Source organism: Sminthopsis crassicaudata, chromosome 1 (genome assembly GCF_048593235.1).
Source record: "Sminthopsis crassicaudata isolate SCR6 chromosome 1, ASM4859323v1, whole genome shotgun sequence".
Taxonomy (NCBI): domain Eukaryota; kingdom Metazoa; phylum Chordata; class Mammalia; order Dasyuromorphia; family Dasyuridae; genus Sminthopsis; species Sminthopsis crassicaudata.
The window spans coordinates 190,324,998-190,397,086 of NC_133617.1; the positions used below are offsets into that span (position 1 = coordinate 190,324,998).

Sequence of the window (72,089 nt, forward strand, 5' to 3'; positions counted from 1 at the left end):
TTTTTGCCTTTAGAGACTTCTAGGCCTGGAGATCATTGACTTCCTACAACCGGGGCTCCAAGGCCTGATCTTCCCACTCTGCAGACCTATGGGAATAGGGATCACATGACTTAGGCCTATTTTCATAGACTTAAGAAAACTTCACCCAATCAAGCCATTCAATAATGTGTTGATTTTATTAATAAGATGATTAAATTACCCAGAAATTACATCTCTCAAACCTTTTTAATCACCACATTTGAAATTCACTCCATTGAAAAATGTCCTCCTCAGATGGTGCTCTGGGTTCTCAAGATCTTTCCAAATAAAGCCCAAGTTCTATCAAAGTGGAAAGCCTTTGTAAAGACTAAGGCAGAAAGCCTTAGATAGCCTACAGATAGGTCATCAGGGTTATCAGTCTTATTGCCCTGGGTGAGAAAGATTTTAGCCTCAAAGCCCTTCTTGGCTTCTGTTAATTTTCGGAATTTAAGATCTCGTTTGTGGGAAGCTATTCCTCCAGCAATGAAATCAAAGCCTTCTTGGATATAATGCTTTATTTTATTCAGACTCTATATACTATCTAAGGTGAAATTTTTATTTCTTACTCATTTTAACTAGGGGCTAAGCCTTTCCATAGTAAGATATCTAGAACCTGCTACATTAATTTCTCTTTCTTTTCTGCCTTTGTATCAAGTTATTTTTTTTTTTTCCCAAACAATTCTTTCTGGTTGTTGTTGTAGGGGGGAGAAGGGAGAGAAGTTTTTTTTGTTTTTGTTTTTATTTTAGTACTGTTCCATAATTAATTGTTTAGTACTGAGGAATTTGAGTCATCTAGCTCGTTGAAAATCCTGTCAATATAAGCAAGTGATTCTATTGAGGTATCAGGTATGTGTTAAGGCGTTGTTTCTGAAAGAATTTTTTTTTTTTTTTTTTTTTTTTTTTTTTTTTGCTGAGGCGCACAGCAAAGTATTTAGTGATAGAGAGCACATTTGAACTCAGGTCCTCCTGACTTCAGGGCTGTTGCTCTATCCCCTGTGTCACCTAGCTGCCCCATTTCTGAAATAATTCAGACTAGGCCAAGTGGGTAAGGCCAAAATCCCTGATGGAGGCAGCAGCTCAGCAAAGCAAGACTAGGATTTTTATAGAGTAAATGGTGCTGATTACATCACAAGTTTTGTAAATTCCGAGATTACCGGAGGAGTTTGCTAGCCTTGGTAGAAATGTGAGTTTGGTTATCCAGAATGCCTATGTTTCCCTTAGGGAAACATTAATTTATGGTTATGATTATTAATTTATGGTAATGATATTATAACTAGCAGAGGTTCATCCAAGGACAATAAAGAAGGGGAAACTGTGTACTCCGTGTCAGGAGAAAGATTTATTGCGATTTTCAGTCCAATGTCCTATTCTGCATTCTGCTGGTGCTTTCTCATTGGCTGATTTCTATGTTAGGTTTTGTGGTAACCATCATGTGATAACTTGATGAGGTGGTAAGAGAATATGTTAGTCTGCTCATTGTTCTAATGAGATCCATGATTAATAATTTTTGTGGGGATTGAGGCTGGGGGAAAGTTTGGGCTGGGGGCAACAGTAGAATCCTAGCAGTAGCAAACATTCAAAATGCGCTTGTCAGAATCTACATGCAGTGGAATTCAACGCACATTTATTAAGCACCTGCTACATTCAAGGAATATTTTGGGAGTTAGGGAAATAAAGAACATTTACTAAGCTTCAGCAGCAAAGTAGAAAGTGTCAGAAAGAAACTGAGTATAGCTCTCAACTAATTTTGACAATTGACATTATGAATTTCAACTAGGGAAGTTGTTTTGAGGCAAGAATAAAGTAACTGAAACTCAGAATTCAATAAGATGTTCAATTCTTTCAACTCCCTTCTCTGGCCTACTTCTCCCTTCTCTAATTAATCATCATTTTTCAGCCTTTCCTAATATATTGACATTGACACATCATTCTGAAACATTCCTTCTTCTTAGCCCATCTCTTTCCACATGCTCTCTTCTTCCTTTTGCCATTTTTTTTTTTTTCGTTTTGTGTCATTTTCCCAAATTACCCTCTGAGATTAAAATAGCTTTTAACTTCCAGGGTTCTCCATATCTCCTCTCTTTCTCACTGTCCTCTCCTTTCAGAAAGTACTGACTCAGAATAATAGATAAAGAACTTATAATTTTAGTTAACTTTGTACAAGACTCTTAATCAGTTCAGACTTAACCTAAGCTTTTCTAAGACCTCTAGGAGAATAACTGGCTCTAAACTGAAAGCTGCTGAAGGAATCTTAGATCACCTGGTTTCATATGAATATATAGTATATAACCCCTCAAAATTTTTCGATAATTAGAATCTAAAAATAGATTAATTGCACAAAAGAAGGATTTGATTTTGAAAGTGTCCTTAAAATAGTTAGAAAGCAGCTTCCCTAGGAAATTTATGTTCATTTAGCACTTCATTAGCTATTTTAAAAAGAGGAATGAAATTGAGAAAATGGACAATGAAAGGATCCAGTGTCAAGTGAAGATAAATCTGAAATCAAAATAAAGCACTCTCAAATTATTAATGTAAAAATAATGAGAAAAGTAGCACAAGGTAGGGCCATACTGGGAGACAAATGATATGATTTTTATTCATAGATATGCCATTAATTTGCTGTGTGACCTTGGTCAAATAGCTTCCCTCTCTGCAACTTATCTTCCTCATTCGTTAAACATGGCAGCTGGATGAGGAGAGAGCAAAAGACTCTTCTATGATTGCATGATTGGATTTATACAATTTTGAACTATATGCTTTCCAGTAAGAGCAAGGCAAATTATGCTATGATAGCTAATTTTTAAAATGCAAAACCCATTATGGATTTTTAATACCTGTCTTGCTTTTATAAAAATTTTCTTTAAAAATTTTACTGATATCATTTTTACATCATCCACATTTTCTAATATATTTCACACCTGAGAGAGCCATCTCTTATAACAAAAAATTTTTTAAAGAAAAAAGAGAGAAACAGTTCAGCAAAACTATTTAACAAGTCAAAAAAATAATAAAAAAATTTAATGGGTAGGAGAAAAAGAATAGTTCAGCAATATTAATGAACCTATTAATAATTATGGCAGTATACAAAATTTACTATCCTCAGTAGTCTTCCACATATGTAAAGAAAGGAGAAAAGAACATTTACTCAATTGTTCTCTATAGCTAATTGGCAACATTCAGTGTTTTTTGTTTTTTAGTTTTCATTGTTGTAGTCATTGGGTATTTAATTTTCCTGGTTATGGTTTTCTTGATTTGCATCAATCATATGTTTTCCCATGTTTTTCTGAATTCTTATGCATTGTTTTTTTATGCTAATAATATTCCATTATATTCATTATATTCCATAATTGGTTTAGCCATTCTTCAGGGTTTTTTTTGGTCACTTAATTTGTTTCCAGTTATTATACTGCCACAAAAAAAGGGTTACTATAAATATTTTTATTTATATAGGACATTTCTTTTAATCATTGATTTCCTTGGGGTCTGCCTAGAGGGATCTCTAGGCCACTCAGGTAGCCAACAAACATTTATTAAGTGCTTATTATGTAATTCAACAGATAGAATATTGGGCTCCTCAAATATATAGGAAAATGATGGAAGTTTATAAGAATAAGAGCTATCTCCAAATTGAAAACAATCAAAGGATATAAACAGATTTCACAGAAAGAAATCAAAGTTATAAATAATCACATAAAAAAATGTTCCAAATCACAATAATTAAAGGAATGAAAATGAAAATAACTCTGTGATACCACTTCATAGCAATCAGATTGACCAAAATGACAGAAAAGGAAAATGACAAATGCTGCATGAGATATGGAAAATAAGGTACAATGGGGCAGTAGGTGCAGTGGATAGAGCATCAACCCTGAAGTCAGGAGGACCTGAATTCAAATGTGACCTCAGACACTTAACACTTCCTAGCTGTGTGACCCTGGGCTTAACCCTAATTGCCTCAGAAAAAAAAAGAAAAGAAAAGAAAATGAGGTAGAATAATATTGATCAATATATAAATACACTAAGGTTGTTGGTGGAACTGTGAACTCTCTGGAGAGTAATTTGGCACTATGCCACTAAAGCTATAAAACTGTGCATACTTTCATCCAGTAATATCACAATTAGTCTAGAAACCAAAGAAATCAAAAATAAAAAGGAAATTGAATTATATGTATAAAAATGTTTATAGTAACACTTTTTGTGGTCCAATGAATTGGAAGTTAGGGGAATGTCCAGCAATTGGGGAATGGCTGAGTAAACTATGTCATATGAATGTGATGGAATAATTTATTGTAAAAGATGAAGAAGATGATTTCAGAAAAACTTAGAAAAATATATGAACTGATGTAAAGTGAAGTGAGAAGAATTGAAAAAACAATTTACATAGTAAAAACAATACTGTATAGATAATCAATTATGAAAGATTTGATAACTATGATCAATACAATGATCCACTACCATTCCAAAAATGCATGTTGAAAAATGCTATCCACTTTCAGATAGAAAACTGGTGGCTTTAGAGTACAGACTGAAGTCTTTTTTTTTTTTTTCTGTTTCTGTTTCTTTTCTTTTTTTCTCTCCAAAACATGGCTAATGCAGAAATGTTTTGCATGATTTCATATGTATAAGAAGAAATTCTTACTTTCTTAATGAGTGAGGGAGGGGCAAAGTAAGGGAGAAAATTTGTAATTAAAAATAAAATTTAGAAAACTAATTAAAAAAAGAAAAACTGGAAAACAGTCTGGCAGAAATTAGATATATATCAAAACTTCATCCCATATGCCAAGATAAATTCTAAAGGGATATATAATTTAAACATAAACTTAAGGAAATTAGAGGAGCAAAGAAAAAACTATCCTATGTACAAGAGGACAGTTCATGATAGAGATTGTCGCAGAAGATAAAATGGACAATTTTGATCATATACAATTTAAAAGTATATGCACAAACAAAACAAATGTAGTTAAAATTAGAAAGAAAAAATAGGTTACTCGGGAAAATTTCTCTACAGCATATTTCTCTGATAAAGTTCTCATTTCCACAATATATAAGGGACTTAAATTGATAAGAATTGGTCATTCCCCAATAGATTAATGATCAAAGGATATGAACAGACAGTTTTCAAAGGAAGAAATCTTAGCTATTAACAGCTATATGAAAAATGTGCCAAATCACTAGTAATTAGAGAAATGCAAATTCAAGCAATTCTGAGATTCCATTTAACACCTCCCCAGACTGGCTAAGATAAAAAAAGAAAAAAATGGCAAATGTTGAAGAGACTATGCAAAACAATCACTGTGAATTGGGTCCAGCCATTCTGGAATAATTTGGAACCATAACCCTAAAGTCATTACATTATTGTTCATATTCTTTGACCCAGTGATGCCATTCCTGGGCATATGCAGCCTAAGAGGATCATTGGAAGAGGAAAAAGACTTATATGAACAAAATTATCCATAGCAGCTATTATAGTAATAAGATCCTAAAAATTAAGGGGGTGCCCATTTATTAGGGAATGGCTAAACATATGTCAATCATAAATGATATGTCAATCAAAAGCAATGTTGTTGTGCCATAATAAATGATGATGTTAACAATTTCAGAGGGAACCAAAGAGAAGAAGTCTATAAACTGATGTAGATTAAAGTGAGCAAAAACAGGAGAACAATTTATACAATGACAACATTACAAAGGAAACTAACTTGGAAAGACTAGAATAATTATCAATGAGATGACAAACCATGGTTTCACAGAACCAAAGACCAATGAAAATGCACATTTCATGAGAGAATGGAATGAATAAAATTCAGAATGGTGTAAATATTTCTGGACATGGCCAATGGAGCATTCTTTTGGCTGTGCATATTTGTTGTTAAGGTTTTCATTTTTTTGTTATTATTTAATTGGGAAAGGATAGAAAAAAATGTATGCTCATTAATTTTTTAATCACATTTTAACCACTTCTTTTTAAAGTGTAGCTGATTCTATTTGTGTAGCTAAAGCAGTGTTAAGTAGGGTAATGGATCCAAAAGACATGAGTTTTGTTTTTGACTTCAGTTCTATTTAGCAGTAGTCCCCAAATTCATTCAAAATATCTTGGTGAGGAAAAGATAATTTTTTTCCCCTCATTTTTTTTCCTCTTTTAATTCTTTTTATTCACACATCCACTCATCCATTTGCATTCATTCTAAATCTCTTACCTTTTCCCTCTTTCTATCCTGAAATTTGCCTTATTATTATTACTAGGCTTGAAACTCTTTTCTGAAGTCTAAAAGGAAGGCTATTGCTTTGCACTCAAATTTCATCCTACTCTGTCACCAGACAGCTCTTTCTTCCTTATGTAAAGAAATGGCTCTAGGATGCATGACACTTTAGATATAAGTCTGCAAAATTATTATTCAAGGTTACTTTCTCAGTGACCTTTCTCTTTGCAAAAAGAAAGGGGAGAAAATATCAAAATAACAAACAGAATAGATGACAAAGTCAGTGAAGACTTAAGTGATAAAACCAGGTTAGAAATATGGTTGATTTAGTCAATATCTAGTTTTAAAGCATGTTTGAAAAGTCTTTGGATTTGTAAGACTGAAATTCATTTTTTAAGAACCCCAAACTCAGAAACATTTAAATAAAGAAGGCATAAGTTCACTTAATACCAAATATAAAGATGCAAGATTTGTTGCATAATACATGAAACAAGAAGTGTAATGTTTTACTATTTTTTGAAGGGCTATGATGATATTCCAAAAATATTGTGCTATGTCTAAATCAGTTCTGAAGACAATAAAACACAGATGGTCAGATATACTCAGGATGTGTGAACCATCTTTGGAGTACTTTTTAAAAAGGCATATTCTTATAAGTTGTCCTTAAATCCAAGGAGAAATAGATACAAATCTTGCTTCTGACAAATACTGACTGCAACCCCGGGCAAGTCACTTATTCCTTCAATGTACTAGTCAATTATATAAGCTTTCAATTTGAGAACTGAAAGATTCTAAGTTGGGTTGGTAAAGGCATTTTATTCAGTTGGAAGTTAGAGTATACCAATGAAATCACAGTTATAATATCTTTGTAGTATTGTCACTATACTAGAATTAGAACTGAAACTTACTTTGCAGTGAATGAATTCAAGTTATAAGTGAAAAGCATAATAAAATTCTACTTGTTGTCTATATCTTTTTTATGAAGATCTAATAGTATACATGAAGGGTGTGTCTTCCCATTGCATTATATATTATATCAACAAGTATTTATTAGGTGCATAACATACTAGGAACTGTGCCAGGCACTGGAATTATAAGTACAATGAATAATCAATCCTTACTTGCAAGGAGCTTATGTTCTAAAGAAGGAGAAAATGAGGACATTTATAAGTATATACAGATCAAAGAGAAAGAAAATAAATACAAGGTAGTTTTCACAAGAGGGCACTAGCGTTGAAGGCACCAAGAAAGATTTCATATGGAAAGTAATACATGAGATTTGATAATAGAGGCTGGAAGCTATATAAGTCAAAAAAAAAAAAAAAAAGAAAAGAAAAGAAAAGAAAGAAAAAAAGAAAGCAAATGAAAAATTGGAGATGCATTTCAGCTGTTTAAATATGCATTTAACACTTTCACTATTTCTCTCTAAAGCCATACGAAAGCAAGCTCTGAAGAATCTAATGGAATGAAACCACTCTCTAGCTCAATAGACTGAAAAAACTTCAAGAAAAGGTCAGTCTCACTGGAGTGAAAAGGGTGTTCAGTCCAGCTCAGACAGATTGTGGGAAAGCTGGTGAGGTCTTAATCACAGCAAATCAGCACCTAAGACCCACAGACTTCCCTCAGTAAAGAAGCAAATGGGTAGATTCCATTCTCTGCTCAGAGGGCAAACTAAGAAACCAGGCTGTTTTCTGTAGAGAGCAGACAAAATTACTCCCTGAAAACACAAGAGGACCCTGTGTTCAAAGCCAGGGTTCAAAGCTGCAAAGGAAGCATTACCTCTGGAGTAGGGCTCCACCTTAAAAATTAAAAAAAGAGAGAGAGAGAGAGAGACAGAGAGAGACAGAGACAGAGAGAGAGAGAGAGAGAGAGAGAGAGAGAGAGAGAGAGAGAGAGAGAGAGAGAGAGAGAGGAAATACAAAAGGAAAAGGAAAGAAAATAAGCAAGAAACAGACCATAGACTCTCAAAGAGTGATATAAATTGGTCTCAAGTCCACAGAACCTTCTTGGAAGTGCTCCTAAAAGCCTTTAAAAAGCAAATAAAGGAGGTAGAAGAAAAAATGAGACAGGGAATGAGAGGTATGCGGGAGAGAGTCAATAGCTTCAAATATGAATGAAAAAAAAATAACTCCCTAAACAGTAGAATTAACCAACTGGGGGAAAAAAAAAAATATATATATATATATATATATTTTTTTTTTTTCATATATATATATATATGTGTGTGTGTGTGTGTGTGTGTGTGTGTGTGTGTATGTGTGTATACACAAAAGTTAATTGAAGAAAATCACACATTAAAAACTAGAACAGAGTGAATGGAAGCCAAATGACTTTGAGAGACAGCAAGAATCAGTCAAACAAACTAAAAAGAATGAAAAAAAAATAGAAGAAAATGTGAAATACCTCATTGAAAAAACAGCCAACCTGGAAAATAGATCCAGAAGAGACAATTTAAAAATTATTGGCCTATCTGAAGGCCATGACTCCAAAAAGAACCTGGACAGCATTGTACAAGAGATCATTAAAAAAAAAATTGACCCAATATTCTAGAAACAGAGGGGGAAATACTGATTGAAAGAATTCATTGATCACCTTTGATATCACATAAGGAAAACCCCAAGGAACATTGTTGTGAAGCTCCAAAACTACAACCTCAAGACAAAAATACTGCAAGCTGCCAGATAAAAATAATTCAAATATCAGGGAGCAGGAACTGGCAGCTTCAACAAAAAAAGATCCAAGGGCCTGGAATACCATATTCCAGAAGGCGAAGGACCTAGGATTACAACCAAGAATTCACTGCCCAGTGAGATTCAGTATTATTTTTCAGGGTATGTGGTGGAGTTTCAATGAAGTAAGAGACTTTCAATCATTTCTATTGAAAAAACCAAAACTAAACAGAAAATTTAATCTACAATCATAGGACTCAAGAGAAACAAAAAGATAAAGAGGGGGAATGGATATAATGTTTTTATCCCTAGATAGGAAAGCAATATCTGTAAATCTTGAGAACTGTATGTCACTGGCACAGACAGAGAAGAGCATCACATGGACTGATGATGTGGTTGTAAGTGGACTGTGATGTGATAACAACAAAGAAAAAGACATTAAAGGGTAGAAAAAAGTTTGTACTGGAAAAAGAGGAAAAGGGAGGTATAATGGGAAAATTAGTTCACATGAAGAGGTGCAAAAGACCTATTAAAATTGAGGGAAGGGAGGGGGAATGAGTATTTTCTGAAGCTTAATCTCATCAGTTTGAGGTCTAAGTGGGAATAAACTTAATCATTCAATTCGATATTGAGATTTATCTTATTCTATAAAAAAGTAGGAGAAGAAAGGGGAAAGAAAAGGGAGGGGCTGGATAGAAGGGAAGGCAGAAATACTAGGGAAAAAGGTAAGAGAAGGGGGAAAAGAAGTAATAAAAGATAAAGTAGTGGATGGCTTAAAAAAAAAAAAAAAAAAAGATAAGATAGTAGATGGCTTAAAAAAACCAAAACAATGAGAAGAAGGGAGGGGTGATAGGAGATAAGATGGTAAGTGGGATGGGTAAAAACAAACAAACACTTTCCCAGAGTCCAGTATCACAGAAGTGAAATGCTTCATCTTACTTTTTTTGAATTGAGGAATAACTAAAAGGAAACACATTCACATAAAAATGAGCAAAACATGCTATTCTGATAACATAGGTAATTATTATAAGGTTAATATTCTTGTGTCCAATATTAAAAGGAAAAATGTTAACTAAGGCATACATATATACACACACACACATACACATCTACAAAGCCAAACTTATTTAACATGGCTTATTTATAACTTGTCTTATATATTACACAAACATCTTAAAACATATTTATAAAATGTTATAATAAAACTGACATGATATGATTTGGGGGGTCTCCTGATTTTAGGGGGACTTCTATTCTGGCAATAAATTAATAATTCTAGATCTTCTGGATTTGGAGTCTGCTTCAGGAAATCCCCACACCCAATCTGTCTGATTCTGAATATACCACTACTGAATTCATTGCTGATGGATAATCTGGTCAGTGATAATCTTGTCAGTGATAATCTGGTCAATTCTAGAGACCACTCCACTGTCTTACCTAAGGGCCATAGAAATATAAATGTGTCTCCTTGTTTCTCTGCTGAATTCTTTTAGAATTCAGTCCACTTGCAATTGTGTTGAAATTACAATACACTTTGCCCCTTGACTTGGAATGGGTTCAATCCTGAAAATTATTTTAAGACACCAGTCTATGACCCCAAACTTTTGGGGTTCCCCTTCCCACCCTCAGTAAAACCATCAACCCTTAAAAAGGTAGAAACAAATGAAACAAAAAACCTGAGCAAAAGTTTCTGTTCCATGTCTTGCCTAAATTACTATCTCTTGCTTTTCTATTTCTGTATACATAGATATATAGACATATATACACACATATACATGTATCAGTTCTGGTGATGATTTCATACACACATATGTGTATACATACACATATCTACATAGATATATTGCATTTCTGGGGATGATTTCATTTGGATTTTATTTTGTATAGGTCTTTCCATATTCTTCATGAGTTGCATATTTATGGTTTCTATGGTACCATTCCATTCCATTCCATTAATATCCTATAATTTATTCACTCACTTCCCAATGTTGAATATATTGTTTTCATTTCTTTCTATTAGAAATCAAGCATATATAATTTTTTAACAAAAGACTTCTTCTATATATGCTCACTATAAATTCTTAGCTATGTAATTACTGTGTTTAAATGAATCAGCTTTGTAACTTTTATTGCATATGATCTTACTCTCCAAAATGCACACAATATTCTATGATTCCAACATTAATATACAATAGTTCTTGATTTCCTAAAGCCTTGCCAATATTGAATTCTGTAACATTCTCTCTAAAATGTAATGTTCTCCATTGAGGTTTTCTTGGGGTCTCTGGGAGCAGCCTTCATTTCATTTCAGTAATCACCACAAGTGTAGCCAGAGGTTAAAGTCCAAATCCTTTATTGTCTCTTTCACAGTTTTGTCTCCTTCACTTGGGCCTCAGCTAGTTTCCTGGGGACCTTTTGGAGTCTTGGTTTCAGTGGAGAAGCGAAGGAGGAGAGCCTGCCACCAACGTGGTGTGAAATGAGATGAATGAATGTGGATGTGAGTCCCCACTCATATGCTCTACATTGAGTACAAACCAATCATTGTATCACTAGGAAACCATTATTTGTTGTAGGATAAAATCAATGCTAAACTAGATTTAACCATTGTCTCCTCAATTCCACTTAGTACCTTATTTCAAGTTCTGGCCCATAACATCTCCTTGTCAAGTCAGATCAATCATACTGAACCATGCTAAATTAGATAATTATTGTCTCTATCAATTCCACTGACTTAGTACTTTGTAAGAATCCTTTGTTTCAAGTTCACAGTTCTGGCCTGTAATAGAATTCCACTACTTGGGAAATATTTTTGCTACTCTAATGGATATCCAGTAATATTCCAACATTGGACATATATTAGGGAATATCAATATCTTGAGAGACAGCATAATATAGTAGCTAGGGATCCAGCCTTGGAATCAGGAAGGACAAAAGTCAGATCTGGTTTCTAACCTATAATAAATATGTGACCCTGGACAAATTATTTAACCTCTCAAGGAACAAAGACTGTAAGTTACAGAACCATTGTTGATCTTCATTGGTAGTAGGAATTTCATCACCTACAGTTTCCTAAATTAATAAAATTACAGGCCTGGCCCCCAAACATTTTGTCATGTGATTATTAAGTTTTAATTTCCTCTTTTAAAAACTGCCTGATCATCAGAACTTAATACTGTATAATTATGACCAAGCTGGGCTCCAGAGATTTGCAAAGATGATGCAAAGGTAATGGACTGTGAATGTGAAAGATTGGATAAACCATCTGATATTGCCAATGTACAGGTTTGAATGAACTGATTTTTTTCCAATTGCTTTTAAAACTTTCATTGCAAAGGGAAGGCTGAGTAGAGGGAAAGGAAGGGATATATTTGAGAATGAAGAAAATGTTAAAAAAAAAAAAAAAGGCATCAGTAAAAAAATGTTCATTCATGTTCTTTGTTGGTCTATTAGAAAAATTCTTTTTTTTGCTGTGTACAAGCCTATCGCTGTGTTGTGCCACAGTTATCTTTTAATGTCCTGATACAGTTTCCCTAATTGTCCTATTCAGTTACTCTGCCTCAGGTTATAATCATTCCCTCTTAATGTTAGGATAAAGGTTTTATATCTTAGCCTATTTTCTCTCTTAATGTTTGATGGGATAAAGGTCTTTATCGATTTTAGATAGCATTAGAATATCAGGAGCCTCTTCTCCTCCCTCCATTATATTATCCCAGGTGCCTACCTCCATTATGTAATCCTCATCCTAGGCTCCTCTCCTCCTCCCCCCAATAGGTCAACCCCATCCAGGTACCTCCTCCATTATGTTATCAGTCTTGTAACCCTATAAAAGAATCTTGTATCTGACATTCAGGGCTGGATTCTTTGAGACCATAGTCTCGTTCAGCCCAAGGACCAAACCATGGATCCATTTGGTCCCAGTAAATCTCTCCATTAAATAAATTATTAAATTGTTCTTGAATCTCTATCTTGCTCAGTTTCTCCGGCATTACATTTGTGCAATTAAGTCCACAAATTTTATGCTTATAATGTCTTCTTTTTGATAAAAATGCCCTATCTCTTCGTAGCTGAGATAACTGTACTATTCAATTTTTAAAATTTTTATGATTAAAAGAGATAATAAATCTCTGCCACTTCAGAAAACAGGAATTTAAAGAGTATAGCTCCATACTCAGATGAATTTTCTGTAAGGATTTTATTGATGATAGATGAACTTATCATTTATAAGTATACAAATAAAATATGAATCCAGTGTATTTCACTGTTACCTAGGACCTCAAAAAAAATTTTTTTTCTAGTCCTGAAAGTTAAAAGTGGCATATTTGAGTTCTAGGAAAGCAATCTAGTTGGTTGAATCTGAGTTATTTTAAAATTTTAAATATTTTAGTACTTTAAAGTACAAAGAAGTGGTCTATTCTAAGATGCAGATACCAGGTACCTTCAATATGCCAACTATGAATAGGTTAGATGAGAACAACACAACTCTTGCCAAATTATCTTTCTTAGAAAATTATCATGAGGACAAAATGAGATAATAATTATAAAACACTTAGCACAGTGCCCAGCACATAGTAAATTCTATATAAATGTTAGCTTTTAATTATTATTATTACAATCATTATATTTATATGCTCCATCTCTTCACTAAAGAAAAAAGAGACTTAGTTTACCCAGGCTGCATCAAGATCACTCTCCTTTTAAATACATTGCCAAATGTATTTTGAGATTTGGTTCCAAACCCAATTTTTTTTGCCATACAATTACTCAGTTTTCTCAGCAATTTTTGTTAAATAGTTATTCCATTCCTTAATCTCTCTTCAAGCACGAGCTTACCAAATACTAATCTTTTATATACATTAGTTTCTATTCCTGGGTTCTCTGTTCTGTTTCAGTCAGAACACATTTTTTAAATTATTGCTTTTTTGAACATTTCATGATCTAATCAATGAATATTCCATCTTTATCAGTCTTTCCCATGTATTTAAAAATATTCTTGCTTAGTTCAACATGGATTTTTAAATTATATGTTGTGTGAAACAATCCATTGGCATTTTGAATGGTATTGCCATAAATCTGTTAGCTAATTTGGATAGTAACTTTGCTCAACCCAACATCAAGCTGATTTGTTTAGTTTTTCATTGTCTTCTGTTAAAATCAGTTTGAAAATTGTCTTTAAGTAGGTCTTCCATATGCCTTGACAAGTCAATGTCACTGATGTTTTTGTTATTGTAAAGAAGTATTTCTTGTATTAAAAATATACAAAAATGCAGATGTTTTTGTGAGTTTATCAGAATGAATTATTTTAATAAACAAATTGTCATTTCCAAGTCTTTGATGCACAAACCTTTATAACTGTTAGGAATATGTTCAACCCTTTTCTCCTCACCCTAGAAATAGACATTTCTAAGAACTATTAGAGAATACATTCCCCCAAATATTCACATTTTTTCAGTAATTTGTTCAACAAACATTAAGCCCTTATGTAGTGCACAATACTGTGCCAAGTGCTATAAAGGTATAAAGTTTAGATAAGATGTGGTCCCTGCTCCTCTGGAGCTTACAAGGTGACAAAAGTTACCATGTCAAACTTGCAAATAAATACCCAAGTTATGTTTAACTTCCACTCTTAGAGGTAGAGGGGTAAAGAAAACAGGAAGCCATGTGTACCACTGACATATGGCCTTCTTTTCTTCTATATAACTCATTGTCTCAATTCCCTTAACTATAAAGGGTTGAATCAGCAGATTTGTGAGAGGTTTCACTATGATGCAGGTTATCAATTTGCTTAACTTAACACATGCAGATTATGACAACCAAGCAAAAAGAACAAGAGCTTGCTGAAGATTTGGCTAATTCTTATCCAATCTGACAAGCAGAAGACAGATATAGAGAACCTATTTCCATTGAATTAGCTCAGAAGACTCTAGCTTGTTAAATTCAGCACACATTAGAAAATGCAGTCAGTTTTATATAGTGCATTCCAGCTCTAAGATTATGATTTTGAATATCTTTATGAGATAAATGTATGATTATCATGATGAGCATAAAGTAGTAAGATTTCTTTTTGCTTACTGCATAAAACACATATTATAATCACAATGCATGAGTGCAAAAAAAAAATTAGGAATCTCCATAAGCTGATTTGGTATGGTTAAGTCTTGAAAATTCTTTCCATTCACTAGCTAAGTGGCAAGTAAAGAGAAAGAAGGTGGATAATCAGATCTAAATGGATTTGTGCTTATGCAAGTTCTGTTAACTTCAAGACAAACCAGAAATGTACTAATTACCAATTAAAATTACCAATTACTAATTACCAATGAAGGGAAAACCATTGAATATTCTTGAGTTAATAGCTTATGATATTTTTCCTTGTCAGAGGGAGTTGGTCCATCTTAAATGGAAGTAGTTTCCTGTGCTTGGAAAAATTATGTGAATCCTTAAGTCCCACAAGGTCATTTAATAATGGTCAGAGGACTAAGAGACAATCTATTGAGGAATAGTGAGAGGGCTGTTTGACAGTGTGACATAAAAATAGATTGGTCTGCCATCTTCTTAGGGCATGATGGAAAGTCTCCCAAATCTTGTCAAATATGACAACCCCTAAGGGGAACTTTCTAAAAAGTATCATTGTAGACATACAAGTAACTTACTGATGGATCTTGGGTTTGCTTTTTTTTTTTTTTTTTAAGTAACAAGGGAAGATTGGGCAACTAATTTGAAATCAGCGCAAAAGAATATAAGGAAACAGGCTCCCAATGCCTAAAACAATCTGAAACTGGTCAAGAATATTAAGGGAAATTAAAAGTTTTCAAAGCCATGAGAAGGAAAGTGAGAAGAATAAGCAGGTAATAAGTATCTAACCAGCACTATGCTAAGGCCTTTACAGATATTACTTCATTTGATCCTGACAACAATCCTGTAAGGTAGGTGTTGTTATTATCATCTCTATTTTAGAGTTGAGGAAATTGGGATAAAGATTTAGTGACTTACACAAGGTCACATAACTTAAGCAGTATCGAGGCTGTAATTTAATGCAGGTCTTTTTGTTCTAGACTCAGCTTTCTATCCATTGTATTACCTATTTGCCTAAAATGGGGCTAGGAGTGGGGGAGAACACTATTTGGGATAGATGGATGATAATAAGGAAAACAGCAAAAAGACTGAATTGCTTAGTTCTTATTTTTTTAAATTTTAACTTAAAATTAATTTGAAAAATGAATTAATTTTGCTTGCTTCTTAATTTCTGGACTGAACAGGACATAATATAGGGAACTGAATTCCAAGGTAGGTGGATACTGAGTATACTAGTTGCCCTTGATGGGAGGTTCCATCAGCAAGTTCCAATCAACACATCCAGAATGAACTGAAAGAGCTGGTAGATGTGATTAGCAAATTATTAGATTGGAGAATGAATACTGTGGTCTAATGGATATTGCAGTTAACTTGGAATCTAGAAAGTGTGAGTTTCAATCCTGCCTCAGACACTGTGATTATCTAATATTCCTTCATGGTTTAAGTAGGTGATCCTATGACAAATATCCTGATTTTCAAAAGAGAGAAGAAAGTGAAAGTACTTTATAAGCCAAGGAATTTAACTGATTCCTGTCCAATTTGTGGATCATTTTCAGACTATTCAGATGTGAATATTCAGAAAGGGAAGTAGTGATCACTAAGTCAGCATGACTTTAAGAAGAAGAAATTGTGTCAAGCTATTGTAGACATAGTTTGTCAACAGACAAAGATCTTTATCTTTGAGGACAAGATTTAATTCAATAAAAATTTAGGAAGTACTCACCATATTGTAAAGCATTGTTTTGGGAACTAGCAATATGAAAGATATCAAATAATAGCAACATAGTTGGGTGAATCTGAAACTTGATAAATGGATTGACATACCCAGAGAATACTCATTAATAACTTAGTGTCAACCAGAGGTAGGTACATAATAGAGTGCCTCAAGAATTTGCCATTTGCTCAATTCTGCTCAATATTTTCCTCAAGGAATTGCATACAGGTACAGATTTCATGCTTATGAAATTTGAAAAAAAAACAACAAACCCTTAAATCTATGAAGCAGAGCTGGCATGTTGAATAAAAATAAAGAACAGAAATATTTCAGTGGGTAAAATGGTAGGGGGTGGAGGAGTGGCGAATGAAATAACATTAAATTGAGTTCAATCTAGTTTTACATGGGAAAAAAAAAAAACACTAGCTTATAAATATAAGAAAGAGGAGGTAAGGCTAGAAAACAACTCATGTGAAAGAGATGTAGGGGTTTTAGTTGACTCCAAAATCAATTTAAGTCAACAGTGTGATATGGCAACCAAAAGGTTGAATGCTATCCACCGGATGCTTTGAGAAGAAACACAATATTCAGAAGAAAGGAAATAGTAAGCTCCTAAAATTTTGTCTTATTTAAATTACATTTGAAGAAACGTCTTATTCTGGACCCTGTATTTTAGATGGATAGAAAATATGAACTTCTTCTAGGGAGGGCTAAAAGAAAGATGAGAGGAAGAATACAATACTTGTCTTCAAGTATTTGCGTGCTCATCAGAAATAGTAATGATTCAATTTTTGCTGGGCTCCAGAGGACAAAACTAGGAGCAACAGATGAAAGTGGCAGAAGGACAGATTTAGATGTGATGTATGGAAAAACTTCTTCACAATCAGAGAGATTCAACAGTAGAATGAGCATTTGTAATATTTTTCTCTCATTAGAAGTCTTCAAGTAGTGCCTAGATGGCCATTTGTCTGAAATTTGTGGAGAGGATCCTTCTTCAGGAATAGGTGAAGTTGCAACAGTCAACTGTAAACAATGAAAGATAGCTGTCAATGGATGGGGATGCTAATGGTAAGATTACAGGCCCAAAAGATGTCTGTGGACATTGTAGTTCTGCCAATAATTAGGAGAGTCACAACTATTCTGATTCTGCCTTTTATCTATAAAATGAAGGAATTACATAAGCTAGATTTTAAATTCTCTTCCAGCTTTGACACTGATCTATTGATTGGAACCAAAGATAGAATGTGCTGCTTTATTCCTTTCCCAGTATGAATTAATATTTCACATTGATTTTTACATATCAGAATTGATGTGTAGAACTTTCTTTTAAAGTGAGTTAAACATAATAGAAAATTCATAAACCAGAATAAAAAAAGCAAAAGAGTCTGGCTCTTCATGCCTTCTGTTGGTGTACAGGAACATGGTGTGCTCATAATTCATTAAATACTTGGCAATTATCCTAACCAATATGACATAACTAAGCTCAGAGAGACTGCTGTCCCTCTATACGGTTAAAAATAAACCTATGTGAATTGGCCATTACTTTTTGCCCATTTAGTATAGTAGACTTTAGGTTAAAAAAATTACTTTGTTTATGTTTGTTTTTTTAATTAGTATTTTATCATTCCTAATATCCAAAATTTTCTGGTTCACTGTAAAGTATATACTAAATTGGTGACTTCACACATTTAGGAACATAAGGATAACAGGATTTAGCTCGATGGAACAGTAACACAAACATTATAAATCTGTGTGAAAAAGCAATTTCCTATATTCTAATATCTGACACGCAAAAGTCTACTTTGTGTCAACCACCATCCCACAGATGTTCTGAGTACAGCTACAAAAATAACTTGCCTAGAATTAACTGTATTGCTAACTAAATTTTGGCTGAACACAAAGCAGGGGCATCAAGGAAGTGAATTGAGTTTCCAATTCAGAGTTTCTTTAAAGTGAGAAGTATCTATCATTATTGTTATTAAATCCATGCGGATGAAAGAATTTTTTCCTCAGTCCCAAAAAGTAGAATTGTGGTGCCCTAAACAGGGGCCTTTTTCTAACAGGTAAATTTTTTTTGCATCTGTTCTCCCAAGATAGCAGTTTAGTGCTTCTCTTGCTTGAGTCAATTTCCCAGCGTTCTGAAATTTTGATGCAGGACTCTCCATCCTTTCCCTAAAATTGCCCTTTGATTGTTTTATACAGCCATTCATGTTCTTTCATTTGTAAACACATAGCAGAATAAAACAAAAATAAATAAATAAATGTTGCCTCTTTATCCTAAGTTGAACCAAGCCAAGAACAACAAAGTAGGGAAAGTATGAGAGTAAAAAGAATACAAAATACTCAAGCAAAGTTGTACAAAGCCAATCTAAAAATATCATTAGTGCAAATCCATTTGTCATTCATATTCTTCAGAATAAACAGTTGGTGGAATCCCATAACAGGCTCTTCATCTACCTTTAAAAAAAAAAAAAAAAGAGGGGGTGGGGAATGGGAGGGAAGAAGTTATTCCCTAGTATTTTTTTTTAATGTTTTTACTTTTTTTTAACATCACCATAATTTCCTAAGTATCCTATCCCTTCTTTTCATCTGCCCAGAAAAGCAACCTATATAATAAGCAATATTATAAGACAAAAAAAAAAAAAAATAGAAAGATAAAGAGGGGGAAATGAACATAATTGATCAATTTTGAAAATATGTCTAGTGTACAGACCTTCCAGAGAACCATAAAGGATGGAATGGAGATATTTTAACATATGTATTCCTTTGAGCTATATGTGTTTTTTCTAATTTTGAAACACTGACTTTTGATTTTCTTTCATGGTTGTCCTATTTACTATATTATTGTAGCCACTGTATATATTATTTTCTTGGATCTGCTTATATAGTGTTTTAAGTGGCATCCAATCACCATCAGTAGATTTAAATGTTCATTATTAGTTTGGAATAAAGCAATATATTCCACATATGTCCCTTCTTAATAAAATATTTCCTGCTTATCAAGACAGAAAGCTTCTATAAACTTGTTGTGAATTTTACAATAGAGAGGGCCTATACACCAGAAATGAATCATTGTGATAGTCTCTTTCCACAATTTTTGCAAATATTGGTATGTTTTATACCTTTGTTGAATGAAGATTATCAATTTCCCAACCTTCTCCTCTCCATTTGCCCTATTCTGTACATCCCTTGGTTTCATTTGCTTTTCTGAAGTATAATAAAGACTGCAGTGTTGCAAAATACAATGTTTTAGATGGGGATTTATTAAATAAAGGTAAGATCATGTTTGCATGCTTATTTTGATGTCTGTTATTGACAGCATAGTGTACCATTGTTCTCAGATTTCTGCCCTTATATAGACCCTTTCCTTTTCACCTACAATTTAGATTATTTACCTATAAATGCATAGGCTCATAACAAAGTGGTGCAGCTCTAAGGAAGGATGCAGCAATAACTCCAAGGCCTTCTAACCTTGGGAGTGATGTAGTTAAAAATGATATATTTCTTCCTTTAAGCTATATTACCCCAGTTTACTCTGTATGACCAGGATGTTGAGGCAACAAATATTGCTGGCTGTCAGATAACTGTTGGTCAGGGATAGGGTTTCTGAAACGAATGAGCAACAATAACAAAGTGCTTAAAGTTAATGCAGATGGAAGACAAAATTGGGTGCCTGCCACTTAACCTAGTGACATTTAAGGCCTAAAAATACAATTCTGGAAGGTTATCCCCTGACTTCTGCCTAGAGAGCTATGGGTATGCCATCTGTGCACAAAGTCAGAACCAGATCATTCTTCAACTTCACCTCAAAGTCATAAAGTTAGCATATCAGTGCCATTAAGCACTTATTTATTTTTTTGCTTCTGCTTCTTTGTTAACTTCTTATGGAACTTATCCCACTTTAATTGGTGTTACAATTATAATAAACTTTACCCCTTGACGTAGAGATGGATCCAAATCTGTAAATTCTTTTGAGACACCTCACAACACTGGTCTGGAACCCCAATGTTTTTGTGATCTCTCTTGAACTCCAACAATAATTTTTTTGGCATTCTAAAATTCATCAGTTTAGTACCTTTCCTACCCAGAGAAATTGAGTATCATTTAAAGATCTGAATTTTTCACTTTTCCAAATCAACCATCATCTTTTTTCCTTAAACCCATTTGTCCAATGGATTTTCAAACTGGTTCTTCAAAATATTCTTTGACCTTCCTAATATCTAGCTTACTTCCCTGGGGCTTCCTTATTCTCATATGATATTTTAATTTTTTTTTTAAGGGAAAGAGAGCCTTTTCCTTTTACTTTTTTTACTTTTTTTTTTTTTTACTTTACTTTTCTTCCTTTTCCTTTTACAACCTCTTGACTATTGCTAGTTGGCCAATAAATCCATAGCACCCATTTCCCCTGAGATTTTAATATAGTGTTTAAGTAGTCTTCAGACTTCTTTAATTCTGTTTCTTAGTCTTTCCCCCAAACATTTGTATTTTTCCTTTATTTATTTTTTCCCATAAAACTGAATAACCCTTTGGTGTCTTGGTTTCCTTTTTCCTGCTATGGTTGAATTTACTTATCAACTCTCAGTACAGCTTCTATTCAATAATTAAGCCCAAGTCCAGTATATTTCCCTTTTATCCTGTTTTAGGCATCATTTGAAGCACATAAGTAAAACTAAAAGATTTGATAGGATGTATCCAAGGATATATATATTCATAGCTTAGGTTATTCTATGAATGATAAATTCTATTGCTGACAAATAGTAAATTATTTCACCCAAAGGCTGAGGTGACTATACTTCATTTTATACCTCAGTAAGTTTCAGTAAACTACCAAGGATAATCTGATAATGCAGGTAGAAATTTAAAAGACTAATCAATGAACCAACCAAGGTTAATGGCTAGGGGGCTAATGAATAAAGATGGTCAGTTTTTAAATCAATGAATAATTCAGAGAGTGTAGAGGGATTGCCAATAATATAATAAGGGTATGAGTAACAATAAAATTCATACTTATCAAATACTTTTCTCATATGCATTAAGTAGCAATGATTTTTCAAGTCCTTACCTTTAATTGACCCACAACCATGCTAAGGATACAGTTATCTGGAGCTGGCTGATGATCTTGAGATGTGATACTGTGCTGGATTTTTTGGAATGGAAGGTTCTGATAAGAAGAGGAGAAACACATACAAAATATTTAAATTTCAAATAGATAAACATTTATTAAATTTTACATAAGAAAAAACAACAAATGGTACATTTACTTAGGAATTACTCCATCAAATCCCTGCATAATTTTAGGTGAAAATGAATTATTACATTTTATTTGTTTAAAAGTTTAACATAAACTATTCTATTTCTGCTATTGTTATGGAACTCTGAAAAAAAATCTAGATACACCAATCTAATCTCAAAGCTGGATTACTGCAAAGGCAGAAGAAAGCAGTACTAAGAAACAAGATGAAAATAAATGGAAAGGGATCATTTGATATTCTAAAATTATATACTCAAAAGTCCTCTCCAGATGACATCATTGTAGTAGGCAGATGATCCTTATTCTTTTAGATTATGCTGATTGAACTCCATCTCTAGCCAGTCTTTAGGAAAAAGACTTTAAGAACTGGATCAGTAAGAGACAAAGATCTTCAATTTTGATTCTCAAAGACCACTTTCCATCAGCAGCTCTGTTAAGTTTCAGCATCATGCCTTTTCTAGCTTAAGCAGATCACCTCAAATCTCACCACCATGCAGATGGAAGATTTTGATTTACAACACCTTCTCAACTCCCAGAGTGCCTGCCTGAATTCACATCTGGCTTCAGACATTTACTAGCTGTGTGACCCTGGGCAAATGTCTTAACCCTGTTTGCTTCAGTTTCCTTATCTATAAAATGATCTGGAAAAGGAAAACCACTTTAGGATTGCTACCAAGAAAATCCCAAATAGGGTCATAGAGTCAGAAATGATTGAAGTAAATGAACAAACTCAAAAAAACAACAACTTTGCTCTCTTAGATACCTCTCCTCTTTGGTGGTAGAACTGGAGGGTAGATTAATAAACTCCTCCCAAAGCCTTCCTTTACAGTGGTCTCAGAACTTTCCAGGTAACTTTCCATTTTTCAGCAGCAGCTTTTGCTTGGTTTCAACTCCACAGATCATTATTTTTTCATGTTAGTTTCTACCCTAGTATTCCCCTTTTTCAGTTTCCTTTTATGGTCTTCTTGCTCACATTAGATTGTAAGCTCCTTCATAACAGAAATTATCTTTCTCATTATTTATTATTGCCAGTGCTTTTCACAGTACTTAATAGATAGTTAATTTCACAGTACCTAATAGATATACATAATAGATATTTAATTAATATTTATTGAATTGAGTTGATTACAAATGCAAAAATATATATATGGGTACTGTGCCAATTGATTTTATTTAACTTTTTCAAACTTTTTTTATTTTTTGCAATAGAGGGAGAAGAAAATTACTGGGAAGTAGCCATGGCATAAAACAAAAGCATCATGAATTGATGCTAAGTGAGGTGAATAGAACTAAAAAAACATTTTACATCCCAACAAAAAGATTATTTGATAATCAACTATGAAGGACGTGACTCTTTTCAACAATGAGGTTATTCAGGTCAATTCCATAGACTTGAATTGGAGAGAGCGATCTACCTCCAGAAAGAGAACTATGGGAACTGAGTGTGGATCACAATATAGTATTTTTCACCTTCGTTGTTGTTGTTTACTTGTTTTTCCTTTCTTTTTTTTCCTCCTTTTTGATTTGATTTTTCTTGTGTAATATGATAAATGTTGAAGTATGTTTAGAAGAAATGCATATGTTTTACCTATATTGGATTATTTGCTGCCTAAGGGAGGGGCTTAAAGGGAAGGGAGGGAGAAAATTTGGAACATAAGGTTTTGCAAGGCTGAATGTTGAAAACTATGCTTGCATTTTGAAAATAAAAAACTATTATTAATTTTTTTTTTGCTTTAAGGTACTAAATAAGTACAAACTATGATTTATTATTATTATTAATTACATTAAGAGAAATGATAAACAATGAAAGAAACAGGCCATTTCCCAGTATAAACATATTAATATCATGGACTTGTCAATAAAATGACTATCACTCTATATGTACACTTCTCAAAAGATAAAAATTCTTATGCTGGACTACACACGATTGCAGCAGGTGTTATTTATTAATTTGTTTATTTATTTTTATTAATTTTATAATTATAACATTTTTTACAACATTATCCCTTGTACTCCCTTCTGTTCCGAATTTTCCTCTACTTTCCTCCACCCCCTCCCCTAGATGGCAGGCATTCCCATACATATTAAATATGTTATAGTATATCCTAGATATAATATATATGTGCAAAACCGAATTTTGTTGTTTTTGTTGTTGTTGCAAAGGAAGAATCGGATTCGGAAGGTAAAAATAACCTGGGAAGAAAAAAAAAAAAAATGCTAACAGTTTACACTCATTTCCCAGTTTTCCTCCTCTGGGTGTAGCTGATTCTGTCCATCATTGAACAATTGGAATTGGATTAGCTCTTCTCTATGTTGAAGATATCCACTTCCATCAGAATACATCCTCATACAGTATCATTGTTGAAGTGTCTAATGATCTCCTAGTTCTGCTCATTTCACTCAGCATCAGTTGATGTAAGTCTCTCCAAGCCTCTCTGTATTCATCCTGCTGGTCATTTCTTACAGAGCAATAATATTCCATAACATTCATATACCATAATTTACCCAACCATTCTTCAATTGATGGACATCCACTCAGTTTACAGTTTCTAGCCACTACAAAAAGGGCTGCCACAAACATTTTGGCACATACAGGTCCCTTTCCCCTCTTTAGTATTTCCTTGGGTAAAAATGTTTTAAATGAAAATAAGAATCTATTATTATAAAAAACACAAAACACAAAAACATCAATACAATATTGTGATGGGGTTTTGGTACATGCCCAAACAGCCAAAATGGAGGCCCCCACAAAGAAGATGCCCCAAAGACCTGTTTCTGAGAAGACCACTCTACTTTGCCCTATCACATAGTTAGGAGCAGCTTCTTTTGATGAGATATATAAAAGAACTGCCTATATTTAAAAAAATCTACCTTACTGAGGCAGCCTCTCTTCTTACGGTGGCATCCAGCAATAAAGGTCTTGTTTGCTCACAGGAAAGGCACTATCAGTCAATCAAGAAAGCACCTACTATGTTCCAGGCATTGTGCTAAGTGAAAAAGAGGCTGAAGACAATCCCTGGCCTCAAGGAGCTTACAATCTAATGGGGGAAAGACAACATGCAAACGAATGTATTATAAAGCAAGTTATTCATACAGGATAAATAGGAAATAAATATAGAATGAAGACACTGGAATTATGCAGTAAGTTGGTTAGAGAATGAGACACATTTCCCTTTAGTCCTTGTGGGCCTAAGAAAAAGGCTTAAGGTTTGCTTCATTTGTCCTTTTTATTCTAAGGGAGTAGAATGTAGTCTTAGACACAAAAATTCAAATTAAACTGAGCCTGAAGCCCAGAAATCCAAGTTGACATTGCCACCAACTCAGCAAAGAAGCTCAGAGAATACAGGGAGTGATTTGGGATAAAAGTCTAGTGGGGTGATTTGGATTTGTAACTTGTTAGGACTAAAGCTATATTAAAACTGAGTTAAATTGTGGACTTAATTTTCCTTTTTCCAAAAAACAAGGATCTTTAGGAAGGATTATGCCCCCTAGGTATTAATATAAATGTTTGTTGTTATAACTTTTAATATAAATATTTCTTCAAATAGCTAACTTGATCATTAAATGGTCCTGAAGTATATGATCCCTAAAATTAATTGAACACAATAAACTTGAGCCAAAAGCATAGATGAAGATATTCCCACTCCTTAAGGGTATATATAGAGAACCTTGGAGGAATTGGTGAAAATATAACAGATCTGGTCTGCAGGCAATGAAGGCCAGAGTAATCACTATAACACACTTATAAGAAAAAGACTATTGTCCAAGAAGATAGCATGGTACAGTGGAAAGGACATAAAAATTGAGGTCAGAAGACAGTAGTTCAAATCCCAGTTCTGCCACTTACTACTTTGGGCAAACTTATTCAATCTCTAGAGGTTTCAGTTTCATCATAAAAAGAAAACTAGATGGCTTCTAAAGTCACTTTTGTCCTTAAATCTATGCTTTATATGAGGACTTTCCAGGTAAGTTTGGTAAAGCTCATCACCAAAAGGTTTGGTTCCAAGGCAAATTTTTTTGACCACAGCAACTCAAGGATTATCTAAAATTAGGCAGTCAGTCCGTAAACATTTATTAAGCACTGTCAGGCACTATGCTAAGACTGGGTTTACAAGAAAGGCCTATACTCAAGAGAGGCACATTCTAATGAAGCAGAAATCATGCAAATAACTATGTATATTCAAGATATATACAGTATAATTGAAAACAATCTCAGAGGGAAGACATTAGCAATTAAGGGGACTAGAAAAGACCTCCTGTATAAAGTATGATGTTAGCTGAGTCTTGAAGGAAATTAGGAAAACTAGGAGGCTTAGGCATGAGGAACATTCATTGGGAATGTTGGGAGTTGGGAAAAATGGTGTAATGTGTCAAGAATATCTCTTTGGCCAGTGTAGCTGAATAGATGAGTGCAAAATAATAAATCTGGAAAGGTAGAAAATTGTCAATACACAAAGGGTTTCATATAGCAGAGGTCTTTATATTGGTCCTGATATTTATACAAAACCACTGGAGTTGAATGAATAGTGAGAGCAAGTGGTAAGGCTCATATTTGGGCTTTAGGAAAATCCCTCTGGCAATTGAATGGTGGGTAGAGAGACTTGAAGCAGGGGGACCAATGAACAGATGAGAAGTTAAGGATTATAGTGGATTTTGAGTCTGGGTAATGGGAAATATGGTGGTGCTCTTGAGGATAACAGGGAAATTGGGAAGAGGATAGAGTTTTGGAAGAAGGGAAATGTATTGAGCTCTGTTTTAGATATGTTGAGTTTCACATGCCTATGGGACATCAATTTTGAAATATACAAAATGCATCTGAAGATGTAGGAATGGGGCTCAGAAGAGAGACTAAGGCTAAATATATAGATCCGGCAATTATCTAAGTAGAAATGATCATTGAAAAAAATAGGAGCTGATGAAATCACCAACTGAGAGTGTATTAAAAAGGGCTCAGGACAGAGCCTTGGGGGGGGAGGGAACTCCTAAATTTAGCAGTTATGACCTGGATGAGGAGCTAGTAAAATAGACTGAGAAGGAATGGTCTGAAAGGTAGTAGGAGAACCAAGAAAGTGCAGTGTCATGAAAACCTAGAGAGGTGAGAATATCCAGGAGAAGATGATTAACCATGTAAAAAATTACAGAGAAGTCAAGGATGAGGATTGAGAAAGATCACTGGCAATTAAGAGATTGTTTCTGTCCACAAACTGAAAATGACTCCTGAAAATATGGTATATGAGGGTAACAGAACACTATTATGGCCTGAGAAATGACAAAAAAGAAACTTGGAAAGACTTGTATGAACTGATACAGAGTGAAATGAACAGAAGCAAGAGAATAATTTATGGATAATAATAACTTCATAAATAATAACATACATTAACTAATGTAGAAATAATAACATCTATAAATAATATAGAAATGATAACTTCATAAAGACAAACAATTTTAAAAGACTTAAGAATTCTGATTCATGAGATAATCAATCATGATTCCTGAGGATGTATGTCACTGACTTCCTGATAAAGACTCAAGATATAAAATGAGGCATATTTTTGGCCAAAAACAATTTGAGTATTTATTTTGCTTGAAAATGAGTAAGTTAAATATGAGAAAAGTTATGCTTTTCTGGAACAAAGAGAAAATAAATGCTGGATAAGAGAAAAAAGTAAATATATATAACTATATTTTAAGAGATTATTGGTAACTTTCAAGAAAAGTTTCAATTGGATGTTGAGGTTGGAAGCCAGAATGCAAAAAGTTAAGGAATCAAAAGAAAAAAAAAAGAAACTTAATTGTTGACTGCTTTTTCATGGAGTTTAGCTGAAAATAGAAAGAGAGATATAGTATGACAAATATTAAGGATGATTTGTTAAAGAGAGAGAATTTTTTTAAAAAGTAGGTGTGACAGAAATGTTTTGAGATTTTTTTTTTCTTAACAGCAAAGAAGGATCCAAAAAAGACTGAAAATAAGGGGGAAAATGGAGATGACAATAGGTCAGTTTGACTGAGAAGTCATGTGGAAATATGATTAAGCACAAATATAGAGAGTTTGCTTTGGAAAGGAGAAAAGCTACCTCTTTCCTGGAGACTAAGGAAGGCAATCATGGGAGTGATGTGAGATGAAGAGGAAGGAAGATTTCTTGGCAAATGGCCTCCATTTTTTCAGTGAAGTATAAAGTGAGCTCCTCAGCTGAGAGGGGAAGGAGTGCCATGGGAGAATTGTAGAAGAATTAAATATTTCAGTCATTGCCATAAGTAGAAGAGCAATCAATTAAAGAGGTATTTATATATATATATATATATATATATATATATATATATTTTTTGTATTTAAAGGCAATTATATAGTATATAGGAGAAGGGAGAGGGAAAGACTTCAATATTGATGTGGAAGTTATTCCACAATTAGCTATCCTGAAATTAGACCAGCAGCTTGATAAAACAAGCTGGTGGTCTAATTTCAGAGATAGCTAATTGTAGTCTTTGATAGAACAAAGACCAAAATTAATATAAAACTAGAAAAAAGTGAAAATATAGCCTCTTTCTCTCTGCCTTGTGGTCCCTAATCCTGTTCTTCATATTCACCATGACCTGCAGTCCCATGCAGTCCCTGCAGTCTTTGGTTCTTTGCCAAATCATATCCCCTACACTTATTAAAATTTCTCCCTTCCCTTCTTTAACCCTTCAACAAATCATTCCAACTCTACGCTATCACCTACATTTGAATATCTTTCCCCCTTGTTCTATTATTGATTATGTTTTGGATTGCTCCCACCATCAATCTACTCTTATGTTCACATACTGCTGAATGGAATTGGTAAAAATCATGGAACTGTGCTAATTGGGTCCACTCCATTATAAAACTGTGGCACACAATTTCAACTGTATCTTCAATATACTGAAAAAAAAAAAAAAAAAAAGAAAGGAAGGAAAGAAGGAAGGTGGGGGAGGAAGAAGAAAGAGCGAGAGAAAGAGAGAGGGAGGGAAGGAAGGAGTGAGGGAAGGAAAGAATGAGGAAGGGAGGGAGGAAGAAAATAAAGAGGAAAAATTCTGCATAACCATCAATGCATTGAAAAAGTCTGAACGTCTTTGTAATGTGCAATATCAGTATATCTCCTAATTCAATGAAAGAAAGGGCAGGTTGGATTTGGGGAAGATGAGTTGGTTTGCTCCTATCTCTTTATTTCAGTTATGTTTGATCTTTATAATTTTATCAATTTACTTTTGATTTTGTCTATGTAATTGTTCTTTTCATTTACATTAAAGTCCATGTATAAATATTATTTTCTTTGCTCTGCTTACTTACACTTTGTTTCAGTTCCCACAACTTCTCCAAGATTGCCTATTGCCATTTTTAGTTAACTTTGCCAATTTGCCAGGGGAAAAGTAAAATCTCAGGGTTGTTTTTGCTTTTCATCTTTCCTATGATTAGTGATATGTTTTGTTTGTTTTTTGGAGACAATTGGGGTTGAGACTTGCCCACATTGTTAGTAGGTGTCTGATTTTAGATTTGAACTCAGGCCCTCCTGAGAGCAGGGTTGGTGTTTTAGCCACATGTCACCTAGTAATTTGGAGCATTCTTGGATGTTCTTGGTATTTGCAATTCTTTCAAGAACTATTCATATCCTTTGAGTACTTATTTATTGTTGAATGCCTATTAAGTAGGCAGATAGATGATAGATGGATTTATAAATTACTTGTATAACTTGGATACCAAATTATTATCAAAGAAATTTAATATAAAGATTTTTTTCCCATTCAACTACTTCCCTTCTTATCTTAGGTACATAAATTTTGCTGTACATAAACTTTAAAGTTTCATGTAATAAAAGTTACCTGTTTCATATTTATTATATTCATAATTCATAATTACATCTTTTGGTTATAAATATATTGTTGACCCTTAGCTATGAGAAGTATGTAATTTGCTTCTCTTCTAATTTAAAAAAATCATTTGGTCTCTAATATTAAAGTTACATAACTATTTAGACTGTGTTGTGGAATCTTATGTAAAATATTAGTCTAAGCCCAGTTTCTATCAGACTGCTTTCCAGTTTTCCCAGCAGTTTTTTTTTTTTTTTTAATTTATTAAAAAAGGAGGTTTTTTCCCACTAGGTAATTTGTGTTTTCCATTTTATCAACAATATGTTGTGTTCCATTGTTTCTGATTCTCCATTCAGTATGTTCCATTATCTATTTTTAAACTGATAAAGATGGTTTTGAGGACTACTGCTTTATAATATCATTTGCTATCTCTAAATACCATTCTCTATTTTTTATCTGTATCTCTTTTCACCTTTTCATTGTTGTTCTACAAAGTATCCTTATGGTAATTTTTCCCCCCCCTGAGGCTGGGGTTAAGTGACTTGCCCAGGGTCACACAGCTAGGAAGTGTTAAGTGTCAGACCAGATTTGAACTCCTCCTGAATTCAGGGCTGGTGCTCTATCCACTGCGCCACCTAGCTGCCCCCTCCTTATGGTAATTTGATTGGTATAACATGAAACATGTTAAGTTAATGATAACATTGCCATTTTTATTATTTTGGCATGGCCACAAGCACTGAATATTCCTCCAGTTATTTAAGTTTTTCTTTATTTCTTTAAGGAACACATTGTCATTAAATTTATACAAGTCTTTTCTGTGCTTTAATAGAATAGTATCCAGATACTTTATGCATTTTGAGAGAGAGACAGACAGGTATACATATACAAACATATAGACACCCACATAGGGAAAGAAACAGAGACAGAAAGAGAGAGAGAGAAAGAGATAGACAGAGACAGAGAGAGCAGCTTCAACTTGTACTCAGAATCCATCAGTTCTTTATGTTGAGATGTATAGTTTGTTTCCTCTTGAGTCTTTTGAAATTGTAGAGAATTATTTGATAGTTACCAAGTCTTTCAAAGTTGGTTATTATTATTATTATTTGTATAATATTGCTGTTACTATGTAAACTAGCTGGTTCTATCTTTACTTTGCATCACTTCATACAATTCTTCCCAGGCTTTTGCTGAAACTATTCCTTTCAACATTTCTTAAAGCAGCATGATATTTCATTACATTCATATAATAACTTGTTCAACTATTCCCCAATCGATGGGCATTTCCTCAGTAACCAATTCTTTAAAACCACAAAAATAATTGCTATAAATATATATATTTATATATGGATCCTTTCCCTCTTTCTCTGATCTCTTAGAGATATAGACCTAGGAGTGGTTATGCTGTATCAAGGATATGTAGAGTTTAGTATTCCTTTGGAATTGCTTTAGAGAATAAACATATTAGTTTACAGTTCCACCAGCAATGCAATACTGGAGCTATTTTCCTACATCCTCTCCAGCATTTGTCATTTTCCTTTTTTTCTATCTCAGTTACTTTAATTTGCATTTCTTTAATTATTGTGATTCAGAATATTTTTTCATATTATTATTAAGAACTTTGGTATCTTCCTCTGAAAACCACCTAGAATTGGAGAATGTCTCATCTTAAAAATTCAGGTTCATATATATTTTGGAAGTGAGATCTTTTTATCCAGGAAATACATTATAAAGGGTTTTTCTCAGTATCCTATTTTTCTTCTTATTTTTAGCAGTATTGGCTTTGTACAAAAAATTTTGTATTTTACTTTAAAATTTTACATCAATTCATTAGGAAAATTATTCTATAGTTTTATTTCTCAATTTTGAATCTTCATAGCTTATATATCCAAATCATATTTCTATAATAAAAGGAAATTGCTGGTATCCTTTTTTACCTTTTTTTTTTTCCCCAAACAATTTGTGTAACATTTAAATTAATTATTCTTTAAGTTTTTGGTAGAATTTAGTTATAAATCCATCTGGTTCTTGGGTTTCTTTCCTTCAGGAGTCCATTTATGGTTCAATTTTTTCTTTCTAACAGTATTAAGCATTTAATCTGGATAATTTATATTTTTATAAATATTTATCTATTTCACTTAGATTGTTTTAGTGGCATATCAGTGGACAAAACAGTCCCTAATAATTGCTTCTATTTTATCTTCATTGGTTACAAATTTACCTTTTTCAATTTTGATACTGGTATTTTCACTCTTTTAAAAAAAATTAAAGTAGCTAATGTTTTAAAAACCAATTCCTAAGGGGCAGCTAGGTGGCACAGTGGATAGAGCACCAGCCCTGAATACAGGAGGACCTGAGTTCAAATCTAATCTCAGACACACTTCCGTGTGACCCTGGGCAAGTCACTTAACCCCAGTGTCAGAGAAAAACAAAACAAAAAAACAATTCCTAACTGTAGTACTTCAGCTATTTTTTTTTTTTTTAGCTTTCAATTTTGTTAAAAACCTTTTTGTAAGTATTTCCATTTTATTTAATTGGGGTTTTGAACTTGTTGCTTTTCTGGGTTTTTGTTGTTGTTTAATGACTGATTAATTGATGTGCTCTTTTTTTTCTTTGATTGATGTAAACATTTAGAAATGTAAATTTTCTCGTAGGTACTGCATTGCCTGGCTCCCCAAGACTTCAGTATATTTTCTTATTGTCATTATCTTTAACAAAATTTTTGATTGTTTCTATATTTTGTTCATTGACTTCTGTCTCCATTCTTTAGGATTCTGTCATTTATATAATCTATGTTTCACAGGTCCTTCATTGAACATTATTTTTATTGCATTATGGTAAGAAAACAAATGCATTTAATATTTCTGCATGTATGCATTTTTCATGAAGTTTTTATGCCCTGAAAAATAACATATTATTATGAAGGTGCTATGCAAAGCTGAAAATAGGTATATTCCCTTCTATTTTCATTCAACATTCTCTAGAGGATTGGGATATCTAAAATATTATCTCTTTAGCTTCTTGACTATTTTATGGTTAGATTGACTTAGGTTTGACAAGGTATAATTGAGGTCCTCTGCTGTTATAATTTTATTATCTATTTCTTCCTGTCCTCTACTGTTATAATTTTATTATCTATTTCTTCCTATAATTTGTTTAACTTTTCCTTTCTGAAATCTAGATACTACACCATATATGTAATTGATATTAATTCATCTATGGTACTTCTTAGCAAAATATAATTTATTTCTTTTTCTTTTTAAATTAGGTCTAGTTTTGTTTTTGCTTTGTATGAAAACATAATTGTCACCCTTGCCTTTTTTTAAAAAAAATTTAATTGAAGTAAAATAGTTTCTATACTATCTTATTTTAACTCTGTAAATCCTTCTCTTTCCAGTATGTTTCTTTTAAACATTTAAAAAATGGAATTCTTTATGTATTTACATGTCATCCTTGTTCAGGGAAGATGTTAATCTTCTCTTTGTTCCAATTTCTGTATATATGTTGTCAAAATGAGTACAATATATTTGGTTTTTGAGGGTTTATTTTTTAATCTGTAACTTAGCTGAAGCTATTGTCTGAGTGTCTTTACTGATTCCCTAAGATTTTCCAAGTTTTTCTTCATTAAAATCAGCAAACAAAGATAATTTTATTTCCTTTTTACCTATTTTTATGACTTTAATGTCTTCTTCTTTTTTTACTATTATTACTAGAATTTCTAGTGCTGTATCAAATAAGAGCAGGGAGTTTAGGTATCCTTATTTTATTCCTGTATTTATTGGAAAAGATTTTAGAGTCTCCTGATTGCAAATAAAGTATGCAAACAAGCAGAATCAGGAATACATTGTACAAAATAACAGTAAAAATGTGTAATGATCAGCTATGGAAGACTCAGTGGTTTAATGATCCAAAGCAATCCCAATAGACTTTGGATTGAAAATGTCTTCTGCATCCAGAAAAAGAACTATGGAAACTGAATGTAAATCAATACATGCTGTATTTTTTTTTCTGTTTTTTTTTTTTTTTTAATCTCTCCCATAGTTTTCCTGTTTTGCTCTGATTTTTCTCTTTATGTGTATTTTTAATACACATAAAGCAATGTGAATTAAAAATAAAATTTTAAAATAACATAGGTTTTCTTTTTGTGTTTTATCCTCTAGTTTTGGTATTAGGATAACATATTTGTCTTATAAAAATGATTTTGGTAGGGTGCTTTTCTTTTTCAATTTTTGAAAATAATGTGTCAAAATATGAATATTAATTGTTCTTTTAGGGTGTGATAGGATTCTCCTTTGAGTCTATCAAGACTAGTAGGTCCCTCCCTCCTCTGATAGTGACTTTAAATTTAGTTCTGGTTCTCTTTTTGAGATTGGGTCATTTAAAATCTCTTTCTGATCCAATAGTTTGGATATTTTTATATTTTTTAAGATAGCCTATTTTTTATCCTATTTCATTAGCATATTGCACACAATATAGTCTGGTTATTCTTTTTATTTCCTCTGGTTTTATGTGATTTCATTTGATCATTTTCCATTTTTATTTGATTTTCTGTTCTTGTCTTTTAAAATCAGATTAGCTAATAGTTTATATCAGTTTTATTAGTTTTTTCAAATAATCAATTTTTAATTTTATTTAACATTTCTATGGGGATTTTTACTTTCATTTTGTCTACTTCTATAATTTTTATTCTCTCTGTGTTAATTTTTAGTTTTTTACCTGTTAGTTTTCTAATTTTTTTAAAAAGTACATATTCAGTTCATTAAATTTTAAAATTTTGCTTAATTTTGTTTATTTTAATTTTTAAATTTTGTTTGTAGAGATATGACTTCTCTCCTGAGGTCTGCTTTATCTGAATCTCAGAAATTTTAGTAGGTTGTTTCACACTATCATTTCCTTTCACATTAATTATTGTTTTTATGATTTGTTTTTTATCTCACTCATTATTTCAGATTCTATCATTGTCTCTATTTGGGCCTGTGTCTTTTATTTTGTATTCCCTGAATAAATAACTATTTTTAATTATATTATGTTCTATAAAGAATTTCTTCCTGAAGTATTTGGTGTTTTTAATCATTTTCCTCTATTTTCCCCTATTGCTAACCTTTGGACTCCCCTGGGATGGTGATTTCCCCTGAGGGCTAGATCTCAAAGCTTCTTAGCCTACTTTTACAGTAAACAATTCCCAGTTCACCAGTTTAGATCTTTTTTCCAAGTACTTTTAAGGGCTGGCCCCAAATAGATGCAGAGATTTTTCTATCAGGCTTATTAGAGGATTATTTAGCCCCACCCAGAACCTCTTTCTTCCTTTTCCTAAAGTATCCTATTTTATTCTGTTGCACAGTTCTCTGGTTCAGCAATATAGAAGTGTACTGTCATGCTGCTATTATTGCAGTTTGTACTAATTTCTGTCACTCAGTTTAGATAGCCTGACACCAGGATAATGGTATCAAGGTATGGGGTTGAGTTCTATTTCAAGCCTAGATGTATTCTGCCCTCCTTCTCTGTTTCTCTCCTCCCCTACAAAGATCTTTTACAGGACAAAATGCTGCCAAGATTCTGGCTATTAAAACCTCAGCAAATTTCTACGATTTGGAGTTTGGACTTCAGAGCATTAGAAAGAAAGAGAAAGACCAGAGTCCTTTTGTTGCAAGCCTGTGGATTGGGTGGATAGTACAGCCTTACTGCTAGTAGAGGTATGGAAGAAGTCTGAGTGAAGTAAAATAAGGCATTAGTTCATGGAGTTTTTAACCTTCTTTTGAGCTCCCAGTTTCCTACACCATAGAGATAGTGGAAGTTGCTTTATTTTTGGCACAAAATTTCTATCTAGTACTTCATCTTGTTGGTCACATGACCTAATTCTTGTTTTAAAAGAAAAATATTCCTAATATTCAGGTATGAAGTTTCTAAATCGTCTATAAGTCTTTTTCTTTTCTTAGTCCTTGCTCCTAAAACTTATTGTCCATTATAAATTCTCACATTCCCACCTTGACAAAACTAATATAGTAAATGTGGACTTAATTTGGAATTTTTGTAGCATTTTTGCACTTCTTCACTCTGTGCAACAAATGTAAGCATATGAGATATGATTATTTTCGTGTTGGTCACTTTGAAAATAGTGATAATAAGCACTGAAATTAAGGGTGAACAACAGTGCCCCCCCAAAACAACAACAACAACAACAACAACAAAAATACTGTCTTGTCCTCCAAGGAGAATTTGTGATCCATCCTTCAATTTAACTGCTATTTCCTTCTGCCTTCTGGATTTGTCAAGTTAAGTAGGATAAAATTACTCTCATAGAGTGATAGCATGTCCACTTAGTCACTAGACAAAAATCATCCTTTTAGAGCCTCAATAACTAAGTTTCTGCTTATGGTCCTCTGTGTGTGTGTGTGTGTGTGTGTGTGTGTGTGTGTGTGTGTGTGTGTGTGTGTGTGTGTGTGTGTGTATTAGCATCTTATGTTCCTATCACAGCAGAAATGAAAGTGTGCTTAAGGTAATTTTGTATTTTTCTTCATTTCATGGATCACTGTAACCAAAGAAATCAGTACCATGTGGCTACTTTCCTGGTGATGGCTCTGAGTGCTTAGCTAGGCTTTTCATCTAATACAGTTACAATCTTGCTAGGACCTTATTTAAAATCTTTGCAGCAAAGTAGAAATGATTAAAGCTTGCACTCCACTTTATAGCCTTCAAAGATCCAGGATCATCTCCTTTCATTAACCAAGCATCCTTGTGAAGAATAGCAAAGATATAAAAGGTAAAACATCAGTATGAAAATTAAACAAATGAGTGTTACTAACAAGTGGTCTAGGAATTTGGAAAAGGGCAATGTAGGCTGAAAATGACCAGGAAGTCTTTGTAGATTAACAACTCATATGATATTATTCTGCACATTGGTCAACTTCCTTAGCATTTATTGAACTCTATACTTAATTGACATGGAAAAAAAATAGAAAACAAACTTGTAATAACTATAGGGGAGATATTTTCTATATACTTAAAATAAATAAACCATAGTTTACCTATTATCTAATGATAGGTAAGTGGTATAATAGAGAGTGCTGAGCCTGTTAGCAGTGTGACTCTGGGCAAGACAGCTAATCCTGTTTGCCTCGGTTTCCTCATCTATAAAATAAGTTGGAGAAGGAAATGGTAAATCACTTCAGTATCTTTGCCAAGAAAACCCTAAATAGAAAAGAACCAGACATGACTGAAAAACAGCAGAACAACAATTATTTATTACCATAGTACTTGTGGACCCCTATCCTGTAATCCTAGTATTTTCCATAGATATGAACAATTCCTCTGCTCCAGAAAATTACACTCTTATCTCAATCAAATATATTTATAATGTAAATATATAGAAATTGAGACTACCTATATATAATATATATATATGCCAGTTGGGGGGGGTATATATTTTGGTTGAACTGGGATTGAACTCAGTTTAAAAATTTTTTTTAGTCTTTTCAAGAAGGTGCTGATAAAGTGATAAATCAATCTATCAGGATTATGAGTTTTTTTGTTTCATCTAATAATAGTTCTCTTCCAATTATATTCTCTACAAATAAAACTCTAATATAAAATACTTCATTGAGGCTTTTTTGATAATTTTTAAAAGTACCACTTATTAAATGAATCTACCTTGGCCATGGACAAAATATAGCAGTTCACATATTGGAATGTTTTAAAATATACTGGTTCTTTTCTAGTTACATAAAAATTATATCTGCTATCTTTAACTAATGTAACAGTTTAACACTTGGGGGGAGGAAGAGGGAGGTTTAATTTATACTGTTCTACTTATACAATCATAGGATTCAGAGCTGGAAGGGAAATTATTTAATCTAAAACCCAAATTTTACAAATAAGAAGAATGAAATCCAGTGAGAACAAGTAACAATGCAGAAGTAGAGTAGGAAGAACTCTGAAGTCATTTAACCATACCTGAATGGGGACAAAACAACATTCTTAACTTAATTTGAAGTACTCTGGAGATAAGATCATTCTGTTTTGGGATCACTCTAATATAGAGGAAAGGTTTTCCTTACATTGAGAACAAGTCTGCATTTCTATAATTTTCACTGTTAATTTCTAGCTCTCTTTCCTGGGTCCAATCTTATTAATCTTAATCTTACTTCTATATGATAGCTATCTTTAAATATGGACAAGGAAGTAGCAAATCACTCCAATATCTTTGCTAAGAAAACCCCAAATGGTATCATAAAGAATCAAACACAACTAAAACAACTGAACAATTCTTTAAGTATTTGAAGATCTATCGCTTCCCTCCAACTTCAACTCTTTTCTTCTCTAAGCTAAACATTTCCAGTTTTTTCAGCCAATTCTTATAGGACATGATCTCGGTTTTCATTGTTTTGTATATATTCCAGCTGACCAACATTTTTCCAAAAAGATGGAACACACAATTGAACAAAATCCTCTAAATATGATCACTTCCATGTCTTGGAAACATGTCTTTCAATACAGAGTAAGATCATAATAACTTTTTTGGCTCTTATATCATCCTGTTGGATCATATAAAATTTGCAATTCACTTAAAACTCACAAATCTTTTTCGGACACTACTGTTTAGCTATGATGTTCTATTTGTGAAGCTGATTTTTTTTTTTAAATTCAAGTAGAACTTACAAGTACATCTATCTATATATAAATTTCACATTCTTAGAAACAGACCATCATTTTGGCTTGTGGAGATTTTTAAAAATCTTGATTTTTATCATCTAATGTGCCAACTATTGAGAGAAATGATTATTTTTCTTCTGTATTAATAATTATTGCATTCAGACCAAGATTTTTCTTTTTATCTACATTCTCACATAGAACTCAACCAATATGGGAAATCTTGGGCAAAGGCTTGCCCGACTCAAGATCTAATCAGCCAGTAAAAGAAATTCTAAGTTTGGCCTAGTGGGAGGACTCCTGCTCACTGTATTACTTCAGACAGGTCTGGGGAAATGTGGATTCTCTCCCTTTTATCAGACAGATGAGGTGGAAATTAATGTCTCACTTGGATATCCAAGTCATGTATGCCCAAGACCCTTATTATAATAAAGTCTATCTCCCATTATAATACTCATTTTCTCATTAGTTGTTGATCAATCAAAATTGATTGTCACCCATCAGGAACACCCACCCTTCCAAAGGTATATAAACTGTGAGTCCACCAACCATGACAGCCTTTGGTATTTAAGAGTGTCATCAATTCTTCCTATTAATATGCTAGCCTTATTAATGATTAAATTACCCAGAACCTGTCTTTTGAACTATTTAAAAGTCACATAATCCCGTCCAGGCTTATGTCATGTACAATTTTAATAAGGATTTTCCCTGGTCTTTTTTCATAGTAATAAAAATGTTGATAGGACCAAGGACAAATCTTGAAAGCTAACTTCTTTCAAGCAAATATTAATGAACCTATTAATAGATACTCATTGATCCATTCATTTAACCAATTTTAAATCCCATATAGTTGCACCAACTAAGCTCATCTGTAAACAGTCTCATAATGTTTTATTAAAATTTGAGTAAACTATTGCTAGAACATTTCATTGATCTATCACTAAAAAAAAATTTTCAAAAATTGGCTACATTGGCCATTTATTCTTGGAAATCTAAGCTGGATTTTAGTGATGACAGCTTCCTTTTTAAATGCTTAGAAACCATTGTTATAGTAACATTTAATATTTGCTCAAAGTCACATGAATATTATATTAATAGATCCATAATTCAAACGTGTTTCCTGACTTGAAGTCCAATGCTCTGTATATTAAAATTGTCTCCCAACTTCTCTTACATTCTGTACACAAAGCACATACCAGCATCTTTTCCATGATTGCTGATTTTCCTTGAAATTGTTCTCCTTCCCATGACAAACAAGAAGCTTCTGTCTGAATATGTAGTGCATGTAATAAGAAAAAAATGGAAAAAAATTTTAGTTTCTTATGTTACCACTATTGCACTCAAAAATAATGAGCAGAAGGGAACAAAAATAAAAGTATCAAAGATAAAGAGGAAGTATGTGGGTTTTCATTTTAGCCAGGTTAAATAAATCCATGATCTAGGATTCAGCAAGATAGATATTAAAAAAAAAACCCAAAAGTTTTTGTTTTTATCTTTCTTGTTATTTTAAGATAAATTAGGCAAAGACCAAGAATAGAGACTGGTCCTTTCAGGGAAATCAGTGTAATCCTATAGTCCAGCCAGGAGGTCAAGTTAGTGGATATCCATCACTATTCAAGAAAAATGCAGCCTGATAACCAAATGTGAAAGACTGACAGTCAATAGCTTGACGAATATATACTTTAAGAGCATTCAACTCCTTTTGTTCTGATTTCATATTCACCAAGCAACTTTCTGGAACTAATTCTCCTTCCCAAGTACATTTTATGCTTACATGGGGATATTTTAGTTCTTCATGGACATGAGCAAATTGGCTGTGTCTCTTATGAATTTGATCATTATGAAATCAATTCTTTAATGACTGATCACACCCTGGGGAATTGATGACATCAAGTTTCTGGACTTGCCAATCTAGAAAAGTATCCTGGAATACAGAAGAAGCAATCAAAAAAGACCTTAGATAAATGTCTGACTGTCTTACTACTGCACTCTCCTTCCTTATCATGTAGATATTTCCATATGAGTGGAACAACAAATCAAGCCTTGTTAGTACAGTAAATTTCAGTATAAATTTCCTGAAAATGTTTTTATAAAAGTCACTCTCTCTGCCTGCTTTTTAAAAAAATCAACACAACACAAACCCTTCAAGTTTTCTAATTGTAAAAGGAAACTATCTATTGTAAGAATAATTGAGGCTACCCACAATGCTAAGAAGCAATTTACACACACACACACACACACACATACACACACACACACAAAGTATTGTTTTTAAGGGAATTTTATTTTATTATTTCTTGTAATAATTAATAATGATTTTTTTAAATAGAAGATTTTGTTTTGGATTAGGGTAAGCAAGAAGGGGTTATTTTGGAACAACTAGGTGTTGCAGTAGGTAGAGCATGAACCCTAAAGTCAGGAGGATCAGACACTTAACATTTCCTAGCTGTGTGATCCTGGGCAAGTCACTTAACCCCAATTGCCTCAGCAAAAAAAAAAAAAAAAAAAAAAGCAGCAGCTATCTTTAATTATTTATGAGATCTACATTTAGATGAAATGAACTGGAAATACAATCAGAGTTCTGAATTTCTGCATTTTCCACAAGAAATAAACATGGTTTGTTTGGCTACAGGAAATACAATGAGAAGGGGTAATTCTTCAGTCATATCAATTGGCAAGATTTTTAGTGTATGCTAACGTAACCTATCCTAACAGGACTAATCAAGGTAAATGAATACTTACTCATTCAAATAAAAGTACAAAATATTCAAAAAAGAAGAAACAAGGGCTGGGAGAATTTCTGGGTAGTTTGATGCTGTATAATCTAACAATTATGTGCATTTTTTAAGCTGATGAGGTAACAAAATATTTATAATACAATTACAGTGTTATATGTTATGTGACAATGAATATTGAGATTGTGGGTCACTTTTATTTTTTAAATGTGAAAATTTATGTACCTCATGAATATTTTTTAATTTAAAATGGCAGAAGTAGGTTTTTTCCCATCTAGAACCAGTATAGATATTATGATTCTTGTACTGGATTGTTATAGTACAGTCTATTTAGATCTGTGGGAGGTTGGGGAAGAGGAGCAGGGTTGTAAGAAGGGAAACATTTGGAAGACCCAGATGGTACAAACTTCAAATGCTCATTTGCTTAATGACTTCATCTGTAGGAGGTTTATTAACATACCTGTATGCCAATTTCCCCCCCACCCCCACCCCAGATGTATTTTAAGGTATAGCCCCAATCTATTCTTCATAGATCCTTTAAAAATAAAATTACAACATTGAAATGCATTAGGAAATATACTCCAAGGACATATTGGGAACAGATGATCATATCAGTATAATTACCATTGTATACTCGAATCAGTAGGTAAACTGGCACATTCTGCACTAAATGCATTCTGTGTTACCTTTGATACTTCCCTTTACCACATAATGTCATATAGCAGCATAGAATACAAAACATGGTTTCTTTTCTAAAGAAAAGAGCAATTTTTTTCATTCAATTTAGAAGGCAAAGGAGGTAACTCTATTGAAACAGGCTAAGGGAATTCAGAAGCAGTGAAAATATGACAACAGCTGCAATCTTTTGATGTCACAAACTGACAACTATGAAACTTTATAGATATTTTACCACTCGGCTCTTCCTGCCAATTCCATCTTCACTTGTTTTATCTTTACCCACAGAAGAAACATGACAAGATGACCTTCTGGCCAACACCCTCACTAGTAATTTGCAGCTCCAAAAGGCTTGCCTTGCTTCTTCCTGGCCACCTTCTGCTCTTCCTTTCTTTCTTTCTTCTTTTTTTTCTCTTTTCTTTGCAGCCCTACCTATTCCCCGATTTACAGCCTATCCAGCTGTCAGTTGTCAGAAACTGAACCCCAGTTAACAATGTCAACTTATTTGAACTTTTCTCAATACTTTTTATACTTCTATTTTGGTATATTCATTCCATACCAATGATTAAGAATCTGGTTGCCATTGTTCAAACCCTGTTCTCCTACTCACTCCCCAAAAACTATTCCCTATTTTTACTCCCTTTGACCTAAATCTCCTAATATTCCACTCTAAAACTACCCAACTGCAATGCAAGGAATTCTGGAATGCCTGCTTATGGATTCAACTGGATTTCATCTTAAATATTTTTTCTTTTTTTACTCCTTTAATCTTATTACTGAGACCTATCTACCTGCTTCTTCCCCTCCCCATCACCTGGGACAAAGATTCACTGGCTACCTTTTCCATGACTGGTTGTACTTTCACTGAAACCTCCCAACTGATTTTGGTCATGCTGAGAAAGTTGTATTGCTCTTTCTTTCCTATGATTACTTCTGTGTTTCTCCTCTACCACCATAACTCAGTAATCTCTACTTCTATAAGCTTCATTCAATCCATATTTATTATCTAATCAAGATTCTTGAAGCTGTCATCTAAATATCTCCAGGAAATTCTCTTTCCTTCCTTTATGAGTTTAGTGCCTGGCTCACAGTCTTGTCTTCTCCCCCACTCCTGCCATCACACTAAGGGATTTCATTATACTTACCAAATATGCTCAAATGCTTTAACTTCCTCAATTCTTATAACTTATTCTTCAAGTTTACCACAGCTTTTTTGCTATCACCCCAATTGCTCTTTATCCATCTTCATGAACTCTAAAATTCCTTTATCTGCTCATAATCTATTGTCATTCTACTTCTCATTTTGCCTTGCAAGTTCTAACTGCTTTCATCTTTCTCACCACCATCTCCAATTTTGACATCCTTCAGTTCTTTCCCAGCTCTTCACCCTTGCATTGTTGAATCTCTTCCCTTCCTCATCTTGACCCGTTGGTAAACCACTTTCCTCTTGAGTCCCTTGTTGCTTTTATCTTTTCAAAGATCTTGCCCTTCCCTGTCTTAGCCTTCAATGGCTCCCACCATCCACTGCTTTGCCCTCACACAAGATTTACTGAATGAAGCTGACTGGAACCACTATGAATTTATGTTACACAATCTCAATTGAGTCCTCATATTAGCAAAGCAATCTTTACCAATCTCTCTAAATCAATTCACTATCAAACTCTGCATAGCAGATTGTTCAAATCTGCTGAGTTCAGATCAGGCATCTCCTACTTCCTTAGCAGTGTGATCTTGGTCAAGTTATTTAACTTCTGTTTATCTCAGTTTTCTCAGCTGCCAAATGGGAATAATATTATCTATCTTCCAAAGTTGTAAGAATCAATTAAGATGATATTTGTAAGGGCTCAGCATAGGGCCTGGAACTTGGTAGGTGCTATATAAATGCTAATTATTATTATCATGGCTCCCTCTGCCCTCACCCTCTCAGCTGAGAGACTTCTTATCTCAAATTTTATTGTAAAAATTCAGCTCATTCACCAATAAATCCTCCTCCTTCCCTGTTCTTCATTTACATCACCAAGATGCCTTCTGTCATTATCTCCAACTTTATCCATTTTACATGAAAAGGTAGATGTTCTTATGAAATATATAATCAAGTGTTATCATGTGCAAATGATCTCATTCCATCCCATCTCTAGTATATTGCCTGCTCTACCATCTCTATTTATAAATCTTTAGTTATTCTCTATCCACTTGCCTTAATACCTCATTGCCTCTGTCCTCAAAAAATTCCCATTAGCTATTGTCCTGTACCTCTCCTCCCTTCCTAGTTAACCTTCTTGGAACACTGCATACAAAAGGTATCTCCACTTCTTTTCCTCTCATTCTCTTCTTTACTCTTTTCAATCTGGCTTCATCATTCAACCAAAATTTCTGTCTCCAAATTTACTAATGGTCTTTTTTTTTTATCCCAGATACTCCTCACTGGATTATTACAATAGTTAGCTGCTTCTTCTCCCTGTTTCATGAATCTCCCCATTCCATTCAATCTGCTGTCAGAATAATCTTCCTAAAAATATAAATATAAAATATATATTAAAAATATTGCCTTCTTATTCAATAAACTCCAGTGATTTGCTATTACCTCTAGGATCAAATACAAATTCCTCTGCTTAGCTTTTAAAGCTCTTCAGAACCTGGCTTCTTCACAATACAAGGAAGGATTGCTTTTATATATATATATCCCTAGCACTTAGTACATAGTGTCTAATAAAATGTTAGTTGACAAGAGAAGATATAAAACTAATGCTCATGTACACTTAATCCTCTCTGAGGTATAAAATAATTTTGGATATTGTGATTCCAGAAGGCCTACAAAATTATTGAAATGAACTCTGGGTTGAATTAAGAGGACTAGCATCCTAGTGATTAGCATCACATTCAAGCTCTTCCACTCTCTAGCTATATGAATTTGGATAAATTCACCTTTTTGAGCTTTTGTTTCCCTACTGTGGACTTATGATTAATAACACTTACCTACTTCACATGCTGAGATAATATATTAAAGTTTTCATAATCTTTAAAAACTACAAGGAAGTTATTACTTAGTCATGGATATATATTTATATAGATATACATATGCATAAGTTATCTATTCAAAATGTTTATGGTAGACTTGAAATCAATTATTAAATAACAGGAAGAGAAGTGACAGGAATAATAGAAAATATAAAAGGCCAAAAAAAGAAACTGGATTTCAAAACCATAATAAGTGTTTTGTTTTATTTAATCATCAAGATAATGGAATGAGGAAAACTAATCTGCCTCTCATTAGCAGGCTATAATTAAACATTAAAAAGAGAAGCTCACTCATTATATTGATAAAGTTGACCAAAATGGAAAAATTTATTGAGCTCTGTTCCCCAAACTACTAAATTATATATACCCTTTGACACAGCAATAGCACTTAGAAGTCTATATCCCAAAAAGATAAAAGAAAAAGAAAAAGGATCTATGTGTTAAAAAATCTTTATAATAGCTCTTTTTTTCCCCATGTGTGTTTGGTGGTAAAGAAATGGACATTGAGGGGCAGCTGGGTGGTACAGTGGATAGACCACCAGCCCTGAAGTCAGGAGGACCTGAGTTAAAATCTGGCCTCAGACACTTAATACTTCCTAGCTGTGTGACCCTAGTTAAGTCACTTAACACCAATTGCCTTGGGGGGGGGGGAAGAATTGGACAACAATTTTGTCTTTACAAAATTATAAGTTTTCTTGTAAACTCCAATCAACACAATTAATGTTGTTGTAACTAATTCTAGAGTACTCAAGATGAATGAAACATGTCACCCACCTCCAGGGAGAAATGATGAATTCAGAGATTAAGATATAATCTGTATGTTTATCTATACCTATCATAATTGAAAATATATAAGTATGAAAATAAAATTTAATTTAAATGGGAGAAAAAGAAGAAAGAGGCTTAATTATTTAAGAAGATATTAAGTTTTAAGAACTTTATTTCCCTTTTTAGCTTTTCATTTAGTTAGGGGATAACTCCCTCAATGCCAGTATTTGGCTGTAGGGAATAAATGTGGGAAGAGGGGCTACTTGGCAGGTCACTATTAAATTATTTCCTTAAGAAAATGGCTGTTAATCATCTAAAATTCTAATTAAGAGTATAAGAACCCTATGAGTGCTGAAGTTGGGAGAACATAAACCCCATATATTTCCTATTTACATTTCCCTCAATACCTGTATACAGATAATTGCCAGAAATAGACAGCTTCCAACAAGCTAAAAATTCGAAAAATAAAAATTAATTAATCCCTTACTGTACTCACAAAACAACTATCATATTTTTGCATTGCAATTTCCTGGAATAAATACTTAATATCAGACTTTATTATTCATTTACTGAGAACATCTAAAATAATTAATTCTTTTCTTCTCATTTTCTCTGTGTCCCCTATTCCATTCATTCCACTCTCAATTAGAAAGTGGAAAAAGTGAAACACATGTAAATAATTTTGCTGTAGAATATCAAATGTAAGCATTGGACCCCAAAGTTAAGGGTCACATAGTTTGGGAGGAAAAGTTCTCTGTTCATATATATGTCTTTAAATTGTTACTTTCCAAAAAGAATTTTCCATCAGTTTTTAAAGTACACCAAGCCCACTATTCTCAAAATAAATTTTGTCACTCAAGGAGATCAACAATGAAGAAGAAAAAAAAGAGTTTAATCACATTCAAATTGATACCTACATATAGAGCACTTAGTTGTACCCTGTCAGCATCAAAGTGGCGATAATAGAGATGCACAAAACTTGCTCCAACTTGCTCCCACATAGGACTTTCAGCCATTTTTCATTCAATATCTGTCAAAAAAGCAAAGACTGCTTTAAAGATCCTGTGCCAACAACACAAAGTGCTACCATATTGGTAAAATTGCTGGAAAATGCAGACAAATTTTTAAAACAAAAGGAGAGGGGAAATGTTCTTTCTTTCACAGTACACAGTTGGGGCACTGCATGCTGAGTAAATGATTTCCCATGAAAACAGTTATATATCAATTCATTTCCTACTTACCATGCTATTCAGGACTCACCACAGGAATTCATTAAAAATAAAGTGACAGGCCACATGCAGAGCCTATATATAAACTCACAAAAGAGCTTTTAAAAAAGGTAGAGGAGAAAAGGGAAAGAGCAGAGCACAGAAATTTCAATGAAATTTTTCCACCATCAAACTTATAGCAGATACCAAGTTGAACATGAGAATAAAAATAAAAGTTCTGAAACACAGCTAACACCCACAATCTTTTAAAAGAATTAGAGATAATCACAGGAATATAAACTAGTCTTCAGGGACTACCTTTTAAAAAAAGGAAATCTAAAAATCAGAAAATTAAGGTATAACTAAAATACCTATGAATTTTAGCCTGTTAGTTACAACTAAGATATTTGGTTCAGATTGAAAAGCATATTGGACTAGGAATTGGAAGATCTGAATTTAAATACTAACTTCTATTTACTAGTTATATCATATATAACTACATCCTAATTGTGTGTGTATATATATATATATATATATATATATATATAAAAGTGACTTAAGGAAGTCTTTCTGACTCTTTTTCTTCACCTGTAAAATGATTCTACACAATACCAGAACTACCTCCCTCCTGGGATTGTGGTATAAAGTGATTGCATTTTCTCAACAGTCATTTATTAAGCACCTATTTAATATTATTAATATTGATAATAATATCAATAATATCATTTATCAAGCCAGACATTGAGAAATCCAAGTTCAAAGAATGAAACAATCTCTACTCTCAAGTTAATATTCTAATAGAGTTCACCGACAGTATGTACACACACACACACACACACACACACACACACACACACACACACACACACAAAGTTATTTGTCCTTCATTCTTGAAGAGGACCACAACATCAGGAAGATGATGCCGTGACATGAATTGGATTTAAGAGAGGGAGGGCTGTTCAAGGTCACCTGTCTCACTTTCCCCTCCAGAGCCATCTGGGTCCAGGGGCAAGATAAATAGCAGGATAACAGGAAATAGCCCTGGATGCAATCAGACTTTAACCTTTTTAAGCTAAGGTCTTTACCAGGTCTCTCCATCCCTTTTCAATGTGAGTGAGCCACTCTTGTGAGACATCCAAAGGATTCTGGGTCTTGCCATTCACACTATAACAACACCTTCTTACCTTTACATGTTGTCTTCCCAAGTACACTAAAGAGCTCCCACAGTACAATCCTCACATCTCAAACATTGCTTCTTTTTCTATTTATATTCTCAGTACGTAGCACAGTGCTTGACATACATCAACTAATACTTTAAAAAGGCTTCTAATCCATTCAAAGCCAATTACATAGCCTAAAAACCACAAAAACCTAGAAAGCTTCAAGCCTAGAAATGTAGTGATTGAAGCCAACACCAAAAAATTATTGAACACATTACTAAATATTCCTCACCCCAAGTCCTACTCTGATGATTTATAATATGCATGTATTCCAGTCCTCTATCCTAGGCCTTTTTTCTTTTTACTTGATAATAGTATGAAGATTAGCTTGGAGATGGGAGTCAAAGCAAAAGATGCTATTGCAATGGTAATGATTAAGTGGCAAGAAGAGGAAAAAAAGAGACAGGTGTGAGACAAATTGTGTTAATCCAGAAAACTGGAAAAGTTTTCAGTAATTGTTCATTGATAACTATGTTAAATTTAGTAAACAAGAATGTAACAAAGTATCCTTTTGATACTTTTCTTAAAAAAGCTTCCTAGGCTCTCTTCCATCTTGCAATGTAGAGATTCCTTGGCTGTATTTGCCTACAGAGAGAAAGAAAGGGAAGTACCTTGTAGGGACACTGTTAAATGACCTGGTTCTAGCTTCTTCCCTCTATCCCCTCTCATTGACTTTAGAATATTTTCCATTCAAACAACAATCACATGATTAAAGTTGCACTGTTGAGGGGAAAAATCTTAAACTCAGAAGACCTTAATTTTTATTTTAGTTAGCCTAAGTTGTTTTTGTTTTTTAATCTATAAAATGGGGATAATACCATTTATACTAACTATCTCATAAGTTGTTTTTGTTGTTGTTGTTGTTGTTGTTGTTTGAGGCTGGGGTTAAGTGACTTGCCCAGGGTCACACAGCTAGGAAGTGTCAAGTGTCTGAGACCAAATTTGAACTCAGGTCCTCCTGAATTCAAGGCTGGTGCTCTATCCACTGCGCCACCTAGCTGCCCCTATCTCACAAGTTGTAAAAAAAATACTTTATATCTTGATGCAATATACACATATGAATTATTATTGACAACTCATCAAATGAGAAGTAACTGGTTTTTAGTAACCAAGTTAAACCTTGAAGTTTACAGATTTCAGTTATAATTGTTATGATGTTAAATCAGACTTCTCTTAAATTTTCATATATTAGTATAATTAGCAGAAATGGGAACAAATAGGGTTTCTTTTAATTGTTTCTTTCTCCACCTTCCCTATGAAGTCCTATTTAAAGATGTCTGAACACATGAGCCCCTTTACTGTAGTCACACTATGTATAAGGCTTCATCAGAGCTGATATTTGATTCTGGGAATAGAAAGAACTATTCAATCAACAATCATTTACTCAAAATGGTTATCATGGGTCAGGCACCATGTTAAGAATCTGGAATAAAAAGAAGAGAAAAAAAATACAAAAAATAGGCACTGCTCAAGAATATATATACATAGTAATCAATGAGAGAAGTTGCTGATCTATATTAGTGGAAGTAGTTTCTACATTAAGAATCTGCTACACTTGTGAAATCACAAGTCCAGACCAAATTACAAATTAAAATGATTTATTATTTTTATTATTATTTTCAAAGGCTATTTCTGCAAAGCACAATTTCTAGCAGGTCTTATCAAAGTAGTATGGCTCTGAGCAAAGTTCTTGTGATGACTTGTATATCTATTGTTTAAAGACCATTGGGATTCAAGTTGGTAGCTGGGGGATAGAAATGAATTGTAGATGTCTATGATCTTCAATGGTGGAAGAAACCACTCTGACCCACTGATCACTTAAATGAAAATATATAGAAAATAGTAAACTTCCGTTTACTATATTTATTGACAATTCTTATATTTCCATGGCTCTAAAGACCATTCTTCTCATTTTACAGTAGTAGGGTATTAGGGAGGGGGAAAACCCCTCTAAATCCCAAACTAGAATTCTGGAAGTGGAGCTCTTAAACAATCTCTCATGATGAATACTCCTCTAGAAAGGTAGGAAAAGGGTGGATCATCTACTCTGGAAGGAAACAGCAAAGCCAAGCCAACTGCAAGCTTTGCAAACTGTATCCTTGATAAAATTCAGAAGTAGGAAATGATAAAATGACAGTTTTGACGTCCCATGAAAACACACATGTGCAAAATGGGCTAACAAACAACTTTTATCTCTTTCTAGCAAAGAACTAGGTTAGTTTCATTGAATTTTGGTTTAGACTACAAGTTCTTTTGGGGGTTTCCTGTTGATCTCAACAAAATAATAAAAACTTATTTTAGAAGGAAGAAACTCGGGCCACATGATGCTGTCTCACTAAGTAATTCTAACCCCATTCTTGAGGTCTTCTGAACCCCAGAAAAAAATTACCTCTGAAATTGGAAGTGTGCATTAGATGAGGACAAGGAACTCTTCCACTACAAATGGTTTTTGCTTCCTCCATAGCCTACAAATTGCAGCTTAGAAAGTTGCCTTCAGTCTCGAGACAACTTGCCCGTACCAAAACAAGGTCCACTGTAGTATTATAAGCTTACCCTATTACCAGTAACCCAACTTGGAGGGCCGAATCTCTGCTCTCAGAGATTATGTCCAGAGTCTTTCCAAGAAGCCAAAAAGGGTTCATTCACCTTGGGAGAACTGGGGCAAGGCCTGCTTAACCTCCAGCTCTTCAGGCCATGTCCCTTCCCAAGAAGAAAAACCAATCTGCCTCTCTCCCCCCACCAAAGCAGCTGTAGCAGATATAGTCCCGAATAGCGGAATTAAAAAAAAAAAAAAAAAAAAAAAGAGTGGAGAGTACCTGTATCTCGTTTCAGCTGCAACGAGAGATGCAGATGAGAGGCCGATCTCTGCTTCCTAGCTTAAAACTTTTTTCTGCACCGATTCTCAGAGGGTTTTCCCCCTCCCTAATACCCACCCCCCGCACCCGCCCCCACGCCCCAGTCAGAAATAGCCGCAGGAAAAGCTTGCAAAACCGCCCCCGCAGCCATCACTTCGGGGCATTTAAAAAAGATTCGGTCCTTCTTCTGTATCTCCTCAACTCTTCCTTCTCCCCCAAAGTACCTTAAATTACGAGGTGTTTTTTTTTTCTTCTTTTTTCTTATCCCCTGGTCCAAAAGGCAATCTAATTCAGCACCCGCCCGCTTGCCTCCGAAAACCCCGCGCCCTCCAAATCGGAGCACACTTTCCAGTTCCCAGAATTGGGATACACTCAGAAGCTGTGTTCGGGAACAAGCTCAGCTCTGGCCGCGCGCACACGTGCATGTCACCTACAGTAGCTGTAGCAGTGCCACCCACAGCCCCTTCACCGCCTCCGCCTCCCACCTTCTCTTCCAGCTCCTCCCTCCAGAAGCTGGGGAAATCTAGGCAGGGCTCTCCTGGTCCCGGGTACAAGCATACTAAGCATTTTTCTGGTCCCCACGGTCCCACTCCCAGGTCGTAACACGCTGGGGGACCCGGCAGGAGATGAACAGTTCTGTTCCGACCTCCCCCTACCCCCGGGGGCTTATATGCAATACTTCTAGAACTGCTAGGTCCAAGGAGAGCTTCAGCCGCGCTCGTTTTCTCCCAGTTTTAGAGACAAGCCCCCACCCCCAAAACCTAATCATCCGTACACACAACACACACCCAAACACACCCACTATGACGCGCGTGCGCGCGCGCGCGCGCACACACACACACACACACACACACACACACACACACACACACACACACACACACACACACACACACACACACACACACACACACACTTCCCCATCTCTGGCTTCTGTAAATGGCCCCTTCCTCAGATGCTCATACTTACTCTCAAGTGCCTCATTCTTCCCTTCTCGTTTATCCTTCAGTTGCAGAGCCCCAATAGTGGCGCTCCATCCCTTTTCTTTGCACCTCGGCTACTCTCGACCCCTTCTCCTAGCCCCTTCCCCTAAAGCACACGGGCGTTGTGGGGCTGCAGAGCCCTCGAACCACGCCCTCCGCACCCGCTCTCTGCAGCACGCGGTGCAACTCCTCTCCAGCCGCTGCAGAGATACGGCTCCACTGCCGCTGTCACCTCCTGCTCGAAGGAAAATGAGTGCCTCGAGTCTGGCAGTTAACTCCAGAGGCAAAAGGCTTCACTTTCCCGCGAGCAAAGCGGGTAGCCGCCGCCGGGAGCTGACTCTGTGGAGTCCAGGTCGTTCCTTGGCTGACCATCATCCCGAAGCCCTCAGCATCCCATTGCTTTATGAGGGATTAAAAAAAAAATGCACTCCCTCCTCGTGCAATGACCTATTCGGCTCCCAAAGCAAAGTTGATTCTTTTTTAGGTTCTCGTCCAACTTTGGGACTACTGGAATGGAAAAACAAAACAAAACCCAAACCCACACCCTTGCATGGCCGAGATTGTCGTGGCTGCTGTGTCTTGTGCCGTTCAGGTGTAAACTTCCATACCCACATTCTCTCCCATAGCCCCCACCCCAAGCGGCTTCCCCCAGCACCCCATCTGCTTACCTGCGGCACTGGGGCGGAGGAGCCCGGGAAGCTAAAAAAGAAAATCGTGCAGGAGTAGCGGCAAGACCTTATTGGGTAGTATCCCGCTTCCCGGGCGCCGGCTGGCCGGTAGGTGGCGCTGCCCTGGTGGTCTGAGGACTCGGACGAAGAGCTGAAGCAGAGAAAGCAGCCTTGACTGTTGCTGTCTGAACCCGGTGCCTTGTCTCTGGACGGGGGCGCGAAAAATTTCCAGAATGCAGTGAGGTGTACAAAAGCCTGGGGAGGGGGTGGCAACTCCCTGAGCTTTCTCCCTGCCCCCGTAGGAATCCTCATAAAAACTCCTTCACTAGGCCGTGCTCCCCCACGCGTGAACTGGAGGTTAAGGAGCATGATTAATGGGATCGGAGCAGCGTTTGAAGTAGATTTGCTGGGGCGTGCGGAGGAGAGACGTGGGAGGGGGCCGCGGAGAGCTGAAGACGCCCGCTTAGGATAGAGAGGGGGGTGGCGGAGGATGGGAGTCCGCAATTAATTTGTTTGCCAATATCTGCCAGTTGCTTTGATCTGATGGGAAAAGTGTTTCTTCTTAGGCATAGATGGGTGCCTAAAGAAACAAAAATCTCCCGGGGGGAGGGGAGACAGAGACAGAGACAGACAGACAGAGAGGCAGACACACACGCAGAGACAGACGGACACAGAAACAGAGAAAGAATAAGCGCGAATAAGCAACTGTGGGCAAGTCTTGCTAAAACTAGTGGGAAGACCCGCATTTAGGTTTCGAATCTGAATTCTGTCACCTGCTAGCTGTGTGACCTTGGGGGAGAAACTCATTTCACCACGTAAGTTTCAGTTTCACTGGGAGTAAACTGTGGGCTTTGAACTTGGTCTCATCTCTCTCTAAAAATCCTTTGATGTTAAGTGGTGCATATTCATTCCTGGGAAATATGCAGACGGGCTATCCGTGCAACGAAGCCTGCTGGAAACCCCAAGATTACCCAAGAGATTTTAAAAGGGGGTTATGGATTTTTCAGGCTTCTCAACTTTAAAAAAGTTCCATAAGACCTATAATTTAATCCATAAACATTCTGATGATCAAATTATGCTGAAAAAGATTAAGTAGGTCCAAATCCTACCTCTGATAGTTACTACCGGTGTGATCTTGAGGAAATCATTTACTCCCTCAGTGCCTCGGTTTTCTCATCTGCTAAATGAAAGAGTTGGACGAGCTTTCTCCAATGATCCCAACTAAAAGTGCTTTAACAACTCAGAAAGATCTAAACATGTAGGAGAATATGGAAGCCCCCAGTTGCATATCCTCATCTCTAAAATAAGAAAGAATCATAATGCCTACCTCCCTAGTCGTTTGTAAGAATAAACTGGGATAATATTTATAAAGCAGCTTGAAAACCTTAGGGACCAAGTAAATGCTGACTAGTTATTCCATTCCTTTGGGTAAACCCTAGTTAAGGTTGAGCCTAGGTTCCTCAAAACTGACATGCCATCTCCTCCTATACATATGTAACTGGTCTGCACTCCCTCTTTATTTCTTTTTTTCATGATCCTCCAAGATCCAACTTAGATGTACTTTGGCCAAAAATATCCTTTCTCAAATATTTCCAGAACATTTTTAATATCTCCTTTATTCTCATGATTTTCCAACTCTTATATTTCTCATAGAATGTAAACTCCTTGAGGGCAGGTATTGTTTTATTTTTCCTTGAATTTCTAGTAGCATTCCTTACATTTAGCAGGTGCTTAATAGATATTTGTTGAATCAAACTGGAATTTATCTCATATCTAAGACAAATAAATTATTCTTTATTGTTTAATATGTTTCTATTACAGTTGTAAGTCTGCTTAAATGTAAATAAGGTTAAATATGTGGTATATTAGTGATAGAATTTAGAGCTGAAAGTGACTTCAGAGATTATCTGTAGGGGGCAGCTAGGTGGTGCAATGGATAGAGCACCAGCCTTGAATTCAGGAGGACCTGAGTTCAAATTTGGTCTCAGACACTTAACACTTCCTAGCTGTGTGACCCTGGGCAAGCCACTTGACCCCAGCCTCAGGGGGGAAAAAAAAAAGAGAGATTTTCTGGTACAATGCTCTCATTTTACTAATGAAGAAACTAAAGAACAGGGAGTTTGCAAGTGATTTGTTCAAGGTAATTTAGTTCATTTGTAGTATTATTTGTTATATTAATTCTGTATTAATATATTATTTTATAAGTAGTTGCAGTAGCATGCAAACCTAATTTCTGAGAGAGACAAATTAAGTCTCCTTCCCACCACACCAAGTTCCTTATTGCATATGTTTGAGGGATCTGTACATCTATATTTACAAAATATGTGATATAGCTCCATTTCAAGACAAGCAGACACGAGTGACTCCATTTCTTATGGCTAAATTCCACAGATATCTGATTGGGATACAGATTTGGGTAACAAAAGATAACCTGATTCCAACTTTTGAAGCTATTGTACAGAATAACTAAGTGTGGCAATTCATGTATTTAGCCTCTGCTCTTATTCCCCCATTCCAACTTTATCTCATTGTTTAAGAAAACTATTTTCTAGTATGTTTTGCCCAAGCAAGAATCTTTTGATTCTAGTACTTCTTTTCATTCCAGTACCTTTCTTGTTGATCATGCTGCTTTTTCACTGAATATTTATTATGATTCCTAGATACCACTAGTCATGTCATCTAATTGTAGAGATAATGGCACTTCCATATCCTGCAACTCATAGCAGTATGAATGAATGAATGAATCATATCGTAAGTGCTTAGTGTGAGTAAAACATTGTGTTAAGTGCTGAGGATATAAGTACAGTTATCACTTCCACATCATGATGTTCTCCATTGTGATTTTGATATATCTCAGGTTAGCATAAGAAATTAAATGGGAATTTGGGGGGAGTTTTGAGGAAGATGCAAACAAGATGAAAAGGCCAGGAGATGACACAGTAAAAGTTTGAAAACTCAAAAATGCATAAAATATGCATAGTATGGCAAAATATCAACAAATTTTATCTTTTAATACTGTAAACACATTATAAAAGAAAAAGAAAAAATATTCAAACATCTCTGGGACAAAGAGAGGGGCCAAAAAAATGTTACTTGGATTTTCCAGGTTACATGGGTACCACATTTCTAACTCCCAAGAGTGTGGAAGGGATAATTGCAGAAGAGTAAGACAGTCCCTACTCTCTACAAGCTCACATTCTAATGGAAGAGACAATGTATAATGCAAGATTTCAGTTGCAAGACTGATGTAAAGGACCCTAAGGACTTTGAGACCTTTATATCAGTCTAGTAATTGTTTCTGCAAGTGGTATAGCCACAGTGACTGAAGATACAAAAGAGAAAATTCTTCTCAATAAAGTCCTTGGTATCATCAAATGGTTCAACATCAGAAACTGATAGGATTCTGTCAGTGGAAATGACAGTACAGAAAAGGCCACAATTACCAGACTATATTTCCACAGATGATGCTTCATAGAATGATAGGTACATAGGGATGAAAGTAATGTTGTCCCAAAGGCTCACTTCAGGGTCTTAGATTGTCTCTATCAGGATCTATGGGGAAATGGTGATTAAGGAAATAGTGATAGTTTGACTTACCTGAAACATGCTGCCTTCTGTCTCTCCCTCAGGTTGCTCTACTGCTTCAACTAGATTGCCTTAACAATGAATGTCAATTGGTTGACATTTGGGGGTGGATGATTCCTTCTCCATAAAATTAGTCTCTTGGGATGATGGCTCTAAAGTCTGGGCTGGAAGCAGGACAGAAATGCTCACAGATGCTGCTATACTAAGAACTCTTGTGCTCATTTGCATGATGGTGATTGTTAAACACTAATTATATAATGCATAAGTAAACATACACACATATATGTATAAGTACATATATGTATCTATACCCACAAGATTCTTTCCAAACCTACTATTCTGACCTATTCTCTTATCCAACACCAAACTCTTTGTTATGTTAAGGATTGTTGGGGGTTTTTTTTTAAGTTTTAAAAAATTTTTTTAACGTCACATTCCCTTCTGAATATATCTGCTTTTCCCAAAATTAAGTTTTTTGGTATGGCAAAGAAAAATGGTAAAGCAAAAACTATCATTATAGTAACCATTTTACTTTCCTTCTAGTCATCTTCTAGCTTGTGGAGAGAAGGAAAGTATATTTCATTATAAGTTTTTTGGGACTAGTAATCATTTTTCAATTGCTCAGATCCTGAGTTCCTTTTAATGTTGTTGTTATTTTTTTTTATTTATGTTTTAGTAGTGATATTGGAGGAGACTTGAGATTTTGATTAATTTATTTCATAACAAAACTTGTTTGGGTTATATGGAATGGCTCTCTGGGAGGAAGAAGAGAAAGGATGTTATAAAATGATGACATTAAAAAAACCCCAAAGAATCAATCAAAACTTATTTAAAAAAAAAAAAAAAACTACTTTGGAAGCTACTCTAGTGAAGGCCTATGGATGGGGGGATGACCTCATATTTATCCTTTCCTCCTTCTGATCCCATACTCTTTAAGAATTTCAACTATTGCCTTCTTGTTGACAGTTCCAAATAAAAATAACTCACATATATGCAGTTGTACACTATAGGTACCCAAAAAAGACTTTCAAAACTCTTTTCTCACAACATTTCTGTGAGGCAGGGCCTAGATACTATATCTTCTCAGGTCTTTAGAATTAACTTTGAGGAGTTGGGATTGGTTTTTATAGCCCTATAGCTTATAGGTTCCCATTGTCATGTTTCTTACCTCTTGTATGCAACTGGTCACTAGATCCTGCCAATTTTTCAAAAAATACTTCTCAATTCCATATTTTCCTTAATTTTATCATTGTCATCATTTTTGTTTAAACCCTTATCTCATGCCTAGTCTGTTTGTTATTAGGTCCAAAAAGTTATTTAAGATGCTACTTGTTTGTCCTTTGTTCTTGAAGACGATCATGACATCAGAGAGGGGATGCCATGACATGCAAGTGAATTGGATTTAAGTGAGGGAGGGCTGTGCAAAGTCACCAGCCTCATTTTCTTCTCTGGAGCCATCTGGATCCTGTGGCCAGATGTAGCTCAAGATGACTGGAATTGGCCTGAAGTTGGTCTTTAGGATGTAGAATTGTAACAGAGGAAAGAGTCAGTATGTCAAAGTAAAAGCATTATTTTTCCAAACTCTCCCAACATCCTCCACCACCCATTCCTCCAGAAAATAATCTGAAAACTAATCAAATGGAATTGTGGGCAGAGATGTTAATTAAAAGTTAAAGTGATTTTTTTCCAGCTTAGGGTAGCTTACAAAGTAAAAAAGAGGGGCCTAAGGACACTACTGAGATAGGGACTGTCAAAAGGACAGTATTGGAGTGGGCGCTGGTCAAGAGCATGGCACAGCAGAGGCAGCATCAGAAGTGGTAGTAACAACTAGCTATGATAATTGTAGCAGTAATAGGGAGCAAACCAATACCCAAGGATGGAAAGGAGACCAAACACCTATTTTGAAAGAGATCTCAGTAAACCCCTGTCCTAGCACTGAGCACAAGACTGGTAGCCATCTGGAAGCTCTGTCATCCATTATTAGTTTGAGGGAAAAGAGAGGAGTGATCCTAAGGGAACAAGGACCCTACCTGGATAAGGACCAAAGTGCAAATCAGATGGGCAGTGAAGAGAACTCTTCCCAGATCACACCATAGTAGAAGTGCTGAAAACTTAAAGCCCTTCTCTGAACTGTGAAAGCAGCAAAGACAAGCTCAAGCCAGATGTCCTCCATACTCCAGAGATTAACATAATCTAATTCTAATAACAAGTTCAATGTAAAGAAATAAGCTGGAAAAATGATCTAACGACAACAATTAAAAAAAAAAACTGACCATAAAAAACTTCTATGATGACAGGGAAGCTCAAGATACAAATCCAGAAGAAGATGATGACTTAAAAATAACTACAAGCAAGCCCTCAAAGTAAAATGCAGAATGGACACAAGCTCAAGAATTCCTAGAAAAAGCTAAAGGTTTGCTTTTTTAACAGCAAAACTAATCCTAAAAATCAAATAAAAGCAGTAGAAGAAATATTATGAAAAGAAATGAGAGCTATGCAAGAAAGCTATGAGAAGAGAATTAATAGCTTGGCAAAAGATAATGAAGAAAAGAACTCCTTAAAAATCAGAATTGATTAAATGGTAAAACAATATAAAACCAACTGGACTTGTAGAACCCAATGATTCCATAAGACATCAAGAAACAATAAAACAAAGTTGAAAGACAGACAGAAAGACAGAAGGAAAGAAAGAAAGAAAAAGGAAGGAAGGAAGGAAGGAAGAAAAAAGAAAGGGAAGGAGGGAAGAAAAGGAGGGAGTAAGGGAGAGAGGAAGGAAAGAAGGGTGGGAGGGAGGAAGAGACAAAGAAACAAAGGACAGAGGGAAAGGAGAAGGGAGGAAGAAATGGAGGGGGGAAATGGAAGGAAGGAAGAAGAGAGAAAGAGAAAGAAAGGAAGCAAGGAGGAAGAGGAGAAAAAGAGAAATATCTTGTAGGAAAAACAACTGACCTGGAGATATAATTTAAAAATTATTGAACTACCTGAAAGCCATGATTTTGAATTTAGATGTCATATTTTAAGAAATTATCAAGGAAAAATCTCCAGATATCTTGGAATGAGAAAGTAAAGTAGAAATTGAAAGAATCCACCAGTCACATCCCAAAAGAAATTCCTAAATGAAAGTTTCTAAGAATACTATATCCCAAATTCAGAGTACCAGATCAAAGAGAAAATACCAAAAGCAGCCACATAGAAATAACTGAAATACTGTGGAGCTGTGATCAGTACCACCTTAGACTTAGCATTTCCCATTATCAAAGAGAAGAGAGCTTAGATTAGGATATTTCAGAAAGTGAAGGAGCTAGGGTTATAACCAAGAAAATCTATCCAGCAAAACTGAGGATAATCCTATAGGAGGAAAAAAAGGATATTTAATGAAATAGAGAACTGTCAAGCATGTCTAATGAAAAGATCAGAGATAAATAGAAAATTTGACTTTTAAACTTTACTCAAAAAAAGAACATAAATAGAATTTAAGAAGATAAAGTAGATTCTTATATCAGAAGATGATATATGTAATACTTTAGAACTTTATCATCTTTAGGGTAGTTAGAAGGAGTCTATGTATGAATATGAGTATAATTCTATTATGTTGGGAGAATTTCAAAAGAAGAATGCAAAAGTGAAAGAAGAAGTATGTACTCAGAGAAGAAGAAAGGAAGTGGGAAAAATAGGAAAACTATTAAAAGTGGTGTGCAAAGAAGAATTTCTATAATGGAGGGGAGGAAGCAATTCTTGGTCCTTATTCTCATTTGAACTGGTTTAAGGTGAGAACAATACACACATTCTTTCTCCCACCTCCTCTCTGTATATGTATGTGTGTGTGTGTGTGTGTGTGTGTGTGTGTGTGTGTGTGTGTGTAAAACACATATACACAAATTAGATATGTATTTGTGTAGGTATATATGTACATAGTTAAATATAGACATTTATCTGACAAGGAAATAGGAGAAGAGGATTTTTTTTAAAAGGAAGGAGTGTTAAGAGGGTGAGTAGGGAGACAGTTATCAAAAGGTGCCAAAATGTGTGGGCCTCTTACTTGGCTTAAAAAAAAAAAAAAAGGTTCACAAATGTCACAGTCTTGTAAGTTGAAAATTTGAATCAAGATGAGCCTGACAATTCTGGTTTAATTTCTTATTCCATCACAGTGCTTTGTTTTGTTTTAATTTGATACTTAGTCATTGTCCCCACCAAACCTTGTTTTCTCCATTTATCAAGGTCTCTCAGTAAAGACTAATTCAAGGTAATTATACCTTTTTTTTTTTTTTTAAATGCTTACAGAGATGTCCAGTTCTCTCACATCCTTACACAGCTTTAAGGAACCATTGCTGAATCACACAGGTTCTAGTAATGCTGTTTGCATTCTCTATTGTATATATTTATACCAAGCATACAGTTTAGACTGGGTTCAGTTATGGGAAATCTGGATTCTAATGAGAGGGGGCACTCTTTTCCATAGTTTTTGGATAATTAAGTATCTTACTCTGGCACTCCCAGGAAACATTTATCTATGACTCATGTGTAGTGCCTCTTCCAAAAGAGGAGAGTTTAAACATTATTCAATGTACAATAGGAATCAGGTATGAGAAAAATGTATTCAAAAAACCTATAAAATAAGATTCAGTTATTTAAGATATAACTACTGTTAGAAATCTTCTGGAAGGCTAAAACTAAAATTAATTAAAGCAATGCATAGGATTGTTGGTTAAGTGTTTCATATTTAATGTTGTCTTTCTACCATCATTCCACTCCAAACCCAAACTTTCTCTAAAGTATGCTCAGCCCTTTCTGCAATAACCTATTCTTGCATTTGCCAAAATTAATTAGTTTAGCTGGTTGCCTCCAGAGTTCTTGCACTCAAATGGTGTTTTCCAAGTCTGGACATATCCATCTTGAAGCTGAAGCTTAATCACCCACTCAGGAAAGAACACATAAATCAGAAAAGACAACTAAAGGTCTACACCTAAGCTCTCTTAGCTGAGTCTACATTTCATATGGGAAAGATGTCAGAGTGGCCAAACAGCTTTCCTTTATCCTCCTCAGGAGATTTGATCCAGGAATCAAAGCTACTTACAATCCAAGAGAGTTGGACTCAAGAGGGTTAACCTAAAAACTATCTTTTTTATTTTTTTTAACTCATCCTCTAAAACTGTTATAGTGTAGTTATCATTAAAGATTGACTGATTCATACCAAATCCCAAAGTCTTTTCAGTGGTAGGTTACCACATGATTAAAAACAATCCCCAGAGAATCCATGTCATCCCTGGACCTAGGAATGGCATCTCTGAGCATCTCCATTGATTGGGGATGTAAACAATTTCTCCCATTACAATTTTAAAACTTTTAATTAATTCCACCATCCCCTTAAGCCATCATTTTATATATTTCTCCTCCACTCAAAATCAAATTCTTAGAAAAATCAGTTTCATTTCCTCTACTCCTTCTTTTTCTCAGTCCCTTGCAATCTGACTTCTGACCTAATTACTCAATCAAAATTCTTCTCTTTCAAGTTACTAGTGATCTCTTAATTGACAAATTTAATGGTCTTTTCTTAGTTTTTACATTTCTTGAAAATGTTCAACATCTTCTCTTCTTAGATTCTTTCCCCTCCCCCCCAATTCTTTGACATACTGATCCATCATTATTCTCCTCTTACCTGTCTAATCTCTCCTTTTGAAGATCCTTTGCTGGATCCTCTTCTGTAGCCTATATACTAACTGTGGGTATCTCAAGGCATTTTCCTGGGTCCTCTACTCTTTTCTTACTATACAATCTCTCAGGGATTTCATTAGAGTTCCTACATTCAATTATTCTATTTAGATTACTCCTGAATTTACATCTCTAGTTCCCATCTTTATCCTGATCTCCTCTCCCACATTCCTAACTAACCCATTAAACATATCTGTCTGGATATTTTATAGGCATCTCAAGCTCAACATAGTCAAAATTCATCATCTCTTGTGCTAAACCCACTTGATCCATTTAACTTTTAAAAAATCTCTGTCAAGGATTATCCTTCTAGTCAGACAGGTTCATCACCTTTCTATTTTCCTTCATTCTCAATATCCCATCAGTTGCTAAGTTTATTCATTCTACGTCCATAATATTCTAACATTAGTCTCTTTATTAAGATCAAATCTTATTAGCCCAAGTGCAGTCCTCATCACCTATTGACTGAAGCTATTGCAATAGCTTCCTTTCTGATATCCTGTATCTAGTCTCTCTCTTCTCTAATCGAACCTTCATAGAGCTACCAAAATATTTTAAAGAAATCTGACTACATCACTCCTTTCCTCAGAAAGTGCCAGTGGCTCACTTTTTTCTTCAGATAAAATAAAAATGTTCCTACTCTATTTGCCATTTAAAGCCCTTTACAATTGGACTCTAGTTTAATCCTTCACACATAATTTCTATATTCTGTACGTGAAATTCTATTTCCTATCTTAGTATCTTTGAACAGGTACAGATTATCCCCTCTATCTAGAATATAATATTCTGGAGTCAGGAAGACCTGAATTCAAATCAAATCTAAGATCCTTATTAACCATGTACCTTTGAGCAAGTAACCTAACTCTTTTTGTCTCAGTTTCCTCATCTGTAAAATAACTTGCAGAAGAAAATGGCAATCCACTCCAGCACCTTTGCCAAGAAAATCCCAAAGTATCACAAAGAATCAGGCATAAATGAAAGGACTGAAGAATAACTAATTTCTGCTTCTTAGAATCCGTATTCATTTAAAGCTCAGCTCAAGCCTTTTTCCTAAGACTGTTCCTATTCTCCTACAGTTACTAGTACTCCTTCTCCTTTACCACAAAATTACCTAGAATTCACGTTCTACATATTTAGTTTTTACTCATGTATATACCCTACTTCTTTAGCATAGGGCTGAATATATAGTTAGGCACTCAATAAATGCTTATTAATTGAAATTGAAATGTCAGCTTCTGCTTTGGCAATCTATTGAATTTATAATGTATTTATCGTGTTTTATTCCCTTATTTATGAGTAAGCTTCCTAAGGGCCAAGATTTCTCACCTCTAGAATGGTGTTCTGCAAACAGAAGATGATTAGAAATGTTTTTCAAATGAAGAGATGACGGATTCAAGACCAAGAATAAGACATACTTTTTTTTTTTTTTTGACATGGCTAATGTGGGAATTTGTTTTGTGTAATTTTTCATATTTATTATCATAATTTTTCCTATTTTTTCAAAAGGAGAGAAATAAAAGGGGTAGGGAGATGATTCAAATAAAAAGACAAAAAGGAAAGAGAGGAAGGTCATTGAAACACTTTTCTAAAAGTGAAGTAAAGAGAACAAAAGGAAGGCCAAAAGGAATCACAGGTAAGCAAGATATATTTGAAAGTTATAGAATAAAAAGAAAAGCAAATTACACACAATATTTTTGATTTCACATAGAGAAAATAACAGATCAACTATAAGTGACTTAGCTCTTCTCAGTAATACAATGATCCAAGATAATTACAAAGGGCTCTTGATGGAAAATGCTCTCCACATCCAGAGAAAGAACTGATGGATTCTGAATGCATATAGAAATATACTATTTTCACTTTTTTTTTTTGCAATTTTTTTCTTTTGTCTGTTTCTTCTTTCACAACCTAATATGGAAATATATTTTACATGATTGTACATATATAATATATATTGAATTGCTTACTATTTTAAAAAGAGGGGAGGGAAGAAAGGGAGGAAAAAATTTGGAACTCAAAACTATGTAAGAATGAATGTTAAAATTTATCTTTACAAGATATGATCTCTGCTCAAAGGGCTATAAATTTATGTATATCCTTTGATCTAACACCACCACTAGTAGGCATCAATACCAAAAGAGATTCAGAAAAAACAAAAAAAGGAAAATGACTTATATGTACAAAAAATAGTCATAGTATCTCTCTTCTAAGGGCAAACAAAACAAAACAAAACAAAAAAAGGAAATTAAGGGGATACCCATCAATTGGGGAATGGCTCAATAAACTGTGGTATGTTTGTGATGGAATATTATCATTCTCTGGGAAATGATGAGCAGGATGATCTTAGAAAAAAAAATCCTGGAAAGTCCTCCACAAAGTGAAATGTACTATATACAAAGTAAAGAGCAATTTTATGGGATGATCAGCTGTAAATGACTTTGCTATTCTCAGGAGTGCAATCATCCACGGTTACTCTGAAGGACTTATGATGAAAAAGCCTATCCATACCCAAAGAAAGAACTGATTGTGTCTGAATACAGATTGAAGCATTCTCTCTTTTTCTCTCTGTCTCTCCCTTCTAACAATTTTTTTTTTTGAAGAATTTTATTTTCATTATGGTATGAGACCTATGTTTTCTTTCACAACTTGACTTTTATGGAAATGTTTTGCATAACTTCACAAGTGGTTTCTTAATTGTTGGTGGGAATAAAGGAGAAAATCTAGAAAATACTCAAAACATGTCAAAAATTGTTTTGAATGTAACAGGGAAATATTAAATAAAATAAAATAAGGAAAAATTGTCTTTACATAAAATTGGAAAAATATAATTCAAAAAAGAAAATAAATAACAATAAAAATAAAAAATCTTTCTTCTCCCTAGAAAGGCAGGGTATTACTGGGGAAAACTATTAATATACATTATTAGACATAGTTACTGCATCTGATATTTTTTGCTTAACTGTTTTTCTTTGTTACAGAGTTGGGTTTGATTGTAAGGTAAACAAAAGAAGTGTTGTGATAGGGGAGGGAAGGAGGAAAGTGGGGAAGGAATAAGGTCAGGGAGAGGCTTTCAGAGGGGCAAGGATATATCCAGGAAAGTCTATAATACAAAATATCAATAATACTTTAAATTTTATTTATTTTATTTTTAATTTATTGAATAAAATAAGCATTGCCACAATGTAATATAATTTTTAAAAAGATGATTGCACATCAAATTCTATTATTGCTATTCCTTTTAAATATATAATTATCATGCAAATTTCTTTATTTCCTTTTTTTTTTCTTCCTTCCCTCCACACCACCCTAGAAATGGCTACCATTTAACAAAATTGTTTGTGTGTGTGTGTGTGTGTGTGTGTGTGTGTGTGTGTGTGTGTGTATGTGTGTGTGTATAAAATTATCTTATACATATTTGGTTTTATCATTTCTTTTTCTGGATACAGACAGTATCTTCCTTAATTTGGGAATTTATAATACTTTTAAGAGTAGGGTCCAAAATTTTAATAAATGAATCTTTTGTAAATATAAATATATCTTATATGTCCTAAATACCATGTTCACTGCTCAGGATGTGATTACAACAGTTATACTAGTGGTATTGTTTCATTAAATCAAAGTTTTTGTCATCCTAAAGAGAGATCTAAAATACTACTCAGGAGCTTTCTTTGTCTACTATGTACCTCTTACTAGGGCCAACAGTTCTGCTATGGCACTCAGGAATACCTGTCTTCCAGGCTTTGTGAGAAAAATGTGAAGTCTTTTGTCAATTTAATGCTATTTTTTAATCTCCTGTCAAAGAAACCCATGGAAATCTTGTGATTTTAATCTAATGCAGCTGAAAAGCTTAAAGAATAGTTGATTACTCGGGATGTCTCATTTTTGATATATATACATATATATATATATATATGTATATATATATATGTGTATATATATATATATATATATATATATATATATATATATATATATATATATATATATATAAATAAAACTTTTTGCTTTTACTATACTAATACTAATTAATTAAAGAGTATTTATAAAGAAAAAAGTTTTTCCAACTGTTTGGACATGTATACATACATTGTATTTAATTTATACTTTAAGATATTTAACATATATTGGTCAACCTGCCATCTGGAGTGGGGGGGGAGAGGGGAAAAATTAGAACAAAAGGTTTGGCAATTGTCAATGTTGTAAAATTACCCATACATATATCTGGTAAATAAAAACTATTAAAAAAATTTAAAAAAAAAGAAAGAAAAGAAAAAAGTTTTTCTTTTCTTTCTCCAGTGACAGTTACTTCAACTTCCATGAACCTCTGAGCTCACTGATGTAGGTATTTCTTCCAAAGATGCATCTCAAAACTTGGCCTTCTCATTTTATTTCATAGGATCTGATGATTTAAAGCTGAAGGAATGATTTACTCTTTACCATTCATTTTAGAGATGAGAAAACTGAAGCTTGGAGGTCAGTTATTTTCTGAAGGACACAGAATACTAGCAGAATGGGGATTTAAACCTCCATCTTTTTATTACAAAGTCAGCCCTTTTTTCTCCCTCTTTGGCATGGTATTGGATCTTGTTCATGTCTTTCTGAAAATATTTCCTGGGGAATTCCTCTTGATCATTTGATTTTACATGATTGGTAAAGCAACATGGAATTGTCCATTTGTTATCCCTTACTGTTTATTTATGACTGACCCACATCCTTTTATAGTCATCTTCTATACTTATTTTCATCCCTAATTATTGATATGCATCCACTGATTTATATCTAACATGAATTTCTTCATTGCTTTGAGGTGACCTGTCATTTTGAAATCTTGGACATTATGGCATTTCATGATATACAATCCTATAATCCCACAAGAATAGTTTTGGAAAATATGTAGGTTTGGTTTTTTTTGTTTGTTTGTTTTCTCTTTTCAAGGAAAAGTTTCGATTGACCATAATATTAAAAATTAACTAAGAGAAGCCATTTCTCAGAAATTTGACTTCTGCTTTTTAGCAGAGTTGTATGAGCAAATGATCAAGCTCTGTCTTCCAGTAGAACACTTTTAACAATAACAAAGATGCAAATAAATGTCTGTAACAGTAATTGAGTAAACTATAATATAAACTACTAGCAGCTATGACTGATAGTTGGCAAAGGGTTCCAGAAGCTCTCAATTTCCTCTGTTGCTAATCTTCCTTCTTCCCCTTTTCTTTATGTCTCTCCATTCCCTTTTGTATGTCTCTTTTTCTGTATATCATTGGGTGAATGAGAAGAATCAAAGATGAAAAAAAATTCATAGAAACTTTTCTTTTAAATAGAAAAGAAGACACTGTCTAAATAAGACACATGCAATTTATTTCCTATGTATGTCCAAGTCACCTACAAAAAATAACTATTGATCACATAGTATCCAGTGCCTAAATGTAATACAGGAAAAAATCATAATGAGGACCCCTGGTTTTGCATCTAATTGTTGTTATTGTTGTTGCTAGTTCATGCTAAATGGCACAGCATCACAAAATGAAAAGGACAGTAGGAAATTCACTATATCCTAATATAAAAACAACTACTTTGAAACATACTAGTTTTAAGTGGAATATGATTAACTTTAAAAAATGTGTAAGTCTAATTATGTTAGCAGAATTACTCCAGAATACCAAAAATCACTGTCCCTGTCTATTCATTTATAGTAACATAATAGAGACTAACTGTTGTATATTACTTATTTAATTATATTGAATGATTTGTCATTATATATTCCCACTTTGCATATTTCCAGCAGTGATAAATTAAATGCATAACATAATTATGATAGTAATAGTTTGGTGTTATAGCAAAATTTCACCAATGTGGACTTAAACAATCACTGATAACACATCTTTGTTTCTTCTATTTTCTTTATTCTGGGATAGACAAAATATGGCTAAGATCATCATTATATATTTTTTGTCTTCCCAACATTCTTCAGCTTTTGTTTATTTTGAGACCACCCTTTGCCTTATTGAACAATGAATGCCTTCATTTAAACCAGTATTTTGTTGTTAAGCATCTGCTGCCAGTATCAAAAGAGCATCCCTGTGATTTGGTCAGTCCTCTTAGAGCTCCCTGGGGTTAGAAAGTCTATAAACTCATTATAAATCATTAAAGCAAGACTTGTACCACACAATAGTTTCTAGTTTATTGAGAATGATTATATAGGGTATATTCAAAAGTATGAAAAATTGCATCTCTTTAAGTAAATTCTAAAGTTCAGGTTGGCTTTCTTTTTCATTAATTGAAATTAATTGGGTTTTACAATGGGACAATCCTCTGATTTAAATTGGACCTCTTTGTTTCCTTGTCCTGTCACTAAAGCTGCCATTATCCCTTGGCCTTTGAGTCAATATTGGCTCATTGCCTAGAACACTCATATGAAACTTCAGTGACTGTTAGTGCCTTGGAAGGACAGTGAAATGAATTTTAAAGCCAATTCTTGAAACAAATTGCCAAATGATTATGTGTACTTTTTTTTTTTTCACTAATCTTCTGCAGTTATTTAGTCAGAGTTCATCTTAAGCAAAATTGTGAAGCAGGTGAAATGCCTTTCTACCTCTCTTTCATTCTCTTTCCTTTTTCCATGTACTCTCTCTAATTTATTCTCCATACAGCTGTGGGACAAGTGGGTAAGAGAACAAGTGTTTATTAAGCACCTATATTTTGTGCCAACTACTATGCTAAACATAGTGTACATTATTTTATTGTATCCATACAAAAGCCTTGGGAGCAAGGTATAGTTGAGGAAATTGAGGCAGAGGACAAGTGTCTGACTCAGAATCACAGAGCTAGTAAGTATCTGAGGCCACATTTGATCTCAGGCCTTTCTGACTCCAGGCCCAGAATTCTATCTACTGTGCCATCTAACTGCCTAAAGCACAATTATGAGCACATCATACTCCTACTCAAGTATCTCAGTAGTTTCCTATTGCTTTTAGGCTGTGATACAAATCCCTAAACTTTGCATTTAATAATAGCAAGCATTTATATAATACTTGATGCTATTAAACTGAGCCTAAAAGAGACTTACTCAGGCTCAAGTATCTGAGTTAAGAATTGAAAACAGAACTTTCTAATTCTAAGTCCCATAAATTATCATCCTTACCAATTAGCAATTTGACCCTAACCTCCCTTTCTAGACTGTTTTTCAATTACTTCTTTATATACTCTAAGTTTCAATAGGACTAGCCTTCTTGAACTTCCCCAGATTCAACATGCTCTTTCTTGTTTCTCTTTTCACAGATTATCCTTCACACCTATAATAAACTGAATTTTTACTTCTGTTCCTTGGAATTCTTTTGTTTGCTTGGTTAGTTTAAGTGTTAATTTTTATGGAAAACTTTTCCAGATTTACCTAGTTGCTGGATACTCCACACCTTTCCACACTCCTCAGTCTCTCCTTTCAGTTGGAAGGCTGAAGAGTGGAACACAAACTCTTCTTTAAGTTTTCCTTTTTTGGGAGCTGGACTTGGACTCTCCAGCGGCTCTGGTTAGTTTGATTTCCAAGTAACATAATGCCCCTCTCAGGATAAATTGATCACCTGAAATATCCTGTTGTTTAACTCTGGTGAGAGGGCTTGCTGAGCCCTTTTAAGTCAATTTAATTTTTTGGACCATACTCTTAAAAGTATTATAAATTCCCAAATTAAAAAGATACTGCCTATATCCAGAAAAATAAATTATAAATACAAATATCTATAGGATAATTTTATATCCTTAAAACACCTTAGGTGTTCACTTTCACCCAACTCTCACATGTGGCTCCAAGAAAGTATATAGCATGAGCAATGAGCTAAACTAGGTTAGGGATAAGTGACAAGCCTCAAACTTATTAGAGAGTCAGGGAGATATCTAAATTAAAGTCAGGGGACTATCTAAACTAAGTATATGAAGACTTCCCCACGTGGAATGGGCAGATGAAAACAACTTGTTCCAGCAGCCACAATGGTGACCAAAGCAGCCATTGTGAAATAACTGGAATATAGACTTCAAAGATGCTAAAGTGATTCATTGCATCCCAGTCCAGTGCTAGTCATTCTGACTTTTGTCTTGCCACTGGATCTGGATGACGCTAGAAGAGAGTAAAGCAGTCAACTTTGTGCAACTTTACTTCACTTAAATCCAACTCATCCCCAAGTTAAGATATCACTTTATGATGTCATTGGTTTTCTTTGAAAAGAAAGAAAGAACAGCAACAACACTTTCCTAACGCTTTCATCCTTCTCTCCCTTCTGATTGGAGGGCTAGAGAGCAAAGTACTAAACTCCTCCCAAAGCCTTTCTCTATTCAGGGCCAGGTCTGGACTCTACAATTAACTTACCATTTTTCAATAAATGAAATTATATTTAAATTTTTTTTAAATGTGGTAGTGGAGTAAAAATAGTAATAAATGTATGATGAGGAACTATTTGCTGAAAATGGATAAAATATTATTTTTCTCAGGGATATTTTTGCAGAGTAGGATTTACCTAGCATTGTTATATAGTTTGTATTTAAATGTAAAAAAAAAAAAATATTCTTACTAAAGATGCCAAAGTAGAGGGTCCTGAGAGAACTTTTACGCTTTTAGCAGGTACAAACTGAGTTTATCCTAGTTAGCAAACATAACAAGTTAAAATAGGAAGTTATTATTTTCCCCATCCTACTTTTTTGAGGGTCAGGAGTTGGGGTGGGAGATGGAATTTTCTAAAGGAGGCCTTGTCTTGTCAGGTTTGTAAATCACTATGAGTCTTTGCCTTTGGGGAGGTGGAACATAAAGCTGATATCCTGGTGTTTCTGTCTCTTTATGGTTTTCTCCTGATACACTGTGCTTGCCCCAAGCTTAGGAATTGTTAGCTATGGCTCTGGGCATTTTATTTTTAATAGGGAAGTGTTGGAGGCACAATACTTAAAGAAAGGAATTAATTTCTGATTGTTATTTCAGACATTCTAAAGACTGGTAGGGGAGATATCTTAGGGCAATAGGATATTTTTAGTTTTTTTTTATTCATTTGTATATTAATTCAATAGAGTTTATTATATGTGTCAAGTTTTTCAATATTCCCTGGGGACACAAAGATAAAAAAACAAAATAGTCTCTGCCCTCAAGAAGATTATATTCTAATGAAGGTGAACTGGCCATCAAATCATTTTATGTATTTTATGTATATGTATGTATATGTATATGTATACGCAGGGGAACTGGCCATCAAATCACCTAATCCATCTATATGCAAGACTAACCTAAACTTCAAATGATGTACACTCAGAAAATGTGATATGAGCAGTATTCATGTGATCATAGATTTATATGTGTAATTAATAAATTAATTTTAAAATGCCTTTATTAAGTACTTTTTATGTTCTAAGACCTATTATACTCTGGGAAGGCAAATCCAAAAAGAGAGATAGCCCCTGTCCTTAAGGAGCTTATATTCTAGTTGAAAGAGACAATACAGAAATAGCCCCTGTCCTTAAGGAGCTTACATTCTAGTTGAAAGAGACAATACATAAGTGAATATTGACCAAGGGAGGATATTTTTTGTTGAGAATTTAGAGGAATAGTGGATAGAGTCAAAGGACAGAGAATTTACATTATCTTTTCCAATAGCAATGGTATTGATTTGATTGTTTTCCCATTGGGAAGTAAAGATGGGACTGGGATATGGTGAGGTAGCAGAATGGAAGACAAAAAGATGGTTAGGATATATTGTCAGTTGGAAAATAAAGCATAGTTTTACACAGATATAGTGGGCTGTGTGCTTTTGCAAGGACTGAATCTGTCAAAATTCCTACATGGCAACTGATCCCAAAACCAAGTGTAATAAGTCACTGAAGAAATGGTTTTCAGTGATTAGGAGAAAGTATCTGCTGGAGAGATGTGGCTGGAATGGAAAGGTCAGATGAGATGTGGAACAAAATGTAGGAATCCTTTGGTCTAATACCTTTATTTTAGAATTTAGGTCAGAAAGAGAGGAAATAAATTGCTTGAAGTCATACAGGTGGTAAATAGTAGAGATATAAATCAAACTTGTGTCATCTTGTTATAGGACCAAGCAGTGTTCTCTCCATTATACCATGCTTTGCCAGTAATAGTTGCATAGATAATATGGTTGTTGTAGCAAAAAATGAAATATTCCATGTTATATTATTAGTAGGGCTCTGCCTTCAGAAGGTTGAGTCTTGCCCATTCTGGTGCCTTATACATGGTTCATGTCCTTCGAATTGTGAATAACTTGGGTTCTAGTCTCTGCTCTGCTGCTGACTCA

General features: G+C 34.3%; 1 protein-coding gene and 1 non-coding gene across 7 annotated transcripts; both read right to left on the minus strand.

Annotated features, from left to right (window-relative positions):
- Positions 1–18,257: 18,257 nt before the first annotated feature.
- LOC141545776 (nuclear transport factor 2-like) lies at positions 18,258–52,852 on the minus strand. Of its 6 annotated transcripts, none has more exons than XM_074273045.1 (5): positions 52,519–52,852; positions 46,502–46,614; positions 39,585–39,656; positions 21,733–21,831; positions 18,258–19,127 (listed from the first exon to the last, which is right to left on the minus strand). In XM_074273045.1, exons 2-5 carry the CDS (start codon positions 46,598–46,600, stop codon positions 19,014–19,016), a joined length of 384 nt encoding a protein of 127 aa, XP_074129146.1. In that variant the 5' UTR covers positions 46,601–46,614; positions 52,519–52,852; the 3' UTR covers positions 18,258–19,013. The 6 variants fall into 6 exon arrangements, with proteins under 6 accessions (XP_074129146.1, XP_074129152.1, XP_074129175.1 ...); XM_074273051.1 differs by lacking the exon at positions 52,519–52,852 and adding an exon at positions 51,837–52,040; XM_074273074.1 differs by lacking the exon at positions 52,519–52,852 and adding an exon at positions 51,353–51,655.
- Positions 33,159–33,264, minus strand: LOC141552323 (U6 spliceosomal RNA). The gene has a single exon (XR_012485127.1). It is a non-coding gene; the product is annotated as a U6 spliceosomal RNA (small nuclear RNA).
- Positions 52,853–72,089: the final 19,237 nt, after the last annotated feature.

Bases quoted from the DNA above. Each gene is read 5' to 3' on its own strand.
- LOC141545776 (XM_074273045.1), bottom strand. From the start codon at position 46,600: ATGGCTGAAAGTCCTATGTGGGAGCAAGTTGGAGCAAGTTTTGTGCAT. The intron at 39,657-46,501 runs GTAGGTATCAAT...CTACATATTCAG, and splicing joins TACAACTAAGTGCTCTATAT to ACAGAAGCTTCTTGTTTGTC. The intron at 19,128-21,732 runs GTAAGGACTTGA...TTTTTTTTAAAG, and splicing joins TGGTTGTGGGTCAATTAAAG to GTAGATGAAGAGCCTGTTAT.